Genomic DNA, 66,637 nt, shown 5'->3' on the forward strand with positions numbered 1-66,637 from the left:
TGGAAGCACAGGACTTCCATGAGTAACCACCTTAAAGCTGCCCCCCTGAGAACAAGGGAATTGAAAAGGAGTAAAAATCAGCAGGGGATGAACCTCGAGCTCAGATATGGCCCCATCCTGCACAGCGAGCTTGTCTCTCCCCACTCCAGTCTATTGAACTCACTGGTGTCATTTCTCAGACAAAGTACACTCATTAAACAGTCCTGAAATTACACTTTTCTTAATTCTACACAGGTGGTGAAGTCCACCCTGTGGCAGTTCAGTGCTGGCTTTCCAGACGTGGCACCAGAGGGAAACATGCTCTGGCTTTAGGCTCGCTGTCCTCAGCCGGCGGCTTTGCAGGAGCTTGGGAGCCTCCCCAGGCACACCGCAGTGCCACACCACTTCACCTTCCCCAGTCTGATGTCAAATTTCACGTGCAAACCAAAGTAATATCTTTCTGAAATACAGCAGAAAGTTCAGAAATCACAAACTTCTGAAGTCGACAGCTGTAGCTTTTACCTAAAAAGCCCTTCCTCAAGAACAGTCAGAACATGGCTATGAGAAACCTTTGCACCTGTAGCCGCTCAGAGTTTACACTCTGATTAGCTCTAGTTGCACAAATTTCCTTAGAAGCTTCTTTTCAGGTTTTTGCCTCATATCCACAAACTTTGCTGGAAGAATACCTGGCAATTATTACCACATCCTGATTTACTTCTGCTCACCATGCTGCCAGAGCAGGAATTAATAAACTAGGGCAATAATGCTCATTCTCAAAAGGTGACCTGGCTTTGAAGCCTGCTTTCTTCTCGCTGGCTTTATCCCGACTGCCTCATCCAAAATCCCATTTGTCACTAGAGGGCACTTCAAACCAAGCTGTCATTTCGTATTAGCACAGTGTACAAACGCGGAGGGTTACACCAGATTACAGAAAACTTGCTCTGGACCCATGCAAGCATGCACAGCATATCTAATATAACTTTTCTTATGTTAGACAAATATGAGTTAAAACAAAATTTCCTACATTTGGAGAGCAAAACAGAATCCAGACCACATCTTTCTGGCAAGTCTAAACCAAAGCTGTAGGGAGAATAAAGTCCCTTGTTTTGTTTAACATAATTTGCACAAAAAAGCCCCCAAACCTTTACAATCATTGCTGCTTAACAGATTCTGTCTTACTACATTAAGCAGTGCCTTTTTTTACTTTTAACTTCTGAATTTCAGTGATTTAAAAATTGGAATCAAATAAGAAAACATTTTGAAGTAAATCTTTCTGAAAGGAAAGCCTAGGACCAGTCAAGTGCTACTAGTCTGTTCATGTTAGGTAACCAATACCCTGATTTACCACAAGCTACTCACCAAAAACTGCCTTACTTCTTGACAACTCTAGGTCAACCAGTTTGGCCCCATGTATTCAATGTCACATTTGCCAAACCCTTTAAAAGCTTGGAGTACAACTGCATGAATGCCCCACCCAAGGTGTGTCCCAGCCAAAAACTAAGACTCGAGGAAAGCAAAGATAACTTTCAAAGTCAAACTAACATTTCACCTCCTGTCACTACATAAACAAGCAGTTAATTAATAAATTTGATTGGCGCTATGGGAATATTTGTTTCCTAAAACCACCTATATCCTACGGCTGTGCGATTACATAAATCTTTGGTTTAGTTGCGGCTTTCAAGGCAATTAAAACTTCAGTATTTGCAAAAATTTTAAAGCATGCATTGTAATAGATGAAGACCTGGAAACAAGTTACAAAAAATATACCCTAGGTTCTTTTAGGATATTCCAATTGACTGTTCAGTATCGAACTTACAGAACCTATGCTTCCTAATACCACTAGGCTACACTCAGGAGCAGATTTATATTAAAATTACCTTTACAAAACCTGCTGCTGCCTACACACCCATCATCAAATTCAAAGCCAGTTCGATTCTATGCTCTCTGATAGTGCCCCTTTAAGAGCTGCCTGATCAAAAGCAGGAATCCCAGGCAAGGAGACAGAAGCCTGCTGCTCTGATAAGGCTTCAGATAGCTACATTTTGCAGTAGAAAACCTAATTCCACTTCCAAATTAAATGATTTTAACCAAAAGTTTAAAAAAAATCACCGAAATCAATTTTAAAAAATAATTAAAATATTCCACTTGGGGGAGGACGTGAAATATTTTCAGGATAATATCAAATAAATAAAATGCAATTTTGTGCAAAAGATAGCCAGTTTGCAAATTGAAGGCTGCTGAAAAGGGACAACTCGAGCTGCAGCTGGAGGTGAGTGCTCTCCCACCAGTGATGAAGTTCAGCACTGGAAGTGATCTGAGGGGCTGCAGTGGCTGCCAGGACTAATATGTGCACAAAGGGTGTGGCCTCAGCTTCATCACACACAACTGGCACTGAAGACACTGAAACAGCTCTGCACAGTCCTTCAGAGACTGGGCCAGCCTTGCAGAAATCTCTACAACAGTAAAGATACTTCAGGCCAACAAAAACATCATTGTACACATTTAAAACTCCAGAACACATTGGCTGCTTGGCCAAAGGCCATGAGCCAGTTGTTAAGAATGGAGGAAACTGTAGTTTAATAAAATACCCAATTCAATTCTACAAAGTCAGTTGCAAATAACAGGATTTGGACCTTCACTTGTCTTCATGAACAGACATTTAGTGAAGGTTTTTGGGGAGTGCCTGTTCTTCCCCTTATTTTCTTTATTTCTGCAAATACATACCCATGGTATTTCCAATTCCATCCTATGACCTCAAGCAGTGCAGTGACAGTTAACTATTGCACATTTTCAAATCACAGATAGGGTGATTGCAAAATTACCTGGTTTTGGTTTTCTATAACACAGAAGAAAAGCATGTGCTTCTGAGGAGCTAGCTACTTAAAATATGTATTAGCTACCTCCCAAGCTGCAAATTCAATTCTGAGTGAGAAGAGAGGTCCCATGCAGCTCACTGAACAGATTTGTGCTTTAAGCTGCACCTAAAGGCACAGGCTTGTCTAAGCAGACACTCAAGTGAGTCTCATTCCTAGGATATCTGCAGCACTGGACATATGTTCCCATATAACAGCAATAGTTTTGATGAAGAGTGAGAGAGAAATTCTGAAATCAACCTGAAAAAACCCCTAAGATTATTACCATCACATGCTTATCCTTATCCTGCCATGGACTGGTTTTACAACAACCAAATTTCTTAATTTTTCATAAATTCAGGAAAATATTGCATTGAACACTACATAAAGAACTCAAAGCATCCATCAAAAATGGCCAAGTATCACTAACGTGGTGGTCACTGAGATACCTAAGTGCATAGTCAAAATTCCTGTAATAAATCTGTAAATACAACACCTTGCACTTCCTACTATTAAATTCTTATCCATTTCTAATATTTCCAGGTTTCTGCTTATCAACAGAGTGAGGAATTTTCTTGTCCCATCATAAGAGGAGACTCACTGCAGCTTTTCCTGAACAACACATTACATTCAAATCTTTCAGGTTTTACATTTCTAATAATACTTTTAAAAAAACCCTCAAACAAACCTAGGCAGATTCTCGAGGAACCCTAACTGTGATTCTACCACACACATTGATCACAGATCACTGTGCTTTTCCTGAAAAATCTTTAGATCACACTCGAATCTCTCTTCGGTTCAAAGCAAGTGGTCTTTGAAGCTAACCATTTCTTATCTCAACAAAAAGCAGAGATGAAAAACCTAAAATTTTGATCCAAATTTGAACCAGACCTTATTTGCAGTTCAACACTGTCGAGCAAATTACTGCCCTCAATTTCTGTTCCTGTATGTCGCTAATTCTATGAGAAACAGTATCAGGACAGACTACAGAAAATTCCCAAGTTATTCTGGAAGATCAAAGATATTGATGTCTTCATCAAATCCTTTCAAAGAGGAATCCCAAATGTTTGTTCTCATACCTTTATATCAGATATTCACCTGTCATTAGAGAAAAAATCCCAGTAGATGAACACCTTGCAAAAGATGACTCCTTTAAGCAAAGCCAAACCCTAATCCACTCCATGAGTGGCTTTGCAGATACATTTGTGATCTCATCATGGCTATTTAAGCTGAACCTTCAAATTACCAAGTCCTTAAATTTCGGAAGGAAATCAAGGAACAATAAAAATTGATTTAGTCATATAAATACTGGAAGTAATAAAGGCTTCATGAGATGTTTGACCTTCTGATAAACTATGCTGCTAAATGATTCCTAGTTCAGAGCAGTGATAGTGGTTTGGTAACTAAGAGATTACTTCCATAATGTTTCCATGGGTAAAATATTTCACTCACTGCTGTGCAAAGTCAAACTTTTGGGAGAGGAGTCAATAGACTTAAAGGGATCAGTCCCACACATGTTCTTTCAAGCCTGCATCTATCCAAAGGATGCAGCGATTCCTCTGATGTGACTCAAGTATACTAACTGATGAATCCAGCTGACTTTACTCCTTTAAAATTGAACTTAAAATCCCTATGGCTACTAGATTTTTTACAATACTCCTCTCTTATGCATAGTGGTAAAGTTTAGAGGAGCTTGCAAGACTGGTTCTATTATCTATTAGAGGCCCTGCATCATCTTCTTAACAACATCAAAAAGAAAAATGTTGGAATTTTCTTCAGAGAGGGAAGGGGTTAGTATAAGAAAAAGAGAATAAAACAGAAAGGAAAAGAAACACTATCAAATACAAGTAAAGAAGCAACAGGAAAGGAGAAATTGGGAGTTCTATAATACCTGCCCAGAAGAAATAGAGCATAGGACTTAAGGGTTTCTTTTCTTCATATTTACAGGAGCAGCAGTTAGTATTTCACAGGAGGTCCAGAGCATTCCTTTAATGTATAAAGCAGCCCTTCCAAAAGAGAAGAGTTTTAGAACAAAATGCAGTCCTGCTATTGAACTATAGGAACTATAACATTGGAACAAAATGTGTGACCTCTCAAATGAGCTGGACCCAAGCTAGTTCTCCCATGCCCACAAACCCTTTCATAATCCTGCTGTGGAACACAACTACTAGACATGTACATAGTGCAACCTCCAGTTAGGATGAATTTCTGGAGAGAAAATCCCCCACTAGCCAGAAGAAGCAAGATTGAAGCCAAACTTCTTTGTTCCCAAATTATTTTGTAATCTATCTATTTCAACATTTTCTGCACATAGCTCCATGCTGCCACATTCTCCAGCTGTATTTGAGAGCCAAACTCTAGTGCATTTCAACAAGGACTCTGAAAAGAAAGTGTATTTATCCCCAATAGAAGCAGCAGAACCATCCTTAAAAATATCCCTTAAATATTTCAAAATATTTTATTCTCTTCTCTAGGTGAATAAAATAAAACTAGAGGCAATAGGATCTTCAACCTCTTCAAACTTCTTCTAGAACTTGACCAGATCTGCCAGTTTGATACTTATTTGAGAGTTTGTTAAATACTTTGAAATGCATCATTAGTGAAAGCCCTAGAGGATGTGCAAAGAAGAAAATTAGTTAATAGAGGAAAAAATGAAACCTGCACAGTTAACCTTCAATCAAGCTGAAAAAACTCAGCTTCATGATGTCAATTGAGGGATTATAGCATTGACATGTGCACACATCAAATTTTATTCCCAAAGTTGAATGACTAATATTGAATTTTACCAGTGTTTTTACCAGTGTGAAGACAAAGTTATGCTATGCTTTGATGTCTCTCTTTGTTATAATAAATTCCCTGAATTCATTTAGATGACCTTGATTTCTTTCATCATAAAAAAAAGGGCAAAGTTGCAGCCTTCCCTTGTCTTTTAGCCCTGGCACATCACAGTTTAACATGATGTCATTTCAGTTGAGAAATCTCGGAATACCAAAAAAAATCTCATTTACTAATTCAAGGGTACCCTGACCAGTCACTTTTTTATAGTAGGATTCAATTAGACAATGATCCACAGGAAGACCAACTTAAGAAATATTTTACAGCAGAGTTTTCTTCCCTCTTGAAAATGCTTCTCCCATGTGGACCCACAATTTTGAGAATTGGCAGGAAGCCATCTCCTTCCTTTTCCCTTCCCCTCAGGATAAAGCTGACTTGTCAAGCTCTAATGAAGCCTTCAGCACAGGTAATTAAGAATAAAGGAAGAGCCTGACAAAGAGAGGAAGGGGAGCTCAGCATTGACATCCTCCCTGCGCGTGGGATCAGCAAGCAGAGATGTTTGCCACAGCAGGATAAACACACCAAGAGCTCCACCAGACCTGTTAAGGGTTATGAGCTTGGCCATGTGGAGCCAACTCAATGTGAAGGAACATCTCCTCGTGGCACTTCTGCCCAAATGCACGAGTGTGGCAATGCTCCTTGACTGTCACTGAGCTTTAAATGTCCCTCTCTCCCCCTCCTCACAGATGGATCCTCCAGAGCCACATGTCCATACAGAACCTCACAGGGAGCTCACAGTGCCATTGACATGGCACATGGGGGATTTTGCTTGGCTGTTTTTTAACTCATTTGAAGAATGAGACATTCACACTGCAAATCCTGATCCTGGTAAGAAGTGAAATCCCATAGACTTGCATGTCCTAAAGAAGTTTAAGTACTCTTTTACATCATACCATGATACCTGACCACCCTCATACTTGAGATCAAAAGCCTTCCCAAAACCCTGCTGTTTTTCTAGTTAGGCTGTTCACAGTAATTGATGAAGCCTGAAGATAAGAGTAGGAGAGAGAGCAGGCTACTCATAGAAGGGTTTCCCTGCCATTTTTGGTGCTGGGATTGTGCCCACCAGCAGGGCCCATTCCATCCTGCTGCCCTCCCAGCTGTAGATGCACCAGTGCCACTGTCTCAGTGAGTCCAAGTCTTACAGCCACTTACTAATCACAGAAATTATCAACCACCACTTAAAATGCCATGTCCAAACCAGCACTTAGTTCAAGATCCATGAACACTTCCACTGTCTGTATCCAGATGACAATCTGAAAACTAGGAGAGCTGCTCATAGCAGAGTTAATCCAGCCCCCAAAGCAATACTGCATCACAGTTACCAGGAGTTACAACTAACTGGAGCTACTAAGGCACTTCAAAAATGAGCTTTTGGTTTTTCACACTCATTCTTTCATGTTTGTGAATCATTCTGGAGTTGTCTGCAGATAGGTGACCTTAGGAAGGGCACTTCAGAGCATTTATGACGTGTTAAATAACACTGTACAGACCTGCCAAGCCATAGACTTTCTGTGCTGCACTAGTAGGAAACTCCACAGCAAATAGCAAAGCCCTAACACCATTTCTTCCTCTCATTCAGCACTTACCTGCCTGCCTGAATTTGGTATCAAGAGGCTTTTGGAACAGAAATCAACCACCACAAGAGCAAAGCAGAAACTGCTGCCTTGCAGGGTTTCAAGCACATTTTACTTAGATTTTATTTTTTCATTTTAATACAAGTTCACACAAAAGCTTTTAGAGAGAAAATAAATACACAGAAAGGTTGTTTGAAGGTCACAGGAAAATTCCCCACAGAAAACAACTGTGGACCATACATATTTACTCAAACAAGGCTGTAGCTATATGAGCCCTTTCAGCCTGGGATTTCCAAGTACTGGTCCCCATGGTGAGCACTGCACTCTGCAGTGTTTGTTCAAGAGCATCCCCATCTGAGCTGGCCAGTTTATGCCATGAAATACCATAAACTTAAAATGTCTTCATGTCTGCTTTAATAGTTTTTTGAAACAGAGGCACACAAGCTGCATCTACTGCTGGAAGTAATAACGTAACATTCCAGCACAGAGCCCTCTAAATTTTGACTTCCATTACAATCACTATGACAAATATTTTCCTCTGTGTTGTAGTAAAATATTTAAAGATGGCCTGTCTTTAAAATCAGGGATACATATAAAATAATTCTGCAGATAAACTCAATCCCTCTATCCCACACTAGTTTTACCCCAGAAAAAAATCGCCTCTGACTTAATTTGTCTGCTGGGCTGAAATAAACTCCAGAAGCCCAAGAACAGATCTAAATCACAAGATTTGGACATTAAGCTGAGCCAAAGTTTAGGGTGCCCATTACAGGACACCATACGATCATACCTAAACTTCAGAAAGCAAAAAAAAAAGAGAAAGAAAAAAAAAAAAAAAAGAGAGAGAATTGTGGTTTTAGTAGCCAATTACTGAGAATTCAAAGGTATTATAAAACATCTCAATTCCTCTATCCCCATGAACAGCCATGGCAATGTGTCATTTAACTTCCCTCTCCTTTTAAAATTTTTTTTTTGCTGCTGTCAATAACAAACTTTTTACACTTCTCCACTTTGCAGGGCACCCTACACTGCTCTGCAGCTTTGGCAACGTGGCCAGTTTATTCCACCAGACATTTGTCACACATTGCCCAAAGGCTGCTTCCCACCAGGACATTCCTTCTGAATGAAGTCCTCTCTTATGCCTCCCACCACAAACTGCAGGGCAGAGATGCTGTCACCTCAGTCTGCAGGTGGTGCAAGGCCAGGAACTGCTCCACAGGCTGTGGCACAGGGATAGCCTGGATTAACCAGAGCCTGGAGGACACCTCCACGTTATCAGCTCAGAAGGGTTTAAATTTCTCATGGACTGTTAGGGTCAAATTTAATTATGGCTTTCCCTTCCTCTGATTGTGTATGTGGGCAGCTATATCTAGAGCTTGCTAAGAAGTATTCAGATTTCCTTAATAGATTTGGTCATTTGAGAAATTAACCTTTTTTTCCCCACTCCCTATTTTTCCTTTTTGCTTTAAAAAAAAAAAAAAAAAACCAACCTAAAAGACATGTCAGGGCATGTCTTGGCCACTTTAACTGCTCTGACATGCAACCAGTAATAAAACTGCAGTATAATGCACAACAACAGTGTGATTTATGTGAAATCTAAAGGGATTCACATGGTAAAAGCAAAAACTACTAAGGTACCATAAAGATAATAGAAATTGCACAGACTACTAGGTAAAATATGAATAAACAACCATTAGTGCCTCAGCAACAGCAATAAAGAAGATGCAAAAAAATCCCAGAGGTCGCGTCATGTGCTCTGATGTACTAAAAGTGGGTTAACTTTCCCAAACTGGGAAAAGGCCGCAATTAACCTTCTAAACCACATTTTTAGAAGTCTAAATATAGAAAAGCATCACAGGAGAGTTGGTTGGGGATTTTTCTTGCTTTTTTTCTTTCACGAAGAATGATTTGAAGCATTATTTCTCATGTGATTTCAGTGTACTTTTGATTTATACTGTCAGAAAAATAATGCAGAAATACAGTACATTTATGTTTCCAAGCTTGACAATTTTGTTTGAAGAATTGTACTCTATTTTTGATTGGCAAAAGGACCAATATATCCCAGAGAACCTGCACTATTTTTTTACTGAAAATAAATGAATCTGTAAATTTAACACAGGAAAACAGCAGTTCTCCAGCAGTTACCGAGTTTCAGATGAAGAGATCTGTAACCCCTCTGTGCTGGTGCACACCAGGTGTGCTCAGGTATAAAATAGAGGCGAACCACATAAGCTGTTTCTACTTCCAGGTACACTTCCAGCCCTGAATGACCTTGTACTGTGGGGAGGGGGATGACGTGATAACAATAACACACAATGAAAAAAAGTCACCAAACCATCAAATCTACTCACTGACTCCACAGCTACAAGACTGGATCTTTTATTGCCTTGATATAAAAGAATTTTATTTAGACACAGAAAATTGTTTGCAGCTGTTTGTCAACTTTCACGCCCTGAAAAACTCCCACTCCTGAATTCTCTCCCTCTTCACCAACTGAGTTTCATAACTTCTGGATTCAGGCAAAACAATTTTAAATGAACAAGCAGCACATCACATTCTAATCCTCTTATTGTGAATTGCATCTACTACCAAACCACACAGAGAACACCCCTGAAGTCACTGACAGCTGAACTAAGCAAGCTTAGTAGAGATAAATACTCATTCACTGTAAACTGCAAATGCAATAGTAACACAATTATTTTCAATACTAGTTTTAAGACAATGCCAGAAGTACTCTCAAGACCTTCTGGTTTTCCAACTGAGCTGGCACAAAATATTAATTTCAGCTCTACAGCTATAGATATCCAGTTACTGACAGTGGTTGAGGCAAAGTTGGCTTTACAAGTGAGCATGTCTTCCCTTATGTGTACACAGAAAAACTGAAAATAGAGGCAGAAATTCTTTTTGTTTTGCTTACCCAGCAACCTCCAGTTAGTTTTGGGAAGTTAGTCCCTTACAGTTATGGACAAATACACGTTACATTTATGTTTTCCAAAATCCTGAAATAATTTATTACCTTCTCTCAACAGAAATTTGAGCCTGGAAAGTCAAACTGGCTCATAAAGGCACAACAGTCTGAAGGCAGAGGAGTATATGTTAAGGCTTGAAGCAGTTAGAAAAATAAATTTTAAAAGCCTTTTATCGTAGTATTTTTTATATTGTCCACATAAGCAGCCTAGCACAGATACTCTTCATAATTAGAAGCAACCCAAATAAGCCACTTAGAGGAAATGAAAATCAAAACACATGGGCTGCTTTGACTAAAGTCTGAACTTCTTTATGTTAAGATTACATCAATCCCCACTACAAAATAACCATTCTTAAACAGGAACAAAATACTTGAGACAATATATTTTATTAGGAAACATTCCATCCCACACATTTGTTTTCTTTTCAAATGTTGAGAAGGCCAGATACACTGTCTGCAGTACCTCCAGGGTCTCCTGGCAGAACTGCAATACCTAAGAATAATAATCAACCCAGGCTCAATTATAAGTGCATTAAAAAAAAATAAAAAAAAAAAAGCCACAATCATGATTTATCCTTACCCAGACATACACACCTCAAAAGACTCAATTAACCTAATGAAAATGTTCTGCACATTTTCAAGCTGCCATGTCAGAAGTTTGGCTTTATTTTCTGAAGTTTGTTTAAGGTCACCAAATGGTCAGATCAGTTTATCACCAAGGAAGCCCAAAAGTACATAGGCCCAGAATTGCATCGTTAATCCTCTCTTCTCACGTACTTCAGCTACATCTATGACATACAAGGTAAGAAAATGGTACAAAACACACACAAACCTGACCCATAAAATACTTGCTGCTTTTGAGAGAGACAGAAAATTACTATCAAGTTCCTTTGAGTCTCAAACACATTGTTATTCAATAGCCTGAAAGTATTAACTGTATTCTTGACCCGTAAAACTTATCACATCTCATTTAATGAAAGATCTCTAGTTACTTAATTCCTGTGCTTCCTAGACACGCTTAAAACTTTTAACTAATATAAACTAGTACAGGGCTTTTGATTTCAGTGAAGGTAGGTTAAGGAGCTTCATTTCCATAAGTATTCATTAAATGATATTGACAATAATTATTCCCAAATATAAACAAACATTTATTCAATATGCAACTGAACAGGCTTAACTACATATTTGAAGCAGAAAATTAGAATATTTTTATTCAAAATTAAATTTTATACTAAGAGTGGGGGTTTTTTTGGAAGAAAGTAAAGTCCCTCTGAAAAATTCTACATTACTTACATACTCTTTGAAACACACAGGAAGATACCCATTATGGAGCAGAACTTTGTAGCATATAATGCCTTAAACAAAGATGCAGATACACTCAAGCACTCAGACTAACTTCTCCTAAGTGAAAGCAACCTTCAGGGAGCAAGGGAAAAGAAACTTTTGATCCCTTTGAAAAACAGATTATCACTTAGATTTTCAGCTGCTGCAAATCTAGGTGGCACAAGTGATTTCAATTCTCATTGACTTTAAAGAGTTCATTTGAATTACATCAGCTGAAGACATTCCTGTAGATGTATTTACCTATGGAGACCTCATGCAGCAATTCATTCAGGGAAAGAGGGCCTGCCTGAGAGGACTGCACAGCTCTAAGTCAGAAGCCTCTCAGCCACCACAGGGAAGGCCAGGAACTGGAGTCATTTGTGCAGTTCAGCTCCTGGCCACGTTTGCTTTGCACATGTCTTGCTTGCTTAAAATCAATGCTTTGTTATATTGTAAAAGAATTGTTCCGTTTCTCCAGAGAACTACATACCAAAAGAAGGCATGGAAATTTTATGTACATCTCACCCCCCACACTGAAGGCTAAGGATGCATTGCAGACACCACAACAGAATGTTCTAGGAGATATAAAGCCTCTATATTGTCTCTGGGAGGTTTCCTGGTCTGGTTTCATGCACCTTGCCAAAATTCATTGCTAGGAATGCAGCTGCCCTAGGCTTTCTATGATAGAAGTGACTACAAAAGTGTTTGGTTTGCACCATCAGAAGGCCCTGCTGTCCCTTACTCTGAAAATAATTTTCTTGTTTTCTTAAATGACTTCAGTGAAGCTCAAAACACCTAGATGGTTTTAATGCCGTACAAATAAAACTAACACAAAAGGTGCTTTGTTACACTTCAATAAACAAGACATCTGAGGCTAAGTGATCCATTCTGCCTGCAATTATCCTCATGTAAGTGGAGGAGTTGGGGTAAATGCTAGCCTTGATCTGATCAGATGTAACTGAAGACAGAATTTGGCCTACAGCTACAAAGTGTTCAAGGTAAAACCCTAGCTTTATCCTCCCAGGCAGCCTGCACTGCACAAATGCAGTAACATGTAGATTTGGCAAACAATGTACTGCTGGAGAGGGAAACGTCCCAGAGCAGCCCACAATAACAAATTGTCACTGTTCAGGCTAATAAGAACGAGCACTTAACAAAGTTGACATGGAGAACTAGACTGATCTTTACATGGTAGCAGGTGACAGCAGTGACAGAAACATTCATGGAATTTGGAACAGTACATGGAACAAGGGGACTGCTGTTCCTCCCACTGTGAGAGTGCCTTAGGCTGTACACAGAAGCATCAGGCTTTAATCTCCTACATATTGCTCAGAACTGAGACCATAATCAGTACTAGATGAAGAGGTATTTTCATATTTAGTTATATTCTGGATGGCAGAGAAACACATGCCCTCATTTGAAGCCTTAGAAATCAGATGTACGGGGGGTTTTGTGCATGTGTCACCAAGCATTAAAGAAAAGTACCTCTCACTAATTTGCTAAAAGCTATGCTAGGCAGTTATAAAACAAGTTTATAATCATCTGCTTTTGGTGACTTGCTCCTTTTCTCTTTGACGCTGCATCCCAGATAGTACCCGACAGCACAATACCTAGTGGGATCCTCATTCTGCTGCATACCTAGAGTTCATCTGCTTTTATCTCATAAATAGCAAGCCAAGCCTTTGTTTCACTCATTTCTTATCCATGTTATCCATTAATTTTGCTGTCTTTTTACAGCTTATTACCACAGAAGACCTGAAAAGACCATCACTCAACATCTGAATGAGAAGTTGAAAAAGTCTAAGGATGAGAACCAGGGATGGGGGGGGAATGTTTTGTTCACAGTTAAACAAGCAGAAATGGAATGGCTAGAGGTTATAAGTGTTTGCATTTTTTAACAGGGTGCTTAAAGGCATTTTGAAGATAAATACAGACATAAAACACATGCTTTAAGGAGCGCAAAATCCAAACATTCAATTTTGGACAACTGTTCAGGACAATGTGGGACTGTTCTTTGCATTTCCCTAGAATAAAAAGATCCTTCTTAACAACTGTTAGCATGTCTAAAAATCAGGAGTTGATCTCTTGCATTGTCCCTCTGACCCAAATGCAGCAGAGTTGGATACAGACATTGTACAACGCTCTTCCTCAGCGCGCCTGAGGAAGCCACACAGACTGGAACCCTCAGAGTGCCCTCTGAATGCTGACCCTGTAAGCCAGCCTGAAGGGGCCTGCTGAATGCAGAATGCTTCTCTTGCACCAATACCACATGGGATACCTGTCCTCTCAGGTCTGCTTCCAATTTACTGATTTGTACAACAGCAAACAATCTTAAGCTAAAAAAACGAGTGTTTCTGCTAAGTCAGAAAAGCTGAATTTCTCTCCAGAGTGGTGTCACTCCCAATTGCATTCTCTGGGACACACATTAAAAAGTTCCTAAATTTATGCCAACAGGCATTTCCTGTCTCTCATCCCTGGTATTCTCATTTCTTTTTGGACCAAAAGTTAAGTGTAGAGGGTGCCTTTAGCTTAAGAACATAAGAAAAGTCATAATAGTTCAAAGAAATACCACTGTTGGGGCAGACCCAGCAGGTCAGGAATGCATGTCTAGAGAAGAACATGAGGCAACAAGCCCATATCATGGCTTTTCCATGTATAAATTTTACAAGCTTCTCAGAGTCAGTGGTTCAGGGGCCATCAGAGAGGGAGAATGCCTTTAGACTACTTTGACAGCAATGGATTGATCTCTGAACACAGTAAGTTTAGTATGAACTCAACAGGCTTAGTACTACAGTTAGGAACAGATCTGGCATTATTCACCATGACTGTATGCATAATTGTTGACATTTTCTACCTAATCTGTGGGCTGCAAACACCAACTGCAGAGGTTGTATTTCACTGCTTATTGCAAGAGAACAACAGTTAGTTACACCTTGACCTAGATTATGGGCAACCCTAAAATAACATTCTTGCTCAAGAGTTCACAGATCTGTAGCAGAGGAGTTTTCATCACCATATGCTCTTAACCAGCAACTCAAGCACCTGAGAAAACAGAGCCTACTTGGCAGCCCTAAAGAGCCATGGCTCTCAGATCTTCTCATGGCTCAGGTACTGAGCACACTCACCACGCAGGCTCAGAGGAAGCACAGAGTACCAATGTAGCACGTGGGTCACAAGAGAGCTTGCAAAACTGAGGGATAGCACTAGCTGCCCTCCAGATGGGTTTCCTTCACTGTGCACAGCGTCTGTATGGATTCCCATAAGTACTTCTACTGTCAGCTTAAGGGGAGTAAAGGTCATGTTTGCCTTGGATTAATTTTAAGTTTGGAACAAAGAGAACAAAATACTTTCACACTATTTCCCCATGTCACAATCCCATGCACACTTACCAAGTCTGGCAACACTTAGCATGGTTCCTTTCTCCGGATACTTCACCCAGGGAACTTTTCAGAAGAAAGCCTGACACAGGTATCTCCAGAGTGGAATTAATCTACAGAGTGGAATTAACAGCATTAATGCTGTTCACTTACACACTGTCCAAGTGATGTCTTCTGCCTGAATGTCAGTCACAACTGGCTGTAGCAAACTTTGATAGATCCTAGTGTCCCTTCAGACATTTGTGATGCCTTCATTAGCCCTTGCAGAGAGAAAACTGCCGGGCATTGTTGCAGCATGTCACAGTTGAGACAGCCACAAGATGCAGAGTAACACCACACCACTTCAGAAGGCTCTTTAGCCCAACCTTTTAACCCCTCATGTTCATGCATTGCCCCTGTGTGCCCTCTGTTCCCTTTGTGGTTGGTCAGTGCCCCTGGGCACTCCATGGCTCCTTGCTGTCAGTGCTGCTCACCGGCTTCTCACAGCTGTGCCCACTGGGGATGAGGCTCAGCCCAGCCCCATCCCAATCACCACAAACCGTGTGCCTGCGTGGCACTTGTTGATACTGAAGACCAAAACAGATGACAATGCCAAATCTTTAGAATGCCTCTATTTCTGCCATTAGTTTGGATGATCCCTGAGTAAATACAAGCCTGGAAAATATATATTAACTGTAACTTCAGGCAAATTCTGTTGTAAGATAACAGAGATAACCTTTTTTACTTGCCAACTTTACCCATGTGTTGAAAGTATTTAGATGAATTTAACATTCTTGAATTATTTGGTCTCCTTATTCTTATAAATATACTCAGCATGAATCCAAGAGAGTGTCTCCATGTAAAAATAGCGTTCTGATTTGTGGCTTTGCAAATATGAGATGTGGCATCAGAAACGAAATACAGCAAGTGTGTGTAATTATCCTCATTAAAACACTTGGAGTGGAAAATTTTCATTACCCTGGGATATAAGAGAAAGCAGGGCAGACATCCCTGGATCCTGGTCACAAGACACTTTTATGAAGGCCATGTAATCCCGTATTTCTAGTAATTTGCTCAGAGTTTCAGAGACTTGCTTCTAGCCCTGAAGCTACAACCTGTCCATGCAGAGCTGAGGCAGATGCATGGCCACTTCCTGAGTAAATCCCTGGAAAATTACTTCATAAATTTCTAGGAGGCTAGTGGAGAAACTCTGGTCTGAACTTCCAAGTGTCAGAGTTGGAATTTGAAAAATCTTATGCTAAAGCTCTAAGCAGAACATTTAAATCTCTGGTGTTCCACTACTTCATTGTTTTAAAAGCATTTTGCTTGACTACAAGCTGTGTATTTGATGTTTCCACTCAGTGGATTCTGCCTACAGGTGGGATCTGGAAGCAGAAGTATAAATGAAAACATCACTATCCAATAATTGCAATCTGTCTGATACTTGTAGCTGCCTTCAGAAGAATGGACATTTTACTCTCATTCTCCTACCATCCAGTTCAGTTTTAAAGCCCAAATCCTCAGCACACATTTTCTCTCTTACCCATTGAGGCTTTTTCCTTTTCCCCTCCAAACACTTTCCCAATGTTTCCCAGTGAACCCAGGATGTTTCTGCCCTACTGAATGAGAGGGACCACAATCCTTTTCACTTCTGCTCTGAATGAAAGCACAGCAGGAAGAGCTCCTCTGGTAATGTTTATGCAGCTGTGAAAGTTTTCTAGCGGGAGTAGCAGAATTGCTAACACCTGAGTCATTTTATCACCATACCCAAAGTACTGCAGACTCCATGTCCTCCACTACCAGAGTAGAGCTGATCCTGTATTATAAAAAATTCCAAACTCATGCTCCCTTGTTTGAAGAATGTAAAATAAAATACAAAATTAAAAAAAAAAAATAGAAGTTGTGCATCAATTCTTCTTATTAGGCAATAAATGCTTTGTTAAACTTCTGATTCTTGTCCTTTTCCAATCCATATTGTATGGAAATGTACTCAGTTTGTCTTTCCTCTTGATAAGGTGACTGTGCAGTGGATGGACACTCTGGAGTACAGATACTTAAGGAATGACTCAGGATAATTAAGTGACTGCACTTACACTTCCCCCTCGAAGTACTGAGTTATAAACCTAATCTTGGAAAACTACTCTCTGTTCCACTTTCAGGATGTCAGACCAGCGTTTAACACTTTTAATCATTTCATTGGCATGTACTTGTATCCACAGGAAACAAAGCACACACAGTGGAAGCAATCATAGTCACACATTTACTGTAGTGCTTCAGCTCTACCACAGCTCTTTGGCTTGGAGCAAAAGTAGAGATAAAAGATGGCAGATAAGGAATCCAATTCACATGGCTCCACAATGCCCCTTGCCTAACATTTCCTCATGTTCTCACCCATTCTCCACACATGCATGACAGTAATCCAATGGAGGGTGCACTTACTGACTGCTCAACCTTTGAAAGTGTTACTGCTCCTATTACTGGGTTGCTAACAATGCAGTGGAACACATTTTAATGACCTATACATTAAATCTTTTTAGTTAATTTCATGTTGGTGTGAATGCATAAAGTTTAGATCGTGTCTATTTTTTTAGTTTGAATCTTCAGAGTAACAAACATCACCCCATTCTGCACTTGCTGAACCAATTCAGCCTCCAAATGGTTAAACTCTTACAAAAAAAAAAAAAAAAAGCAAAAAAAAAAGCATTTTTTTCCTTCTGGGCTTCCTCACTGTAGTTGAAACTGAAAACAGAAGGGCCAGAATACCACAATAAAGGCTGCTCTTACCGTATTTTTGAACTGACTAGAAGAGACAGGAAGATCAAGAAATCCTGTGAGAGATAATAAAAGACAAGCACTTGAAAACTGAATTGTGATGTGGCCACCAGAAATACCACTCTGAGAAACAAAAATACTTGCAAGCATGTCCCTAGAGGATGGATTGCCATGCCCTGGCTCAGCAGCTCTGCTGGATTTTTTAAGACAGATTATGCAAGAACCTTCTGTGAGCACAAGGAAGGGAAAAGCAGCAGTAGATTTTGTCAAGCTATCATGAAAATCTAGGAATTACCATATTAGATTAGGCTATGCCTCCTATCAAATTCCTCTTAGCAGTCATTAGCCCCAGATGCTCCAGAGGAAACTGAGACAGGTCTAGTATATCATATTCCCCAGGAGACCTTGCAGCCCTGTTTCTCATTGTCAGTGTTTGGATAAAGCATTGAAGCATCAGAGAAGGACTGCCTCTCTGTGTGCTCCAAAGAGCTCCGAGGAAATGCATGTAACTTGGCCCCTAACTGGCAGGTCTCTGGATGTTTTCAGAGTAATTCAGGGTAAGCTCTAGTCCAAAGAACATTTCATTCGTAAATGTTTTCAATAAAGCAGTAGAAGCCACCCACATCCTGCTGGGACAGTATGGGTTTGTGCTTCTGAGCTCTTGAACCATTTCAGAAAAAAAATGATACACACCAGAGTACTTTTAAATGTCATATGAGGCAGTAAGTGATATTTGGCACAGTGAACTAATAAATTTTTTAATAAAAAGGAGTTATCCAACTTTTTCTATGAACACACAACAGTAGCCCCAACTCAAATGTTTATGCAAGATGAGTACACAGCCCAATTTTTTCCCCATTACCTTTTGAGAGGCAGCAAGGTGGCCTCAGGCAGGCCTCTGTTCTCCTTGGGAACATCACTAGGGAGCTGTACCACTTCAGACTCCATCAATAGGAAAGCATTTCAAAACCAACCACACACTTCAATTACTGGCAATTAGAAATTCCTGGGTTTGTGTGTTTACAGCTGAAAAATGTTAATGTGTGCCAGTTGTGTCAGAAAGTTTGATTAAGCTCTTTAAACTGAATTTGAAAAACTTAAAACACTGCAAAGACTCTGATCAGAGTATCTTGGGGGGCTTTCCAAAGTGACATGTAGAAGTCAGAACTGCTTTAATAGTCTCCTCACTGGTCCCAGTGGACCAGAGCTTCCCTTGCAAAGACACACACCCAACACAGTTGGCAGGAGAGATTTCTATCTGGCAGTTTCACAAAGTCTAAGCAGCATCTTAATCTTATCTAGGATCATTATCTGAACGGCAAGCTGGAATTACACCTGAGGTCCCAAGGACTATCCCTGATGCCAGTGGGGTTCATAGGAGCAGCTATGAAATGAGATAAAGGTGAGTAAAACACACACACACTCCACTGTACATGTTAGCTGCTTTTTCAGCATACAGCAGAGCTGTGTTAGTCATTTTCTTAGAAATTTGAAGACTGCAAGAAACACCAACAATAAGAATGATGTTAGATCAAGCTCATAGGCAAAATACAAAGAGAGTAAAAGTACTTTTTCCTGGCCTAACAGAGATGATATTTCCATAGACATGTAAAGCTGATGATGAATGCTTGCTACAGAGCTCTCTATGTGTCATAAAATATGAGCAATAAAATAAAGTCAAAGAATTGAAAAGACAAATGACAAGCCTCTGTGCATCATTAATGAATGATGAGGGTAGAAAGGCAGAAGATAACCCTCCATGCATATAATAATGATGTCTTTGACTGGTGGTGCTTCTCTATGCCTGCACGTTTAATAAGATGTGTTAGAATTAAAAATTTAAAAATCAAGTCTGTGTGCTCCATAAAATATGAGGAAAGAAGCAACTCTAGCCTAAGTTAAGATCTTAGCATTGTACATCCTATTAAAGAAGGAGATGTGTTGATTTATGCAAATACTCATAAATGAAGCATGACAGTATTCTGATAACAAACCAAGTCATACAGTCAGTATTCTCATGTCTCATCAAAGGAAGAATTTTGATACTTAGGAAAGAGTTGGAAGTCCACAGGAAACCATCTCTTATTGCATCAAGTGACCTTTCTTCAGCTGCTTTATACCCAAAGCTACAGACCCCGGGCTGACTTGTGGGATTCTGTGTTTTTCCTTGAATAATGTGAATTAATTCCCTAATAATGAGCATAATGATAATTCCTAATAATTCCCGAATAATTAGCATTAGTGAGAAGACACTAAGAGTTCATGTTTTGTTTGTAACACTGTCCATTGCAAAGGAATTGAACACACTGTTTAATGAGAGCAAACCTACATTCTCCAGACCTCTCAGTAGGACAAGTACTTCCTAGTGGAGAAAGTTCTACATCACAACTTTTTTTTTTTTTTTTCCACATCTTTAGGAAGAGACTTTATGCTGTGCTCTCTATTTTACTGGAATATAACCTAATGCTATCCAATCCAACATTCCTTTACCGGGAGTCAAAGTTGCATATCAGACTTTTTCCAGGATTATTGACATAACAGGATTAATAACTGTTGAACTCAACAATCTTGGTGTTGGTCTATTCCTAAACAAATGAGTCCATGCTTCTGTGACCCATTATGTTCCCAAAGGCATCCTCAGCCAAACATACAGCTGAACTTTATGGCTAAATGGGACAATAGTTTTGCATTACCAAACACAAAAAAGCAAGCAAACAAACAAAACTCCACGAAACCCCCACATCATGCAGCTCTGACTCTGTATACTGAAGCTGTACTGAACAGCAAAGAGACAGCAGATATTTCCTGCCATGGTCAGAACATGGGAATGGCTCAGCTCCCTCAAAGTTCATTTGCTTATGTATTTTTAGACTTAGGTATTTTGCTAAGCCTGCAGGAGTGTCTGCTTCCCACAGGTTGCAGCCTCCAAGGAACATGTGTATTTGAGAAACATGGGAGAGAACTTTGGAAATGTCACATCTGAATGAAACAGTGACATGTTCTTTAGGAGCCTGGGATGTGGCTGGAGGGGCACAAAGAAGAGTGGGTGTGTGCAACCACATGATGGGGTAGAGCTGAAGTCTTGGAGAAGAGGCACATGCATCATAAAACAGGCAACAGAGGAAGATCATATAACAGCCTTTAAAAAGAAAGACCCACAAGCCATCATGATATCTCTATGCCTTGATGCATTTTTTCCTACAAACACTGTTAACAACTCTCTTTGCTCCCCACCAACTTTATTTGAAGTTAAAAATAAGGAAAATGTACTTTAATAACCCATTAGTGTGCCTCAATATCTTCCAGGCTAAGTCTACTCAATTTATGAGGCAAGAGATTTTTTTTCCTCCCTTTTTTTCCCCTTTCTTTTTCCATGATGCCAGCTGTGCAAATGCAACCTGGAATCAGAAGTCTGATAATCAGAGCTCAAATATCATCACCAATAATAAAAATCAGTAACTGAGATTTACCTGAGAGTGATGCTGTTAATGTCCCAGACAGAGCAGAAAACCAGCTCACTTTCTCACAACTATATTTAATTGCTAGCAATAATAGAAGCTCCATTCTGTTAAGTAAGCAGATATGTCAGACATATGGAGAGTAGGTCTAGGGGGCAAGTGCCATTGTTTTGCAGTCATTTCCCTCACTGTAATGGCATTTAAGAAGTTATTTGCAGCATGTAAACTAGAAGGCATGCATGTGGGCATGGTGTGAAAAACAGATTGACTAAGAAAAGCATCTGGCTTCTATACAATAGAAATATTAAAACTTAAAGCAATCAAAGGTCTTTAAAATATAGAACCCTGTCTCGTTCCCCAGCAAAGTGAATGACCAACATTCCAATGTCTATAAGAGGAAGAATCCACCCTCACAACATGCAGGAGTAAAAGACCAGATATTTGGATTTTATTGCACTTGAAAAGTTCTTGGTCAAAACACATAAGCTGTAAAGAACTCATAATTTTAAGATACTTACACAATTTTCCTTAGGATCTAGAAATTCCAGTTTGCAACATAATGAGAAGAACACTACTTTTAGTGTTACATTCTATGCAAAATGACTGTAAATTATTCATTCTCATGATTCACAACTGGCAGAGGAGACCCCCAGGGGCTGGGAGAGAGAGAAAAACTCTGAGTTGTGTGGTTCTGCCCATGCTTCAGGAGAGTACATTACACATCTTCTAAATATACGTTGCTGCACAGCTCTCACAAGGAGAAGCAAATAACAGACTTCACATCTATGATATGCCTGTAGGTGGGAAATAACTTTTCCAAACAGTCCTGCCTGTTCTCACTTTTGTTATGGCTTTGTTCTAACACTGGGCAAGGTGACTTAGCCAGCCCAAACTTTTTGTTTGGTGGAAGTGAAAAGCAGAATGAATGCAGTAAACTTTAAATCCAAGGCTTGGTGTCATGGGAGACAAAAAAGGCAAACTTCTAATAAAAGGATCTTGGAGAATGGCGAGCAAGAGCTGTGCTGAAATCATATTTTTAAATTATTTTTATCCAGTTGAATGACAGAGCTTGTCACTTCTATGTAGTATAAATGACTGAATAGCTCATATGAGCAATAATACCATGGCAGATTGAGGCAAGCCAAGATTTGATTCTTAGCTCTGCTACCAATTCATGCAGATAAATCATTCAAAGTCTTTGTGCTTTGACTTTCCCATCTGAGAAAGGAGATATTCAGCTTAGTTCACAGAAGTGTTAAAGTGTTGATCATTTTTATGCACACAGCAATGTGAACTCATTGGGTAAAAGGTGCTTTGGAAGTATTAAATATTCTCCTTGCTAATATGCCTGCTTTCCTCTTCGTATTGTTTATGAGTAGCACTATTCTTTTGAATGAACTTCACCTCATTAGAATTAGTATAGAATTTACATTCTTTGCAATAATAAATGCATTTAATTTTCCTCAACCAAATACATTCCAACCCAGCATTTAAGCATAAGACTAATCTCTTTTGTTTCACATGAATATTGAGTAAAAACAAGTGCTCAAGTGTTCTGTCAAATTGAGGCCATAAGAGTTTTTACAAGAATAAGCAGCAATTGGCAGTTAAACTGTGATTTGAAAAAAATTCGCTTCCAAATCTTGGAGAAACTATCAATAGTTTAGTTGTTATCCCACCAAAATCAATGTGGTATCAATATACACAGGTTAAAAAGCTCAGTAAAAGCAGTATCCAGAATGAAACCGCTGTTCTGGGTAAAACATCATCTCAGGTAACATGTGGACTGACATTCCCAAAGCTATTAAGGAGATCAAGCAGGAAAAAACAGTTAGCTGCAACTGCTGAGACTGTAAAGTTCCAAAAGCTCTCAATGTGAAGAGCTGAAAGCAAGACAACTTGGTGCATTTTAAAGCCTCTCACTTCCTGGAATAGGAAGGTGACTCCATCACAGATGGTAATGCTAAAAAAAATACAATAAGGTAAATTTAGTATTACAGTACAGGTGCTGCAGCTCCACAGAAGATGCCATGTTTTCAGTAATGCCTGTTAATCCATAATTTTACACGGAAGTTCCCCCTGCTTATCTTACTATCATCAGAAAAACATGTATTGATTTGCTTATGATCATAATTCCCAATTCAAATCTTTGTATTACATCACAGCAGATTGGTGAGGGAGCCTAGGAAGCACAGTAATAAAACCAGAATAAATCTTCATTTAAAATTCAGAGTAAAACCTTAAGCACTTTATTCTTTGAAAGAGAAAAAAAATGCATGATCCAGGTTTATTGTGCAGCAGCACTCATATTTTTTTAATATCATCTTGAAATCAGGAATAAAACCCAGTATAAATTGGGCCCTAGATTCCTGTCAGTCAGCAAATGGCCCTAGATTCCTGTCAGTCTTCCTGACAGGAAAATGTAGACCTGCTCTATGATCCATCAAGCTGCTTCTGGAAGTAGTTTAGCCATTTATTTGCCCTGTATTAATAATGGTCAAGTAAGAAAGAAATTAACGGCTCATAAAAAGCATAGGAAGAGTAATAAAAACATTGAAAGACAGAAAGTTGGAATTTAATCCCTTCAGAGGAACATTCTCCCTGCCCATTAAAGTGCTGCCTTTATTCAGTCATTCCCATTAACAAGGAATTCAGCCTGCTGGAGGACAGGCAGGTGGTGCCTCTCCTTTGCCTTTCCAGCTAATGGAAGTTTCCCTTTGAACTCGACACCAGCTCAGACGCTCTGTGGACCTGTAGGATTCCCTTACTTCTTCCCTGTGGGATTCCCATGGAGCCCTTAGATTTTTCTCCTTTTTGGCATCTTTGAGGTTGTGATTCTGTTCCTGCATGATGAAATGATGACCTGGTGTGACTCGTTAAAGGAAGAGAAGCTGACCTCGACACCCAGTTAAGCCAGCAGGGAGGTCGGGAGTCTGATTCCCTGAACAGCCTGCTCCAGCAGCTCCTGCCCCATGAGCACTGCCAGGAACAGGCTGATCAGGCTTGCTATGGACCCTGAGCATCCCTCTGCACACTGCAGATGGAAAATCAGTGTTTCCAGTGTGATGCCACAAAATACTGCTCAACCAGAGAGGAGCCTGCAGTTCTACAACATTCACTTTGGTTTAGCACTGTGAAAGCTGAGCCTCCGCTGCCCTAACGATGGTTAGATCTGCAGAAACAGCCCAGTGCTACTAAGACTCACATATAAATACATCTGCCAGACAAACAGCCTTAAATAATCCAATATGAGTAGCAATTTGCTGTAGCAAATTGACAATAAAAACAAAAGAAAAAAACTTCAAATAAATATGCCCCATGACTGTGCCCAGGAATTCCATTTTAACAGTTCACAAGTTGTAGTTTTAGCAGTTGGTTGAAGTACTTTATGAAAAGTTAGTAATATAAAACAAATGAACTTTTTGCAACATTACCAAGAGCAACCACTGAGGAAATCCTTTTCTCCTTTCCAGGAAAATTATTTTCTATTTATAAGTTATATTCCTATTTTTATGTTTATAACTAAGAAATTATTGCTACTGTAAAGGTAAAGATGGTAATTATAGATGGCTGAATGATGATCAATATTTAGCAAAGACATTTTTGAATCATATTTTGCTACTGTTAAACCATTTTTATAGCTACTAAATAAGATATTTCTGATTGTTTTAGCAGCTTCCAGTGACTAATTTATTCAAATGCATTTTTTTCCATTATTCATCTCCCTCTCATGGCAATTTTTTTGAAATAGCTTGACATTATTATTGAAAAGTTTCCCTTAGCTCTTTTAAATTGTACATTTTGTTTAATTTATTAGCTTTTGTATATGTAGCAGATAGTTATTCTTGTTGGTTGGTTTTGTTTGGTTGTTTGTTGGTTTCTCATGGTAAGATCATAGATTGGCCTCCATATACACAGGAGGGGAAACTAGGCAACCTCAGACAATCAACTAATCCCACAGAAAAGAAGACTTATCCCTTAGTAGACCAAATGAGGACTTCTTCTGAACCACCAGTATGTGGAAGCACCAGTAGGGAACCACCTGTATGTTTGAAGACAAATTAATTCTGTACATTGTATCCACAAAGTCCAGTTCATTATCAAATTTTAAAAATTCATTTCTAATTTAGTAGCAAACTAACAATTATATCCACGTGTCAGAGGAGCTTTCACATCCTTAGGACCTAACTTACTAAAACAGAAAGGATGAGAGAAACAAAAGGCAAATATAATTGCTACCTTAAATGCTGAAAATCACATCTGGTACCAACGGTTGACCCTTTGTACATTGTTCCACTCTCACCCCTCCATGCACACAAACACACACACTGATTTCCAACAGGTTAAAGACTCCCTCATGTGGTGGTCAGATATGGTGAATTGATCACTAAGGCCTGAGCCAGCTGCTGAGCAGACAGAGAGCACATCCAGATAATAAAAGATGTGGATTTTTAAAGCTTACATTCTGTTAGGATCAATCCTTCAACATGCAGGGCTTAGGTGAGCTCACTTGCCTGCAATATAAACGAGTTCTTGCTGAAGTTATTAATCCTTTTAAACTCAGTGGGGACTGCTGTGACTAACCATTGCTTCCTAGAGACAACCTTACTAAAGCAGATAAACTGCTAATATCACACCTTCCTCTGTTCCTACAGGGGCACACATCTCCTTCAGCCCGCTGCAGCAGGCACCCACTATTTCTGTCACAGGCACTGAAAGGCAGCTGCTTGCAGCTTAGTGACTTGCCAGTGTCAAACCCCAGAAAGAATGTAGTCCCTTGGTGTGTCACTACTGCTATTTGTGTACATGGTCCACCTTCAGGACAGGTACCACTAAGAGCGAGCAGTGAGTAGATACATGATTCCTACACATCAGGCTCTGGGGAGTCTCAGTCTGGCACCACACTCATGGCCTTGCTACATCTACCACAGTGCCCTACAAGTCAGACATGTGGTGAAAGGCATCAAAATCCCTTTTTCAGCATAGTCCAGTCCTGTGCTTGCTTCTGTGAGCTCTTTGCTTTCTTGGTACTTATAAACTTTTCTTTCCCAGACAAGAAGAAAGGCTCTGGAATGCTGATCCAGGAGAAATTGCAAAATGGGATTTCTGAAAAGAGAATGAGTCACAAGGCAACCCTGGAAAACCAAAAAGTAGCCAAAGGTCTGGCTAAACTGGACCTTGGGATATTTTCATTGGCATCTTTCCTGAAGTTCAGGCAAACTTTTCCATCACCTGAGCTTTGGGTTTTCCAGTTCCTTAGAAGTTCTGATTGCAAAACTCTGAGAACACTACAGTAGCTCTGACAACTTTAATGAGCTATTTCTTTTCCACAAATCCTGCTAAAATCAATGCAAGTCCATCTACATTAATAACTTGGTTTGCTTCCTAAACTAGAAGCCATAAACTCACAGCACATGACCTAGAAAACACACAAGAAGAGGTTTTATACACATACTGCAATAGTTTACTTGCAGACACACATCCCACTGCACCCAGTTAGAACCAGCTGAGTTGGTAATCAGAGGATCAGCTGTTTTCTTAAGACCGTAATTGTCCCGATGATTATTTATTTCTTCAGCCTAGCAACAGGTTTCAATTTAAAACATGAAACCCCACCAGGAATAAATCCACCATCCTCCCATGGCCTGTGCTCATGACACTCTGCCTAACATACTCTTCTGAAACCATGAGGAAATCATCAGCTTCTGATAAAATTTTGGAATTAGTGACAGTAGGAATTGCTACAGTGTGTTTCTGAAGGGATGACTACTCTGTAAGCAAATTATCTAGGACACCATCTGAAGTCTAATCTTGAAACCGCCGAGTGCTTCTGAATCATTTCAAAAATCATTTTCTGCTATAGAAAAATCCTTTGATAAAAACAGCATGTTAATGCATGCTCATGTTTCTCTTATCACAGTCAGATCTACCTAGATATGTAGCTTCCAGCTCAAAAGACATCATGATTCCCTTTTTACTGGTATTATTGAAATATGTCCTCAAAGAGGTATTTGCCTTCTCTGTGTCTGCCATACAGTAACTATTAATGTACAAAAGTAGACATTTAAAAGGTACATTTGGCATCTTACTCACAAAGTAGATGACTCAGGAGAGATACCTCAATGTGTGTATCAGACAAATACCTAATATAGAAATTATATGCAACAGAGAAATTATTTTTTTTCCTACAAATACATAAAAGCAGTAATAGGAGATACAACTCCGTTCATCTTCTGTAGCTAACCCAGAGGTAGCATCTCTCTACGTATACAAAATATCTTACAGAGAATTAAGGTAAAAGGAAGGAGATCTAGATTATTGCTTCAGCTCTTCCAAAGAGCTGGTAGATGGCCTTAGGTTTTCTTCTCAGCAGGGCTTTTTCTTCTTTCCCTGTGTTTTGTATTGCCTCTTTCTTTAATGTTTAACTTCTAGGAAGTCTACCCAGAAGTCATTAATTACTGTCAGAGGTAATCTCTTCAGAATATGGAGGGCTGAGGAATGTCTATACAGCAAACACTAACAGCAGTTATCCTGTCAATCTGTCAGTGTCAGAACACATCCCTTCAGATCCTTCAGTCTGTCTCCCTGATTTTGGGCTTATCTAGTCTGAGATAAGAAAACACATCATACCATGTCTTCAAATTCAGCAAGAGTGGTAGGGTGAGGGGTAATTTGGGCTGTAACAGACCTCAGGAGTCATTTAGCCCAACCTCAAATCTCAACTCAAAGCAGAGGCCAGCCAGCAGCAGAATGTCCCCACTGCAAGTACTGAGCACCACTGCGCTCCCAGCCTGTAAAAGCAGCACCTCTGTAGCACACTAAGAACAGGATGATAGCATAGAGCTTAAAGACAAATACAAGGAGATTAGAAGCCTTTTACCCCAAATATAGTCTCAATACAATAGGGCTTCTATTCTAACAAAGCGTGACCAGAATTTATTTTGCTTTGCCAATCTGAGAGAGGGCAGCTCAGACAGTATCTCTGATGTCATGTGCTAATGAAAGAGAATGTTTTCACTGACTGCTCAGAAGCTCAATCTGTTGGTTCATCCAATACCCATAAATCAAATATCCTATTATGTATTATGTTTCCTAATTGAACATAACTTGCTTAACTGCTCACACACTGAAGTAGTACCAGCAAAGCAATTTACCAGCAAAAATACAAAGGTGAGAAACAATGCTTCACTGCAGGTCTGCATGGTTTCTGTTGCTTTGCCAATTTCTTTTACAAAGTGTATTTAAAAGGTGACCTCAACCTACCCTCCCTGACAGCAAGGATAAGAAACAAAATACAGTGAGATTTTCACACTGCACAGACCTCACAGTCTATTCAAAGTTTCCTCATCCATTTCTGATCCGATATTCATTAGGACAGACAGAGAACAGAGCATTCATTAGTTTTCAATGAGGCTTATGAGTGCAACTGGAATGTTCCAGGACACATTTGGCTTTAAACGGCTTCACCACAGTACCCTTCTAAATGAAAGCTGCTAAGCTGTCATAAATTACATTAAAATTCTTATGAAAATGACGTGGTTCTCATGCCTTAAGATTTACATCAGTCTTTGACCTAACATGGAGCACAGAGATAACTGCAGAATTTGCAACATGATCCATAATATTTGTACTTGCTTAATTAAGGAGACCTAAGAGTAACTTGGCACATATAGTGAAGGCTTCCTTGGCCTTTGTTCTCTTACAGTGTCACATGGCCAGATACAAATATGAGCTGTCATCACAAACAAAGCAGAAGAGTCATTCCCCACAACCAAGTACCAGGCTCTGGAAAAACTGGATCATATTTTCAGAACTGCTGTTTATTAAGGGAACACTTTAAATGACCGTGGATTTTTGCTGATGGGGAAAAGCTAAAAAAGAATGTGTCATTTCAAAGCTGAACCATTAGGGGAAAGTTGTTCACTATAACTCAAGTCAGGTTGGATTTGTTCCTGAAAGGATGAGTGGGGATAAGTACAAAGCCACTTGCTGACAAAGACAGCTCCATTCACACACAAGTTCCCGTAACTCCTCATTCTCTCCTGAGCCTCAAGTGTTGTTTCCCATGGCTGATTCACCCAGCAGCCCTGCATACAGCTGCTGTGTTGGGCTCCCAGTGCAAGGGTATGGGCAGCAAAATCCCCAGCAAATGCTTTCTCCGGGAGCCTCTCAGCCCTCTCCTTGAAACCCTTGCCTTTGTGAAAGACTATTCACATCATGGATGATGGGGTGCAGTCAGCAAAATAGCTTGATATTAGCATAAATCTAATTACTGCCAATATTAACTATTTACAACCAATTCTCAAATATCAGTGAACACCAAACACCTGCATATTAGCAGCCCTATTTGTTAACAGGTCATACCTGGAAAACTCTCATTTAGCACTGATTGGAAAGCCCTGCCAATCTTTATGGTTACATACACGTCAGAGGAACGTTCATAGCTGGACTTGTGTTCAGTAGAAACAGTAGACCCTTGGCTGGCCAGAACACAGTTTGCAATCATGCAGATTTGCCAGCCTCCCATCTTGAAAAATCATGAGCCAAATCCCTAGATTAGGGAAATTCAGCTAAAATAATATTCCACTAGTAATAGCACCTCAAAGACATCAATATTATGAATGACACAATAGACAAATGTCCATGACAATGGCCATATTTACACCAAAATTTCAGATTAAGGCAGTTGCACCAGGAGCTCAAACCCCCATTACAAGCAAACACTGAATTTTGTACAATTTCCCTGACATCCTTTATTGAAGTTCATTTCTGTTGCCGAATCTGCCTAATTATCTTTTACTCTGTAGGGGTAAGGTGATATCTATTGGTGGCAAAGCCTAAAGCTGGTTCTGAACCCAGCAAGCCACAGTGATCTTACTGAGAGCTCTGCACATTGTGCAGAGAGCAGGGAGGGAGCGAGGCTCACACGGAGCAGGGCTCATGAGCCCTGAGTACAGACCCACACTCTGTGTAGCCTCAGCAGGAGGGAGACAAGAAGTGCTCAGCTGCACTGCCCTGTGTAGAGTCTGTCTCAAAATCCATAATCAAAATGTTTGCTGCAAGGCACTGTGTGGGAGCATATTATGACTAAATGCATGTCATTATATCTGTGCCATAAAAATAGGCTAAAAAATAGTAAAAAATGCTTAGGCAGGAAAAGAATGCTTAGTAATTTTTTTCTGTTTTTCTGGTTTTTTTAATTTAAAATATATGTGAGATACCTTGTCTTCAGGATTAAGTCAGGTTTTGGTTTTTTTCCACTTCTATGGCATAAATAAATGCTTTCGTATATGCAAATGAGGAGAAAATGTGGCCTCTTTCAGCAATAGTAACTATCTGCCTGTTGCTACCTTAAAATCACAGCAATCACATCTGGTAACTGCCCTTTTCTCATGTTTCCACTAGTTTTCAGACTTCCTCTTGTGGTAGCTTGAGACTGCGCATCTGGATGTTTTAAACATACAAAGGAACTGCTAGAGCAAGCAAAAGGGAAAACGGTGCTGGGAGTTAAGATGTGCAGATAAGCAACTGGTGCACTTTGCAGCTAAAGTAACGGAGAGGCAGTGGGGAAAAGCTTTTTCCAAAGAGGAGAGCACAAGTTTAGGCAGAATGAAGACTCACATTGGCCGTGGCTTTGTTTTTAAAGTACTATTCATCCAAGTTTATCTTTTTAACAAAACTTTAGCCGCACCGTCACCAATCATTAAGTTTCCTGGAGACAGCACTCCCAAAACAGACAAAGAGCTAGCAGTGGTAAGTGTTGGTTTCATCTTTGCTTCGGATTTATATTGTTGTTTCATAAGCAGATGTTTCTTTCTTGATTCAGCTGAGGCTAAGGAATGACTGTAGCATTCTTTCCCTGAGTCTCTGGAAGTGCTAGCTAGCTAGCAAAGGTATCAGCTTTCAAAAGTTAAAACTGGAGCCAAGTAATGTTTCCTCTCTTAAAAATTTTAAAGCCAGCAAAAAAAGTCGGTTTTTTGTTTTTTTGGGGTTTTTTTTTGTTTCCCTTAAGTCTCAAGATACAAAATATTTTCATTAAATCATCATGACTATAATCAAAAAATTGCAATGGTAAGAGGGGAGAAGGGCACATAAGCGACATCTAATTTTTTTACTTAAGTAGAAGTGAGGGCAGTTGAGACTCCCTTAATGCATGTATCACAGCTTTCAGAAGTGTGTTTTCCAGATTGTTTACTGTGCATTGCATAAACACTGCTTTAAGGGACACTACAACTGAAAGCTGGCTCGAATTTCAGAAGCCATTGTGACTAGTTTTGACTTTGGAAAACAATCTCACCGAGGTTTAAAGAATTTTTTCTCACATCCAATCTGGAACAAAAAAGGGAATTTGTATTTCTGTATATTAGCAAATTATAGCTCTAACTCTACAGCATTTTATTCTAACCTTTTTTTAACCCTGTGGATGTTCATAAAAGTGATACTATGGGGAAGTCAATTTAAAGGGAAATTGAGATGGATTATCCTTATTTTAGCATGTAAATTATAGACTAAATTAAAGACTAATTATTTCTCTTCTTCAGCAGTAAATCCATTTTAAGGAGAATTGAGATAAATTATTCTTATTTTAGGACACAGAGACTTGAAAGTTGGTCACTTTCCTTTAGGAGTTTGTCTGCATCTTGGGAAAGTTTGCCAGGTTAAAGGAGGTCTGAGGGAGGGTACAGAGAGAATTTCCAGTTGGGAGCTGTGTCAGAAAGTTTCAGAAAAACAGACAAACTGACCCAAATAGGACATTCCTCTGCCGTTAACAAAACAAATTCACCCAAGGTTTTGCCTTAGCAGCACAGTAGCCAAGAGCTGGGGGCGGGGGCAGTGCATTTGGGAGAGGAGAGTGGGGTCCCACGTGTCTAACAGCAATTTATCCACTCTAAGAGAATCTATTTTCTTAGACACAGACAGGCTTTTATCCAATAACTGCAATCCACATCTCCCCTCATCTGTGTTTCTTTCAAACAACCTATTTATTATGTGTACTCAGAGGAAAATTACAAGCTGGTTTAACACTGCAGTCCTTCTTTGTCTTTCTTGGGGTATTCTTGGGCAATGCTAACTGGCTGCCTTTCCTCACACCCTCAGTCAGAACAGCCCCAACCCTCAGCATCAGAACACAAATTGCTATGTTGCAGCTGGACCCTGTTTCATTAATGAGCTGGATCAAAATTCCAGATCACCACAGCTCCCTGCTGACTCTGGGGAAACTGCATTTCACAGCCTAGGCCAAGATGTGGTTTGCATAGACATTACATTTTGTTCAAGATTCTCTCCTCATAGAACAGCTGATCATGGTCACTTCTCATCTTCAATAAAATCTCCATTTTAGGAAAAACTGAAAGGGGCTAGCTTTTTATTTAGAATCCTAGCAAGTAAAATTCTTCACCATGCCTCAGTTTATAGTTTTGATTGTATAGCCTGCTCCCAAACCTAAAATGGCAAGAGCAGCAGCCTGGTTCTTCAGTAAATGTCAGTCCTGACATGCAGTCAGTATTACACCATGGTATGTCATTGGGGGATGCAAGCAAAGGCATAGGAAAACCCATCAAATTACATGAAATGAAAACTAGGATAAGAACCAAACTGGCTTGTTTGATTACGTTCTCAATGCATTTCACATAATTTCCACCAGGCCCCATTAACTACATGTGGAGAGCAGCTCAGTGGAAGCAAAGATGAAGCCACTGTGTGTCCTTCATTTGCCAGTACCACAGTCCCCACTGGAGAAATACCACATCAGGGGTTACAAAAATCACAAAAACTAGCCATAGTCTGTGCTCAATCATGATGGATGGAGGACCTTCTGAAGGAAATGGTGTAACATCTTGATTAAATCCTTTTCTGAGTAATCCCTGAACCTTTTCCTATGCTGGGCAGATGAGGTTAGCCTGGACTTTGTGAGGAAGGTGGTGAAAGCTAGACTTGACCAACTGCAGTTATCAAATATCCTCTGCTTTATTTTGCTGGTGTTGTGGTTTTATCCCGTCTCCTGGGTGAACTTAAGTAATTAATTAGACACATGAAAAAGGTTTCTCTTGGGAATACTTGGTGGTGCAAGAACTTAAATGTGTAGTCATTTTGTCAGGCTTCTTGTAATCCTGTTTGAAATAGTTCTCCCCGATATTCCTCATATATTTTTGGCAAATGTACCTTTACCTTATTCAGGTGTCTTCCTCCCTTGGACTTGTAGTTAATACTGGGATACCATACCTGAAGGGTGTTTCTTCCTCAGCTGCAGACTGTTTTTTACTGGAAAGATCAGTAACTTGCAACCTTCCTGTCTCACAGCACCGTTGGCAAGGGCACCTCTCAGCTCTGTGCAGTGCCAAGCACCCATTTGGGTGCAGTTTGGGAATACCTGCCATTTCACATGGCTTCTCTTTCACAGAAGGGCATAAAACACTGTAAATCCATCCTTAAGAGAAGGAGAGGAGACTTTAGTGGGTATTATTTTAGGAGATGAAAATAATGTGATTTGTGCCATCTTTTTGGTCCCTTATGACCACTCTTTTTTAATGAGAAAGAACTTTGTGAACTGCCACCACAGCTGTATCAGAAACATCAGTCTGGCCATAATGTGCTGGAGCTTTCAATGGAGTTTTAAGTATGCAAATATTGATTGGCTGCAGTGTCCAAGCAACTGAGATGTTACCAAATACTTTCTTCCTCAAGTCTTTGCAATGTTTGACTCAAAAGCAAACACATCCAACATTCAAACAACTCTTGGTTTGAGTAAAGAATGGGGTTTTTCTTTGCAATCAATGTGGTCTCATTTGTGGGGTTGCTTTGATTTCTTGAGAAGTTTCTCAATAATGCAGCTTCTTCCAACAAAACATTGCACAAAATCTAAAACTGTAAGCAGATTTATGCACAATAAAGAAACAAAAAAAAGGTAAACCCATTTTTACTTTGTAGTTCTACATTAAAGCTCTATGTTCTAATAACTGAAAGCAATTTATTAAGTAAAGGTGATAGCTAATAATGGAAATGATAATTTAATTAGCAACATCATGTGATCAAGGATTCTTTGTATCAAGAAGATTCTGCTGGTCCCTCACTTACTAGTAATTGTAATTTTTAAAAGAAAACTTGCAAATTACAGAAGGAAAGCTAACATGGAATTATAGTATTTATTTATTTATAATGATTAACTATTTATTTTATTAATTTTAAAGTCTTTGTTCTGTGCTTTTTTTCCCCAAGCAATACCTGAATAAATACTATGGCTGCCCAAAAGACAATTGCAATTTATTTGTCCTGAAAGATACTCTGAAGAAAATGCAGAAATTTTTTGGGCTGCCTGAAACAGGAGATCTGGATCAAAATACTATTGAGACAATGAAGAAACCCCGCTGTGGTAACCCTGACGTAGCCAATTACAACTTCTTTGCGAGAAAGCCAAAATGGGAAAAGAATCATATAACATACAGGTACAGACTGGTAATGGTGGGCTCTGTTCACATCACCCATAGCACTTCCAAGAGCTAAAGAAGGCACTTAGAAATGCAGCAGCTGTTTAGAGGACTAGACAAGATTCCTTGAATTAGAACCCCCTGGTGTTTGGATAACTACCAAATGCTCTAACAAACACCTCTGTCATTTCAAATTGTAATACATCAGAAGGAAACATATCAACGTCAACTTTCTGGTTCTGGTTGAAACTGAAGAGATTTTGGGTTTACTCTTTGCTCTGCAGCAAGCATCCCAAGGGAGCTGGAGCAGGAGTATCTCACCTGCCCATCTGCTCCAGGAGGACCAAAGTACTTATTAATTGCAGAGGCCAAACTCCTCTTCATTTTGCAGTCCTAAAAAGGAGATGATTAAATAAATTTTAAAATCAAACAGATGTATTTTAGATACATACAAACATGAGTTACAACAAGCCAATTGCAATAAGTTTGGCACATTCTAATTTCATCTTCTTCTGAAGAGTTAGGGACCAATACAGCTCTCATTGTGGTAAAAAACTCATTACCTTAGGTGGTCCATGAACAGACATTTACCACCAATGAGAAAAACCAGCAGACTTGTCGTAGCTGCTTGACCTAATCTTCTGTTCCCTCAAAAGTTTGCACTCAAAGCATCCTTTGGGCTGCAACTAACCTAATAACAACTGAAAAAACCTGTGGCAGCTCACAGCCCCTACTTGCTGGTGTGTCTCCTCTAAATCTTCCTCATCCTCCTTAGGCATAAAGTCGTTTCTCTCACTATGCACAGCCCCAGCTGCAAAGAATTGGAAACTTGTCTTTACAAGGAATATAGCAGGTTATAATATAAGGCACTAAGAGGTCTGATTAAAGCATTTGAAGAAGAAGAAAGCAGCACACTTTTTTTTCAGTTTGTCCCTTCTCAGGTCAGGCCTACAGCTTTATCTTACATGCTTTTCCCTCCTATCTCCCCATGTATCTTATTTCCAATGTATCCCACACACAGTTAAAGGATTAGCATTCCACAGGGATTAAACAGTATACAGATAGCAACACAGGTGAGGGAGAAGGGCTGCTTTTCTTTCTTATTAAAGAGCAAAACAATGCACACTTGAAACTTTCAGAATGTTACTGAGCTCCTCTTCTGCTCTCAGTGCTGATGCAGAACCCAGAAAGTTTTGTGCAAGGCCCACTGCCATCCAGGCATTACAGCCTCTGGATTTACATTTTTCTTCTTGCTGCTGAGTCAATTCCAAAAGAAAATAAACAGTAAATGCCACATCTAAACTCATCTCTGAATCAAAGGGAGGTGTCTGGGTCTCATGTGCAGCAGTGTTACCTCTTAGCTGGTTTCACTGCTGAGCCTACTCAGTGTGTTGAGCAGTAAACAGCTAATACAGGGAGGATGTTTGTGTGTTACTTAACTGTTGCTTTTACCTCTAAGGATTATAGGCTATACCCCGGATTTGGATCCTGAGACAGTAGATGATGCCTTTGCTCGAGCCTTTCAAGTCTGGAGTGATGTCACACCACTGAGATTTAACCGAATAAATGATGGAGAAGCAGACATTATGATTAATTTTGGTCGATGGGGTATATCTTTCTATTTTTACTTATGCTTTTGATTTTGTTCCTGTTATTAATCTTCAGTTTAGAGTGATCCACCCTCAATAAGTAGCACCCATGAGCCTTTCTGGCAAACCTTGTCCTAGCTCACACTTGGCTCATACAAGCTAAGATCTAATTTCGCTAAGATGTTTTCTTATACATGAGAGAGAAAGAGAGAGAGAGAAGTATTTATACAATATCCTTACTCTATATTTATCTTTCCGAAAGAGAATTGCTAGGGGCAACATTTTATTTTTAAATTTACAAATCAGAAATATGACTGAGACATATTGATACAGATCTTCAGATGGTGTGAGCTGGCTTCCTGCCACAGAAGAGAATGGAATGCCGTGATACCATTTATTTATAGCTCTGTATGCTGTCTTCCAGTGATAGTGGTGAGGGTTCTAACATATTAGAGCTTAAAAATGGATTTGTGACTTCAAATTTTGACTCCATAGCTGGTTTTCATTCTTTTAGCATGGCAGAAGGCAAGCTTTCAATGCATTCTTTGATCTTGAAGAATTTAAAAATATGGATCATGAGCTGAACTATGGTTTGAGTACAGCTGATAATGGGTGACTTGATTCATTTTCATTGTGCATGTCTTCTCAATTAATTTTGGTTTCCTCTGAAAGAATGTTTATGGCTTTTCAGTGTAAACATGGGGCATTTAGCTACTTCTGGATAGTCACAGAATTTTTAATACTAATGAAGATACTTGTGCAGCCAATTACTTGGGAGGTTGACTTTGGAAGTTAAGTGAACAGTTCAAAGAATAACTGAGCTCTTTGTAAAAGCTTTAATTTCAAGCTGGTTTTTTTTGCTTTAGCTACTGATGAGTTGACCTCAAAAGCTGTAGAGATTCTGTACACTCAGGACTTCAGATCCTCATCCAGACTGGCTCGGTTTAAAAAAAAAAAAAAAAAGTCCACAAAAGCAGAAGTGTTTCTGCTGGTTTTAGTACTTGGCTATAGCCAGCTAAAAATCTATGGGCAAAGAGCTCCTTCCAAATTCAGTCATTGCTATCACTTTACTGCAGGTCATATTCACAGGGCCTGAGACATGCACAAGGTTTCTTAATTTTTAACCTTTCTCTTAAGGGTCTAGTTTGAAAAAAATGGGATTGCAGCACCTAACATAGATCAGAATCTTGTCCTTCACAACTGACACACTAGTCTCCTGAAGGGAATTAACTGAACTGGTATTAGGAGTGACACCAGCCTGAAATCAGTGTAACAGAGGAGAGAATCAGGCCTGTGTATTTAGGGCTTCTGTTAAATGCCAAGACATCAGACCAAAAGACCAGAAATGATGCAACTGGAGATGCTGGCAGCCAGCTTTGATGCACAGGTCAGTGTGGTGGGAGAGCTATGAATACCAGGGCTATGCCCGTGCCAGCCTGCCTTACCCACAAGTGGTGTACTTCCAAGAAAAGCCTACAGTGTAATAACAGCGGAGCTGCTTAACCTGCTGCTGCCCTGTGAGCTGCCTGAGTGCTTGAAGTGAAGGAGGAATAGGCTCCTTCAGGGCTCAGAGCAGCAAGAGCAAGCTGGCTTTCCAGAGCTCACTGCTGAGACAGCCAGCTATGCCTTCCTGCTGGGGCAGTGGGTATCCTGCACAGAGGAAAGAGCACAACAATCGCAGGTGCAGCAGAAAAGAGCAGCCTGCAAAGTGAAATCTGCCTCTACTTTCCAATCTGTGTTGGAGAGTGGTAGGAACCACCTGAAAATATCACTCATCTACAGTATTTAAGTTACATCCCCCTGTCAGCCTCCATCAAGAAACAGCACTGTGTGTGCAGTTGTACATCTCAGGTACAATAGTTCACTATTCTTCACAATTTTTTATTTCTTTCCACCACACTTAGGAGATATAAAATACCATGCTGTGACAACTGCAGTACTGACACTTCATGTTCTTTGTTAGAACTGGCTGCTTCTCTTCCGGATCAGTCTTGCTAGCACAACCCAAACCAGTAAATTCCCTCACTAAAGTATTCTGCTGCTGTCTTGGATGGGAAAGTATGCATTCATGTATAGACTCTGCCTGAGGGCATTAGAAACTGCTCATTTTTGTCTGCTCACTCCTGCAGAACATGGTGATGGCTATCCCTTTGATGGCAAAGATGGTCTCCTGGCCCATGCCTTTGCACCAGGACCAGGAATTGGAGGAGACTCCCATTTTGATGATGATGAACTGTGGACTCTCGGGGAGGGACAAGGTACGTGACTTTTTCATGTTTCAGAACATACAGCCTGCTGGCTGCTCTATTTTAATGCTGCATTAAATATTTTCATTGACTGTCAGTAAGTATTAGGAGGTGAAAATTCATTTATACAATTTTAAATTTCTGCCATTAAAACAATGCTATGCAAAAGTGATTTATCTATGCATTAGTATATATTCCAGCACCAATACTGTATTCTTAAGACTCCATGTGACAAACTGAAATAAACCCCAAGATCTGGGTGTGTCTGTGTTTCCACCCTGTCCCCCCTGCTACAGCAAATGTCATGCAAGGCCCATTGGAAATACCAAAGTGGTTTATGAGGCACAAGGCATGTTCAGCTCATGTTCAGCTGTTGCCTGGAACCTTTGAAACTATACTGAACATTTTAGACCATATTACTTAAGAAACTAAATTACTAAATGTATTAACAGCACATTTTTAAAATTTGCCTTGCCATAGTAACAACATATATATTTTTCTGGGCTGATTCTAACACTCCACTGTGAGTAATATCCATGTAATTATTTTTAAATTACCAGTTTATATTTCAGCTATGATCATCTTGCCAATAGAGAGACCAGCAGCATATTGAATTTCAAAGTGGAAATTCAGACTGCATTTCTATATCAGTATCTTCCAGGAAAAGATGTCCAGAAACTGTATTTTTTGTATCAGTGGGTGGCTAACTTCAGCACTGCATTTGTTCTCCCTATAGTGGTCAGAGTGAAGTATGGAAATGCAGATGGTGAATATTGCAAATTTCCCTTCTGGTTCAATGGCAAGGAATACAACAGCTGCACAGATGCAGGACGCAGCGATGGATTCCTCTGGTGTTCCACAACCAAAGACTTTGATGCAGATGGGAAATATGGCTTTTGTCCCCATGAGTGTGAGTAGACCAATGTTTCTACTGTTTTTTTTTCTGGCAGACTGTTCCCTTCTTCTTTGCTCATCCACTTCTTCTTGTGCTTTTCTCACTTCCTTCCCTTTCAGATAAAGGAATGAATGTCTTTCAGAAATCATAACATACCAGTACCTGTACAAAATTATTAGAAATCCATGAAAACTAAGACTGTAGTTCATTTCTACCTGCTTGGAATATGAACAGAACTCTCTTTCACAAGAATTTGATTTCATATTTGGAAACATTAATTTGCAGATTAGAGAAAGTGTATAATGTCTTCATGTAGTCATAACTTTTAAAATTAAACACAAGATTGTCATTATTATCTTTCAAATGTATTTATGGCAATATGTTTCCTGTTAAAACAACAGGAACACGTATTTCTGTACTTGAAAATCTTAATGAACCTTTACAGCTTGAAGATATAACATTTCAGACAATTTATTGGTATGAGTGTTAATTTCATCTCCTGTACATCACACAGCAGGAAACCTTTAGAGAAGCAATTAAGTATAATTGGCTGTAGCCTACTGAGATAATTTATCAGCAGTGAGAAGAGTAGAGAAGGTAAGGTGCATTCAGCCACTCGTTCCATCTCCTGTTTGCTAGCTCCTGGCACATATATTAACAGCCATTCCCAGTACTGCAGTTTCCCACATTAATTTTTTTCCCTTTGTACGTAACCAGCTATTAGCTCTGGGGAGTGTTTCATCACTCTTTACCTTTCATATCAAGCCCTGGGTCACTAAAATTCCTGTCTATTACTCCGGGGTCTTAACAAATGAGGAGAGTTTTAAAGAGAACAAACCAGAAAGCAATGGTGCTTTTTTTCATATTCATGCTAATCCTGGTTGAAACAATAGTACTAAATTTACAGTATTGTGGCTACATGCAGTCAGTACCAGGAAAGAGAATGCAGATTGCTGAAAGAAAGTTAGTGATGCCTTAAGCTAACAACACATGTTCAGGGGTTTGCCAGCCCAAGAGTGCACAAGTAGAGCCCAACATGTCCCAGCATACAAGTATTGCCACACATGTACATGTATTAATATGTACCTGTCTGAAAAGAAACACATTTTCCAAAAGTTTGCAGATATGTGCACATAGAAAAAGTTCAAAACAGGATTCTCTGGAATCCTGTTGTAGCTAAACACTAAATGGAGTCCTGCTTGACAAATTGTTGGGCTTTTTCAAGCAAGACCATACAGTTTCAAATACAAAGTTACATATTTTCTGCATCAGGATGGTGGTGATTTCCAAAGACAATCTGTTGTAGAACATATCAGTCTTCTAGCCCTAATGTGGTAAAAAGTTATTCTTTAATTTCCAAACCCCTAATTGCCTGTTAAAGATCACATTTAGAGCTAGGATCTACCCTGGTGACAGCTATTTATACAGCTACAGAGGATGAACAAGCAGGAGTAGGAACTTTATACAGACTACAATTGATTTTTTTTAAAGTTATTGTTAGTGGTATGGCTTCCAGAGTATTTACTTCAGCATGCTATAAGTGTGCACATGCACATAGCTGCACAATCTTTCTTTTTTCTTTTTTTTTTTGGGGGGGGGGAAACTTTGCCATCTCCTTCATTTCCCACCTTTCCCCAAATCTCCTCTTCCTTGGGTTAATTCTTTCAGCCAGAAAAGATAAAAATTTGGCTCATTTCTTTAAAATACTGCAAGCACCCAGATAGTCAGAAGGAAGCCCAGAATATAGGCAGCTGGAGAAATGGAGATCCACATACCCTGACTGATACACTTCTGTAACATCCTAAGGTCATGCAAGGCTGAAAATATAAGCAGTGAAGCACTGTCAGGGAGAGCTGATTCTGAAAGTGAAGTTCCTGGAAATGCCAGTGTCAACGTTTCTGAAATGGAACAGAAGAGTTTCAGCCTTTTGTTTCTGATGTAATTGTTTTGCAAGATCCATGAACAGTTATGCACAGATGTTTCTAATTAAATGCAGAGTGGCATTGTTCACTCATTATTCCAAGGCACCATTTGCTAAACCCCAGCTAATACATTCAGATAGGGGAGGATTTACATCAGAGACTCTGTGCTGGGGGCAACATTCCTTCTTGTTGGCCTTTGTTTCTCACTGAAATTATTTTCAATTCTTCTCATTATAGAGCCACAGTGCATATATGGAAACATCTTTACTGCTATGGTGCTGCACCAGGCTTTTCTAAAGTTAATCCCAGATCTGTACCTCAAGTTTGTAAACTGATTGAACTATAGTTTGTCAAAGCAAAAGGCAAAGCAGAGAGTTATCTACCTACTACACAAACCTTACACAGGTGTGCTGAACTTCTCCTTTGCCATATGGAATATGGATCTTGCCATATGGATCTTGATTATCTCGCATTTGCAAACTCCACTGACACTACAGGCAGTTTAGGCTCCTAACTTTGGTCCTCCAAGATCTAAAAATGAGCCCTCTGCCTGTACCTCCCTCACACTCACCACAGCTCCTACAGGCTGCTGCCCGACCTCTCTCCCAGGCAGAGCCCTCCTGAAGCTGCAGCCACCTCCGCCTTGGATCTGTGCCACGGGGGTTTTAGCAGCCTTCCAGCATGAGGTTTCCTGACATCACAACTGGCTGATTTTTCTAGGAAGAGCTAAAAGTGAAGTTCACATATTAGTAATGTCCAGTCTGAATCTGCTCTCACTTCAGTGTTATCTTCACCAGTTTTTAAACTGCTGAGCTTACCAAGATGCAGAACTAGGCCCTTTAAGGTCCCCTTACAAGTAAATTGCCCTTTTGTTTTGGGGAAGCTGCCCTAGTCTCCAACTTTCATTTACATTAAAGCAATTTTATAGTAAGGAGGGGAGCATTGAAAACTTAATAAACCATTGTTGTTACCATCACATGATGTAGCCTCAAGCAAAATGAAAAACTGCATTCTGACTGTGACTCAGAAAGGCTGCATGCAAAGAGACTGGCTTTCCATATGGTTTTTGCAACTCAGCCACATGTAAACCAATATAAAAAAGGCTATTAAAATGCAGAGTTTGCCAGACCTAGAGCTGGAAGCAGCTCATGGTAAGTGAGTCATCTAAACAACTCAGTTTAACTTTGCTCTCCAATTCTATCATTACTTTAAAAAAAAATTAAAAAATAAAAAAAAATTTAAAATAAAGTTCTTCTCCAATCACAATAGTCCTACTTAATGCATCTTTCCTATCTTAGTACAGCATCTGAGACAAAACCCAACATTTGCAGCTTGCCCTTTTGGGGAGGCACAGTATGTGTTGCAGACAGGACCCCATCCATGCCCAGGATGAAGAAGGATAGAATCACTGCTGTAGGCAGAGCAGAGGTTCAGCAAATGTGTGTGTGAGCCAGGCCTGCAAAGCTCCAAGTCCTCTCATTAGTGGCACTGGAACTTCTATAACTTACCAGTTCATGTCCTTAATGCTGTGGCCAATTACTGGTTTAAATGTAAAAGGCAAAATGGACCATCTGTGTCACAATAGCCCATTGTCAGAACCCTTTCCCAATCACCCTGAAGCCAGAAGAGGTCTGGGGGGTTTATTTAGTGCCACTCTAAAGAAGCACACACATAAACAATGCCTCTCCCACTGATGCATCAGACTAAGAAAAGGCAAACCCCCTCCAACCCTACTCGAACACTGAGGCTGTAATGGCTGTTGGGTCATCAAAAACAACAGCAAAATTAGAACTAACCTGCCAAGCTTCTCACACACACATTTGGGTTTTAGCTGCAGCTTTAAACTGGATGAGAGAGGGGGGGAAAGGTACCCTTGGACACCTTAAAAAGGCCAAATCGTGCATGCTTTACACTGGGAATTCAAACAGATAAGTCATTCTGCAGTGCTGTTGTTAAAATTCCTGGGGAATTAGCATATGAATGAATGAAGGATTTTGATCTCTGTTCAGGGCAAGGCCTAGAGGAGTTTGTTGCCTTCACAGTCTCTTCTCACCAGCACATGGCACAGCACATTGTCCTACCACAGAGGATTCCCACTGATAGAGCAGCCAGGAGAAGACACAGTCTTCTGATTCACAAGATGTCTGATACTCCAAGCCACCTGCATTTTCATAGAAATCAATTTGAACTCACATTTTTTAAAATATCAGCATGTGAGATTGTATTTGTCTTCCTCTAGATAATCCAGAAAGTTTAGTAAAATCCTAAAACCAATCTCAGAACTCAAGTAATTTTAATCTGAACCATTTTAATCTCTCATTTATGAGAAAGATTTCTGGTTCTCAGGGTTGAGCTATGGGGCCTTGTTTGTGCATATAGACTGACAATGAACACTCTTCATCCCCTCCCCTCCCCCAGAAGACCAATACAAAACCTTCAGGAACACTGACCAAGCAAAGGACAGGAGAAGCCTCCAGTGTTCAGCTTTCTTGGACCAGTCATACTTGTCCTCTCCTGCTTCTCTATTGAGAGGCTGAGCAGAGATTCTCAGAAATGGGAAGCAAACATAGAGGAAGAACCTACAGGTTATTATTCAATTTTACTGTACACCAGGATTTTAGAGAAACTCTGCCCAAAGTCTGCCATTCTAGCTAACATCTCTGACAGAAGGCAAATGAATCAGCTCAGAGCTAAGGAATATGAGTGACTTGCTCAGAACCCTCTTTCTAAATGCTGTTTTAAGAAGGAATATCAAGTTCGTGTTATGAGTTTGTGCTAAGATCAATCAGCCATTCCCTCCTATACACTTGTGAGACTGTGACAGCCCTGGTCTCTCTTGCCAAGGCATTTCAATGCTGGTTAATACAGAGGTTCTGACTGTGAAGTGCGTCACACCTGCTGGGTGTCCATTGTCTGTCCAGACCTGGGCACATTCCCACAGGCACTCTGGGATTCCTTGTTGGTACTGAGCTTTGTGTATTGACATTTTCCTCTCTCGTTCTCCCTACAGCACTTTTTACAATGGGTGGCAATGGTGATGGGCAGCCATGCAAATTTCCCTTCAAATTCCAAGGCCAGTCCTACGACCAGTGCACGACAGAAGGCAGGACAGATGGATATCGATGGTGTGGGACCACTGAAGACTACGACAGAGATAAGAAATACGGATTCTGTCCAGAGACTGGTACGAGGAATGTTGCTTGCATAACACAGTCTAATTGGCCATTGTTTTGACAAGTCTCCTTTGGCACACTTTCACCAGAGCACACAAAAGTTGATGAGTTAAACACAATTTCAACAGAGGTGGCCAAGGATGTAACTGGAACAGGAGCAATCTGTTGGTGTGTCACAGCACAGGTTTGTCAGGAATACAAATGGCAATGGACCTACAGATGCATGGCTACCACTGCAGGATAATTACAAGCAGATTACAATTTGTTAATGGCCCTGGAAGAGAAGTCTCATGAGACAGAAGAAAGTATGAATAATATTTTAACTTAATACTTACCATGTACACTTGTAAAAAGGAATCCTGTTTAGCACATTAAGCTTGTTTTATAGATCTTTTCAGCAATTCAAAAAGCTAAGTGAAATGGTTTAGCCATGAAAAGAAATTTCAGCTTTCTTCACACTTTTTTTATACTTTCCAACGTGAGTTTTACTATATAAAGGAACAAAAATTAATTTATAGTGTTGAATAGATTGGCAGGTGTTCATTTTGTGACACTAGAGCCATAAGCATAGAGACCAAGTGAACCATGGCAGTTCTAAAATCTCTTGCTTTTAACAGAGCCAATGGGAAGCTACAATCAAACCTACATGTATCCTGCTTTTTGATTTTTTTGGGTATCTTGAAAATGGCCTAACCATTTGCAATACAGCTTTGATGTACTGGTATTCGGCTTTCTGTTACTTTTAATAACCAGGTGTAACCCTTCCATTTTACAGTACAGATGTTAAAAAAAAAAAAAAAAAAAAAAAAAGAAAAGAAAGGATCAAATTCATTATAACTTGCTACAAGGTTAGGAAGAGAAAATTCTAAAGGATCATTCAACAGAAAAAAGAACCAGTATATCTGAATCAATGTATTCAAAGTCCTAGGTAACAGTCGCTATCACTGGAAGTAAGAAATACACTTAGTTTAAGCTTTTTAATTTCAGCATAAAAGGTTATTAATAAATAATAATGAATGAGAAAGAAATACTAATAAATAATTAGGGACACAACCAGCTTTGCCTCCGTATTGCTGTCATGTACCTTCCCAGAAGACAGACCGTAATTGCAAAGGAACTGTAACTTCCAGGTAGCAGTGTAAATGAATTTAAATGAGTTTTATATTCTTTTCATATTCTGTTCATGGTACCACTTTAAACTGTTATTTTAAATGCAGTTACATCCTCTTCCCTCTAGAAATACTTGTACCTGCACATACAAGTATTATTTCTTATATATTACTGCCATATACTACATAGATGAGAACACAGGAAAATTTCTCAAGTTTTTGCAAAAATAATTGTTAAAAAAAAGTTATCCCCATTTAATACATCCTTTTCTTTAGAAAATGTTTAAAACCACATGATTTTCAATGGTATCCTGCTGCTTATTATAGTATATTAACTATTATATTTATATTACAAATTATATTAAAATTTATATTATAATAAAATGTTATATTTATTAGGATATATAAAGCTTATTCTTCAGTGGGACATCCACCAGCCAGGTGGCTATTCAACAGTTCTTTAACCTTTCTGATACTAAACTTAACTTCCACCTAAACACTTTAAAACACTTTAAAATAACACCAGGAATAAGAATTAAAATATACTCGCAATCACCTTCCAAAAAATCACTGTTAAACTGCTGCTTTCCCAGAGCTGTGAACATGAGTCCAGGGCTCCTTTTCACCCCCACCAAAACTATTGGCAAGTCCACTGCAATGGCAATGGGTAGACTTTTTCCTTTTTAATTCTCTCTGACAACTTTCAAATATTACTTTAAATCTTACTCTTCATATTCCTAGAAGGATTGCAGCATTTCTGCTTCCTTCCTGCTCTTAGTGTAGTTAAGAAGATGCAAAAGGGACCCCCTTCTCACTGTGTTTCCCTGTCATTTTGCACAGCCATGTCAACAGTTGGAGGGAATTCCGAGGGAGCTCCCTGTGTATTCCCCTTCATCTTCCTTGGGAACAAATACGAGTCGTGCACGAGCGCGGGGCGCAGCGACGGCAAGCTCTGGTGCGCCTCCACCAGCAGCTACGACGACGACCGCAAGTGGGGCTTCTGTCCAGATCAAGGTGACGCCTCTGCTCGGGGCAGCACAGGGGCGACTGAGCAGCGCCCACACCCACGGCAGCACACTGCAATGGTGTCACACTCCTCACTCCAGCACTTCTCCCCAGCCTGAAATCTCAGCAAAATCCCTGTACTGAAGCGTGAGACAACAGCTAGAGAGCCACACCCAGAGCTCCTCTGAAATATTCAGATTTTCCGAAGCCATGGTGATGCAGGATCCTTCCAAAATACAAAATCATGAAATAAATTAATGAATAAATAGATGGTTTTTCCCCCACCAGTTTTTCCTTCCAAGGCTAAAAGCCACAAGTACTATAGTATTTCACTAGTATGCAATAACTTATACACTGATACAAATTAGGAAAAAACACTAAGTGTAAAAAATTAATACATTTGTGACTGATATTAGGAAGGATGAAAAACATGTTTAAAAAGTGAGACAGTATAAAGTTTATGTGGTGAATGTCACTATTTAAAATTATTTTGGTTAATATTTGCCATAATTTAACAAGGGCAAAAGGCTTTTTACATATTTACAAAAAAAAAATGCTAGATTTGGGGGGATATTCTAGGAAGAAAGAAACCTGCCAGATTTCAGAGACTGGGCATAATTAATAAAATGTCATCCTATGATAGAAGGTTATTTCTAACCTAACAATATTTGGTACACCAGTACCGATTCGGAGTCTGTTCTCAGAGACACATATTTACAGACCTGTTTATCACTTACAAGCCATTTCATGGTGAAAAGGAAGATTTTATATCTAGATTGCAAGTACAATTCTTCTGTACCTAAAAGGGATGTCCAATGTCATTTGCTACACTTCCTTTTCTCACACAAGTATTAAGGCTGTGCTCAGAGTCACTTGCATGGGAGACAGCAGCAAAGATCACCCACAAGGAAGGTTTTAGAATCTCTCCAGTGAAATGGCATTATTGGTAACAGGTTTGATGTTCACCATGGGAGGCTGTAAATATTAATCATTATTATTTATTGTGAATAACCTGTGTGGTGTAATTCTGAAATGCAAGCAGCTAACACTGCCTTACTGTATTATTCAGGGTACAGTCTCTTCTTGGTTGCTGCCCATGAATTTGGCCATGCTATGGGATTAGAGCACTCTGAGGACCCAGGAGCTCTCATGGCCCCTATCTACACCTACACCAAGAACTTCCGACTTTCTCAGGATGACATTAAAGGGATCCAGGAGCTATATGGTAAAGTCCTCCCCCATCAGCAGAACTCAGCAGAAAATCAGGCAGCACAGGCTGAAATCTGGGACTCAGAATTTGCAGTAAATTACAAACGTCACAATCTCACCAGTGCCAGAAACATCTTCTGCTCCTTTCCCCCTGCTTTCTTCATATTGCCAGGCCACCTACCTCAATCAAATATCACAACTTAAGGATGACGGGTCACTAAATTTACTGTATGAAAAGGAGCATCAAAACACCCCAAAAACAAAATTTTAAATGAAAATTTCTAGTGCCTTTACTGGGACAATGAAATGCCATGTTTGTCTCTAGCTTGATGTGGGTGGGTTTGGATGTTACTTTCTGCAACACTCTGAGCTTCCCAGATTGTGACCCTCTGCAAGAGGGGAAAGACATTGTTTCCTGTGTCCCAGCTTGGAAACAGTTCACGTTGCCTTCCCACAATTCAAGCTGTACCATCACAATAAAATTTGCAGAAAGTGTGTGGGAGCTGAAACTTAGGCAGTCTCCAAAAGAAAAAGTGAATTTAAGTATTTTTATGTAGCTACATCTTTAACATTTATTGTTTTCTCCACAGATAGTCTTAGTAAAATGCAAAAGTAGTATCATGATTAAGATTCCTTCCATGTATACATTTTCTACCTTGCAGAGGCACCAGTATCCTACAGTCAATTAAGCAGTCATTCCCATATTCCATTTCTCTTTCTGTGCCTTTCACTTTCCTACTGAGAGATCTTTTTAACTATGACTATATTCTACAGTATTCCCCACCTCAGAAATTTTAATAAGAATATGACAAAAATATTATCACGAGACAAAAATCTGATTTGAATCTTCATTGTTCCTTGTTCTTAGCTGCTTTAATTAAGAATGGGAATTGAGACATGGTCAAGATTAAGTGAGTTTTCTGAGCCCGTACTGTGTATCTTTGATAATAGTTCAGAACTTAACCCAGGTGTCTTAAAGCATGCTTCAAGATCCATGATGAAACTATCTTTCTTCATCTTTTTAACTTATATAACCCTTTACAAACTGCTTTCTATGTAAAACAAGTATTCAAAAAACCCCTTCTTTTCTTGCTTTGTTATTATCACAAATCAGCTACACTCCATTTTTTTCACATACAGTAAATTTACCCAATGTCTGAGAAAAAGAGGCAAATGCCTCAAACCAAATAATAATGCCAGATGAAATAAACCAGATGGCAAAATGCATGTTCTGAAAAGCACATTCTGACTCTCAGTGAGGGCAGAAAGATCATACAAATGGCTCAAAATGCAGCTTTGTAACTTGCCAAATATTGGCACTTCTTTAAAAAAGAGAAATCCACTTTGACATCTTTCTCAGCAGAGCTGCACATAATTCTGAGTACAAGGACTTTGAAATCTTTATCTTCTTTTTAGAAGCCAGCAAAATAAAAATTGTAATGTTCACTTCTGAACCCAGTGTAGTCACTTCTAATTATCTCTCAGGTTAAACAGGCAGCTCAGCCCAGACAGACAGACACACACAGGCACCATGTCTCAAATGAGGCCACACAGAGGATTAAAGCAGGAGTGGAAGTCAAGGCTTCCTCAGCTCTGCTCAACCACCCTTCTTCTGAAGAGATTTTATGATCAGATTTTCCTCCAAGAACTCTCCCCAAATGATTGCCCTTTCAGAAGCCATGGCATCTCTTGTTCCCCATGTAACCTGTGCAGCCCTTCAGTGTAACAGAATGTCTCTGTTCACCATCACAGAGGTGTCACCTGATGTGGGGCCAGGACCAGGACCAGGACCAGGCCCACAGCCAACCCTTGGACCTGTCACTCCAGAGCTCTGCAAGCATGAAATTGTGTTTGATGGAGTCGCACAAATTAGAGGAGAAACATTTTTCTTCAAAGATAGGTAAGTGAGATAAATTGCTTACCAAGAGAACCTCAAGTGAAGGAATCTCTGAGACCTATTCACCAAAACCTAGAAATTTATTATCAGGCACGATATGCACCCTTTGTTTTGTGTGTTCAGAGATGGGAAAGTGTTCTACTTAACTCCTAAGGGAAATGGAAATGGTTTAATTCAGGCTGAGTCCAAAGTCATTAAATATCAGCATTAGGTGACTCATGGCTGATGTAACAACACGTCAAGGACACTGGTGATTGGGATAGGCTACATGTGTGCAAAGCCTCCAAGACAGAAGGCTCCAAAGGCATTTTGGATGCAAAAGCAGAGACACTTCTCATAAAATGCGGTGGCAGCTCAGCTGCAGCTCCCCCTGCCTTTGCCAGGGCCTGTATTTCCCAACTGCTCAGCAATGAAGAGCATCTCCTAAGGAGTATGGGACTTGGCAGCACCATTGTGAGAGACACTAAACCTCCTTTCTTCCCTGTCATAAATCAATGCCAAATTTGGAATCATTTATCCTCAGCTACCCTGAACATTCTCCCAACACTACTGAAGATCTGGGTCCACACACATTTAATGTGTGCCAAAATCAAACACTGTCTCCTAACATATAAAAACATATGCAAGCATCTCAAGCTAAGGGAAGTGTTGCAACTCACCTGTTCATTCCTCCTTGCCAGCTGTCAGTTGAAATTTAAAAGGAAACAGGAACTAACAAACAAGTTCCCCTCACAAAATAGCAGTTTAAAACTATTTGTATCTCCTGGTGATATACCTGTGTCCAGCCATCTACTCCAGATTCAAATTTTCAGCTAGATACATGAAGCATTTATTACTATGCTGCATGGTTTAACTCTACTCACCAGCTTTTAGTAACAAAAAAACAGAGTTTGTTAGTTGATTTTTAAGGGTAAACACCATGATTCCATGTATTTCCTTCTAGTTCAAATCAATATGATACCCAGCATAATGGTGCTTTAGGTTTGAAGTTGGATTTAATCTTTATCACAGGCTTTGTGTTTTATCAATGCAGAAATGGAATTTAAACCTTCTGCTTGTAAGAAGCTCCAATCTGGTCTGTGGGGATCACCCTGATGCCTTTTGTATTCTTTCTCTTGGGCCTGTCAGCATCAGGCTAAGACTCCAGTGATCCCTACTGGCAAGGACCATTCTTTCCTTGGCCACCAAATGGCCCCATAATAGTGGCAGATCAGCCTCACACAAAGCCTCACAGGACTGGCCCCACGATCCCATACCAAGTTTGCCAAAAACAATGCCCACTTTTGCTAATTTAGTCATCTGAGTGCTGAAGTATTCACTTGAGCTCAGCACCTTCAAAGGAAAACATTCTCACAACAGTAAAAGCCCTACCAAGTTCCACACCATTCCCAGCTCCTGCTCCTCTTCTGTTCACTAGTGGCCCTGAGTTTTCAGCCAGACCTCCACCTTGCTTCTGCTCTTGCAAACCCACAGTCAGGCACAGGAACAATGTAAAATGTATTCTTAAACCAGCAAAGTGATCCAACATTCTATATGATCCCAACAAAATAGAAATATTTTGCATTTAGGTACAGTTGGTCTAAGAACTATGAAAATACCAAAACAATATGTTCAGACTGGCTCAGCCTTTATCCAGCATGCAGCAAAAGCAGACAACCATTGAATTGTTTTGCTCTGGAATGGTTTTGCTTGTGTCTTGCAGCTTTCCAAGTATCAGGCAAACAGCATTGTGACTCACTTTTGGAATTCAAGAAACAACTGTCTATCATGTGTCGTGTGACTTTTATGATTCATGAAAATTACCATAGAATCCGTCACATGGCAAAGAGAGTAAATAGCAAAAAGGAGGACAGACATGATTAATTCTTTTCCCCACCTCAAATCAAGGAAAGGAAATTACCAGGAAATGGGAATTACAGGAATTATGGCTGTTAGCCATAGAGAACAGTTGAGCTTTTCTGTTGGGCACAGAACACCCAAGAACAGCATTTCCACAGATGGTTTTATTCTGAGAGTGAACAGAAGTTCACACTTTGAGATTTATCAAGACACTAAAAAAGACCCACTTTCAATAACTGCATATAAAAATCATCGTCATCATTGCAAATATAGATTATGTTAAAATATGATGTAAAATACCTACTGTAAGTAAATGATTAAATCTGTCTATAAATGTAATATTAAGATTTAATATGGATGAGTTAAAACATCTTATTGTGTTCAAACTGAAATGAGAAAGCCAAATAATTAATTTCACCATTTCCTCAGTAAGATGTGTAGAAATAGAAATACCTTCTACCCAATTCAAAAACAAAATGAAATTCATCTTTGACAAAGTTTCCCTTTCCAAAAGAAAACCTCACCAATTTAACAAGTCCCTTGAAATGTGTGGTTTATTAAAAACCTGGTGTTAAGTCTCCATTGGCCCTGGAAAGTTTGAAATTCATGCAGATAGCAATTACTGGAGCTGATTCAGCCATAAATCAGGTCCAAACTTGACTGAGAATCCTGTAACTTGGATTTTTAAAGGAACTACTTTTATGAATGCTGTGTTATAAAGATTTTCTATATTATTTTCTGTTCCATATCATATTGGATCTTCTTTTCTGTCTAAAAAGACATGCATGAAATGAACATTATTACCTATTACAACGTGTTCCATGTGTTTTAACACTTTCAAGAAGAGTAATTAGCCAGATGGATTATTCTTTACCTCTTTTTTGTAAATGAAAATTATGAGTCATGCTCAGAGATGTTTTTGTACATGTTAAAAATGCAACTATGTATGCAAAACATGGATACGATAACATACATTATTGATAAAAGTACAGCAATTTGTTAAATTAATTTAGGACTGCTCCTCCAAATTTTAGACAAAAAAATGCAGTTTAATATCCTGGGCTTCTCAAAGGTATAATTATTCTAGGCAGGAATGGGTAATAACAATTTATACTCTGCAAAAAATTAAAATGCCAGCAGCACCTTGAGGTTCAGAAACATATTAATGGTAAAAGCAGTTTGACCTCAAAGTTTAATGACTACAGCTTGGTGCAAGAGCAATTCCACCAGCCTACTGATTTTTCATTTTATGACCAAGTCAAAACTTTTATTCTGTTGGGGAAAAAAGTTCTTCATTCTATGGAGGATGAAATAGCAGTGTCATTTTAAATACCAAAAGCCCTCAGCACAAAGCTTTGCCATTTAAAGATAATTAGAGCTTTTTAAAGCTTAAATCAAATGATCATCCTACTTATACGTAAAATAACCAATAAATTACCCTTTGCATTTCTCTAATGAATGTTTTTAGTGCTAGCAGTTTCTTTTACAGCCAAACTCACTTCCAAGCACTATGATATACTGCTATTAAATTTGAACTTTTAGTCACTACAATAGTAATTGCAAAAGCAGTTCATGGAATACAAAACTCTGCTTTTGTTAAATGCTCATCCATCTGCTCCATACACAGCACAAGGAGGGCTCAAACAGTTTCAACACTGTGTAAATGAGTTTATTTGTATGCTCAAAGCATTTTATTTGTGTACTCAAAGCATAGATAAATTTTGCCCTGATGCAAAAAAGCAACGGGAGCAATCAGCACAGCAATTTCACCTGCAGTCCAGCCTGCAGCTTTTGGTGCAGCTCTCTAGCAGCATAAACTCCAAATAAATGAGTTTGCTTTTCAGTCAGTGGAGAGAAGAGTTACAAGTGCGTGCTGCGAACACGGCTGTGCGCATGTGTGTGTGTGTGCGCTCACGTGGCTGTGCCAGAAGTGATGAGAAACAGATGTGCTGCTGAATTAGTTCATTGTAAATCTTGTACAATTTTCTGTTCTGCTCAGATTCATGTGGAGGACTATAAACCCCCGAGGAAAACCCACAGGTCCTCTTCTTGTTGCTACATTCTGGCCTGATCTGCCAGAGAAAATTGATGCTGTCTATGAGGCCCCTCAGGACGAGAAGGCTGTGTTTTTCTCAGGTATTGGTTTTAAAGGCTATATTTTTTTTACAGGTATGGGTTTTAAGTTTCAAAACGTAAGTAGCCATTTGCATAATGTACTTGGGACAGGTAACAGCCTGTCTAAGAGCCAGCAGAGCTGACAGGTAGGGTGACAGATCTCCCTATTCACAAGTTGAGGATTTTAGGACAAAAGCTGGATCTGAAAGACTCAAAACAACATTCAGCCTCCAGTACAACACAAGGACCTAAAAAGACCTAAAAAGCACCTAAAAAGAGACATTCAACCATAAGCAAAACCAAACAAGAATCATTATTTAAAATGCAAAGCAACAACAACAGTGGGAGCTCTCTTTCCTCAGTCCCTGGTCTGTTTTTCTTGTTTCCTTCCATTTTAAGCTATTATCTCAGCACGTGTTGCTTGAGAAGACTACATTTTCTTTTTTCTCCTCATGCCTTTCCCTGTCTCCTTGTCTTTTGCCAAAGACTGACTTCCACTTTGGCTTCCAAGCATCTTCCTTGGTGGCTCATCAGGCAGAGGATACAAGCAGCTCTGCAAGCTGCCTCCATGGGAGAGGAGGAGGACAGGAAGCTCTGCTCTGTCTGTCACATATGGTTCAGCTGTAGTGGCCAAATGAGCAGAGTTGTGAGACTGTTTTCAACATGAAGAACTGAGCCAGCAAAACCTAGGCTCCAGTATCTACTAAAAACATGACTAAACATCTCCAGTCATGTAAAAACCATATGGCAAAAGCTGCTGTACATTTTCTGTACAGGAGAGAAAAAAGTAATGATAATCTATTCCACATGGCTCAGAGGCCATTTGCTTTAGTTTACATAGATGGGGGGAAAAAATCCCTAAAATTAGTCAGGCGAACCAAAACACTTCAAATATTGCATATATTATATATAATCCTATCACATCTATACCTCTCCTTTTATTTATAAATTCCAGGAAAATGTAGCTAATCTGCTTTTTTTTTAAAAAAAATGTAAGAACTATCAAAAAACAAAGATTGGTTTGAAAATAACACAGCTGTCTTAAAATACTTACTAGTTAGTCCTACCCTTTGCTCCTGAATAGTGAATCAATAACTTCCAAGAATTTCAAATGCTACACTTTAGATTTTTCTCACATTAATACTTTACTTATTTATTTTCCCATTAGCACAGAATCAAAGAAATGTCCTTGCATGAATAAATCTTTCCATGGCTTTCATAGAATCCAGTGAGGCTATTTGCTAAGCAAATTATAATTCCATGTAAAGAACATGGAACACTACTACTTAGTCCACTAGTGCATATCTGGAGAGACACTAGATAATGTTGTGTGACAAAGGACAACAGGAACTCTGAGCAAAACCTTCCTATTAATCACTCAATAAAACTGGGCAACAAAACAAATAACGGGTGAAAGTGAGTTGCTGCATTTGAACACCAGGTGCCCCTGCCTGGTTTCAGACAATTTCAGACAAAAAAAAAAATCCTGTATAAACTACTTGTTTTAGAATATAACTCCAATGCACCAAGGCAGTGTCTGTCTCAAAGGTGCATCAGCTAAGAAAGGAGGAAGCAAGAGAAAAGAGGGGATGTCTTTTCCTGAGGCAAGGAGCAATTCAGTAACAAAAGCAGTGGGAATCACAGTCCATTTGGAATGTAATCACAGATGGTAAAATACTGGAAAGACGTGGTACAGCTAGTGCAATAAAAAGTCACATGGCAAAGCAAAAAAGAAGAAATACTGATATTTTGTTACTGATTAATAAACAGTTTTTGTTTGCTTTTCCCCCTCCCCTTCTTAGGAAATGAGTACTGGGTTTATTCAGCCAGCAACTTGGACAGGGGCTATCCAAAGAAACTCAGCAGCCTGGGACTGCCCCCTGATGTGCAGCGTGTCGATGCAGCTTTTAACTGGGGCAGGAACAAGAGGACGTACATTTTTGCTGGAGACAGATACTGGAAGTAAGATGCATTGAGTGGTGGTGGGATGCTGTTAGCCGAGCTGTCTCTAGGGCTAAATGCACCCTGAGCTTCGGGAGGCAGGGACCAAACACAGAGCACATCCTCTGGGAATGCAAAACAAGGGCTGCCAGGACAGTGCTGACAGCAGGAAAGTGCTTCAGTACAGCAACAGGAAACCAGCACGTATCTGAAAAAAAAAAAAACAGCCTCAAAAACAGCAATGGAAGAGGGTATCTGGGAGTGTCTGCTAGGCTGCTCACCACTAACAACTCATCCCTGTGCCCCCATGTGCCAGCAACTGCCCCACATCAGTCCCTGGCTCTTAAGAGGGGCAAGTTGTCCTTACTGTCACCTCACAAAAGCTGGGAGAAAATTCTACAAAGAATTCCTTAAAAATACACTGAGCTCGAATCACTTGAATCCAAAGACTGACCAGATTGCCTAAGAAATTCTTTCACTAAGCCATAAAGTTTAGAGGCACAGAGTTTAAAGGAAACAGCAGTGTGACTACCAAAACATGCTGGGGATGACTGTAAATCCTTTCAGGAGCTGATCTACCATCACTTACACCTTTGCTCTACTAATATAGTTGGCACTGAGGAAATCTGAACAAACCACAAGTGTATCTGTAAGTACTTTGAGAAAAATCTTAGCTTCAATTCATTTTGACAGTCTCTCAATCCTTTTCATGCTTCCAGTGAAACTCAGGTGACTTGTTACCATGCTCTTATCGTTTTAGATTAAGAAAGAATGTCCTTAAAAAGTCTCATGGCTATTACTGTGGTAGAAATAAATATCCTACACCTGAAGAGTCTACTAAAGGTATAATTGTATTGAATAGAATTTCATTACCATAATTGCCAGGAAGATCAGGTACAAAAGACCATATTAAAAAGCAGAGGAGGATCTTTGTGAGTTACCTCTCTGCTATCAAAATGGCATCAGAACAAAACAGAGGCCCTGACTCCTGCAGTCACTGTCAGAGGCCTGTTCCAGGAACAGGACTTCACTTCAGGAATGCAACATTGCACAATAGGCTGAAAGTGGATCCATTCATTAGCTGACAATTTAGAGGAAAGTTAAACATCAGAAATAACCACCAGAAATCTATAAGATTCTCCATCCTTTAAGGGCTCATTCTGAGAGATGTTCTATATAAGATATCAAAGGAGGTCTCAGTATAATTGAGTCCATTTTATGTAAACAATAATTTCATGTTAGAATTAAACGGAATTATTTTATTTTATCCTAATGGCTGTGGATTCCTGTAAGTAAATAAAATACTTCCATACTTATAATATACTTTCCATACACTTGCACTTGATCATAATTTTCAATTACTTTAAGGACAGTAATCTGCTTCATTATCTAAAGAAAAGAAAAAAGAACTAAATACTTAAAAATGTTATTCATTCTTTAATGTCATATTGTAGAGACCATTTAAACACTAATACAGCCATTTGCAACACTTCAGACTCCTACTAAAACCTACAGCCTTTGAGTTAAAAAGCTGCTGGTTTCCTCTGTACCAACTATTGTTTTGATTAACTGTACTGCAGGGCCTCCAAGTAATTCATCACTCCAATCACAGACAGTATTTCTATCAAAGTACCTTATCAAGTGCAGTCACTGCAGAATGCATAATTTATTGTTAAGGAAACAAAATAGGATTAAGTGATTTCTATCTGCATGAAGTAGAAAGCAAGCAGTTGAAAAATATTTCAGAAAAAATGCATCTCTGCTGAACAGACGCTATAACCCTTAAGTATGTGGCTGTTACATTTTATACAAGGACTTTGTCAATGGAATCAAAATAGTTACATACCATAGTCCTTCCTGTGTCATTATCACACTTACTTTAAATGGATTTTTTGGAAGCCTTCTCTCTCCTTCATTCCAGCCACAAGCTATTTTAGTGTTATTATAACAAGACTGTTGAGCATAGCAAAGTTTTGTGAGGGAGGGGGAAAGGAGCTGGCTCAGATTCCACAGCTGAAGTTTTAAAGCTACCCAGCAAAGTATTAGATTTTCTTTAAATAGCCATGGGGAAAAAAAAAAAGAGTAAGGAGTTTAAATGAAAATTTTAAATTGATTTTGACCAACCTACTGCTCATTAGTACTGATGTAACGTTGGATATATTCCAAGTAGTTCCATAGAGCAATGAGGGAAAAGTAACCTGAGATACCTACAGACATGGATAAATAGAAATTAGGAACATAAATGGTTTTCTCCCTCCAGTACTGTCAAGGATGACCTCTCTGAAGTCTTCTGCTCCTGAAGAGGTGCTTGAGCACCTGAGGGGTCACTGAGGCCTCACATGCTGTACTTGAAGCCTGGTTCAAATGATATTGCACATCACTGTGCTCAGGACACCTCCATGCCTCCTGCTCAGCACTGACCCCATCCAAATTACACTTCTGGAAAGAAGTTTCCTTGGAAAGAGTATTTTCAATTCAGCATTGCATTTTTGAAGGAAAGATGTAAAATTTCACAGGGTTTTAAAGGAATCAGCAATAATTATAATGAAATAGAAACTATGTACAATCTCGGTTATTATATTTCTATTTGTTTTATATAGTCACATTTGCTGAGGACACCCTGATAAATTATATTACAATTTGACATTAAGTGCAGATTTGCAATGTAAAGATATAATTTCCTTCAGGTACAATGAAGAAAAGAAGAAAATGGAGCTTGCATCCCCAAAATTCATTGCTGATGCTTGGAATGGTGTTCCAGATAACCTCGATGCTGTCTTGGGCCTTGGGGACAGTGGTAAGCTGTAATTCTGATTTAAGTCACTAACAAACTCTCTTATTTGTTTGCTGCAAAACTTATTAGAGACTTTAATTTCTTGTGGCCCACGAGCAGGACCCAATGCCTGATGCACAGGATGTCCTAACACCAGGGTGCATGACCGAGCCAGTCCTTGTGGCTTGGACATTTCCCAGCTCCTTGACACTCCCCAGGTTCCTCCACACCAGCACACAGTCCCAGCACCATTTCAGCACCATCCTGCCCTAGCACAACCAGAACTCAAGTATGATAATCTCCCTGATCACAGGCATGAATGGGTCTCATGCTGCAATTTTTCTTAATTTCCTATGCACTCCAGCTGAGATCCTGGCCTGTGGTTTTAAGGGGCCCAAAATTTTGCACGGATATGCACTAAAGTCTGAAAGCAACACTGGTGTCACATGAGTCTTGACTCAGTCACATTTTCAACATCTATTTTGCCAGTAAACATTTCATCCCAGAAAATTCTGGCTCACAAAGTAGTGACCTTATTTAAGCTCCATTTAACAACAAGCTCTCTTCTACAGGATGAGAATTTTAATGTAGTTTTAAAATATATCTTTTTAATAATACAAATGAATATTTTGGGAAATAAGTCATTCAGTTCATTAAGCTTCATGAAATCACAAAGACAAAAATATCTTTGACCGAGAATTATGTGCTCCATAATCTGAGCATGTTTATTTATTTATTTTAACAGGATATACCTACTTTTTCAAAGATCAGTACTATCTACAAATGGAAGACAAGAGTTTGAAGATTGTTAAAATTGGCAAGATAAGCTCTGACTGGTTGGGTTGCTGAACCATATGAGATATCAATAACCAAATATTTACTTTTTTGTTATATGCCTTATCTGTAATTAGAAATAGATCTGAATGCTAATTACTGGACCAGTCTGGTACTGGCACCAAAACACTAAGTACCAGTACTGTACACATCAGATAATTTAAGAGTGTTTGCCTCCTCAGTATACAAAAGATGTTTACGTATATATTCTGGTACAATTTTTCCGTTGTCATGCTAGTCATAGTAGTGCTATGAACAGAACAGCCATCATTCGTTATTGCCTTGGTGCTTAAACAAAGCCTTGGAACCTTTGGAGACTGGATCATGCCCCTCTGTTATTCACATACCAGATAGGCTCAAATGAGATGTACCAGCAGTGCACTTTGATTTTTATTTTTTTTTAAATACAACTCTGTTATAAATGGATGGTTTGTCTTGATGTTTTTCACCCTCTTACGAGTTTGATCATTACTTCCATTTATTTACATAATAATACAGAAAGACTGTCAAAGGCACAGGTTGCCTCAGGATCTGCTTTGTGTTGATGCATGATAGAATCATGGCAAAAAAAACTGTGTTAAAGTATTGTTTTAAAGTACTTTTTATTTTAATACCTTAGTTAAATTTAGCAATTTGCTTCATGCACTTTTTTACTACTATACAACTTGTTTATATGGATGGAAACGACTCAGATTTTTGAAGACAATGCGTTATACATAAAAGTCAAGTATTGTTTAACGTGTTTTATTTTTCTGTTCTTTATAATATTGGGGGGGTTGTTCAATTAGGCTTTGTTCTTTTCACAATCTGATAGAATGTTTCTCATTAAAAAATAAACCAGAAAAGAATGTCCCACACATGAAGTGCCAACAATACCAATAAAATCAAATTACACTGTCAACACTACTCATGGCCAGGCTTCCTTGTATCACTTGAAATTATAAATCCAGTAGGATGTTTCAGTGCATTACCTGTCAAAGGCAAAAATACTACCCCAGTATATAAGCACATAGGGGGTTTATTTAGAAATCTAGGTTGTTTTCTCTGTTGGTTCCAAGGTGCAACTGCAGCAATTAAAGAGATTATATGGCCCCATGTCTGTGCAAAGCCCACTACTCTCCCTGAACAGTTTCCACTCCTGTCTATCATCCACACTCTGTGACAGGCTACCTCTCCACAGCCCAGGCAGGAAGAGAGGGTGTATGTATCCTACAGGGATGCAAGCTTGAGAAACAGGGATACCCATAAGATCAGACACCATCTGGCCAAGGATCTTATCCAGCTCCACGCACGTGAAACACTTCAAAATCCTCTGTGGATCAGGCAAGAGGTCAACCTAGTTCCTTCTAAATACATCTTTAAGTCTATGATTCACAGAACTGAACAGTAACTAAGACCTGAGCCCATGATCTGTTTTTTTCTCATGTCCTCTATAACTTCATGTACTCAGTGCTTTCCTGTTCTAAGCAGAGTTTTTTTACTATGATATTTGGAAAAGATACTTTTTCTAAAATGGCTGCATTTGCCAAATCATCTTTTAATTGCACTCATCCAGATATAACTCCACTTTAAGAAGCTGTCAATTACTATAGACAATCCTCACTTGAATGAGCCAGCACTATTTTTACTTATGCCAAAAGGAAAGATGCCTTATCTCTTCCTCAGAATACTCATTCTCGTTAGAAATCATTAATTGCGTTCACAATTAGTCTTGCACCAGAGCCAACAAAATAAAACAAAAAACAAAGTGGCTCTAATTGCAAAATGTTACTGTTTCAGTTTTTACAAACACCTGATAACCCTCTTATGATAGCAGGATCTATTTCAGGGATGTATGATCTATCCTGATCATAAACATCTTCCTGCACTAGTGCTGAAAATATTCTCTAGCCTTAACGACTGCCAGGCATTCCTTTTGAGCACTGCAATAATTTAAGCTCTGTTTTAAGAATCCTCAATAACCATCCCCTTAAGATTTTTATGTTCTTATGTCAATACAGCCCCAGCGTGCCTACTCTAGCATCTGTATTTAATATGGAAGGGGTTTCAAACATAGATATAGTAGAACATTTGCAATGGGCCTTCCAGCTCTGAACTTGGTAAATCACATTTCTACTGATTACTGAAATAGTTTCCTTTTCGTCTACAGCTTAGGCATGTTTTGCAATATTGGCAAATCTACCATCTTATGTTCTGTAGTAATAGCACCATAATCCTACAAAACTCTGCACATCTGGTGGGTGTAAGGAGTTCTGCTCAGCGTCTCCTTTTGTTCCTGCCCGTGTAAACCCATTCTCCAATGACTAAATCACTGGCAGAAAACCAGAAATAAATTTTCGATCCTTAACCCGATGCACACTTCTTTGGGTTCAGTTTCAGACTGGCGACTTTAAGATTAACATAGGTCATTTATAAACACATCTGTTTCTGTTCATCAGCTGTAACATTTGCCAGGTTATCACTTACGTATGTCAGACAAGCTGGGGGAGTATACTGACCTTCTCATTAGCCTTTCACATCTGACCTGGGAAACACTAAGTCACAAAATGTGTCCTGAAAAAGTCTTTGAGTCTAATTTCACTTATTGAGAGCCACTTCTAAAACCTCCCTCTCCTCTCCTGTTTGCAATGAGTTAACCATGAGATGAAAAGTCCTTACCTGAGAAGCACCTCAGCTCAGCCTGTACCCATGACCCATGCAAATCCATCCCACTCATTTGCTTCCCTGTTTAACTCCAGGTCTGTCCCAACACTATGGACGTTCTTGATGATCCCTAGACCCTTGGCTGAACCAGATTACCCTTCCTAAGCCTCTTTTTTCTCCTCTCTTGTGCACTTTGAGACTGTGCCCTTGTCAAGGATGTCGCTGCCCTTGCCTCTCCTGCCCTCAACACATTTCTGCCAAGACATTTTCAGAACAGAACCAAAAGTTTTTACCTACCTTCTCCAAAGAGGAAGAAACAAAGAGAAAAAGCATAAGTGTTTACCTCAAAGCCATACAAAATTCAGCACAAACATTTATTGAACTTGTTCTACTTCTAGAGTTTTATTAAATTGAAGTTGGGTTCACTTAGGACTTTTTGGTGTCAGGGTAGAGTTGCACACGTGTTGAACCGAAGCTTGTTGCAACACGGGGAGAGTTCAGACACTTTGGCTCCTTGAGCTGAAGGAAATCTTCTCCCACTTATGAGCAGGATGGGCTGCAGGCCCCCAGCAGGGCAGCTCCAGTCCAGTAGGGCAAAGGGCAGTGGTTTAGCAACTGCTCCATCACAATACATAAAAAGCAGCCAAGGCTATAATGAAATGCCACAGCTTAAACACTCAACAGACAAAGCAGCCTGAACTGTGAATCATGCTTAACAGTTTGTGTCTCACTAACACTTTGTATTTGCTAAAAATACATTTTCATCCTGCTACTCTGTCTTGATTTTACAAAGCAGCAGTTACCCATAAATTTTAGGAATTGACTGTAACTGTGCTGTTCTTAAAATCAGGAGGAAGTAGGTAGGCCCTTTGGATCCATTTTGGACAAATTATTTCTATTTACAAACTCAGATATGTATGTTTTTAGCAGCAAAGACTAAGTGAATTAACATACTTCTGCTTTTAGGAGAGCTGAAATTAGCAAGCATGCATTTAGCTCTGTGGAATCACAGAGATTGGTACATGCACTTGTTCCAGACTGGTTATGTAAAACAATCAGAAGTTTTAGGTTTTTCCAGGTAGGAAACCGTAGTAAGAATAAAAACAAAATCAGGAAGAAAATCTCAAAACAAACAACTAAGCCAATATCTATGACTTCAGATCAAGACTCCTTGCCTTTTCAGAGAATATCCTTCATCAGACATATTATTTCTCGTGGTTTTTGAGAAAACAAATTCCTGGCCTGGACCAAGAAGGGAATGGATGAAGTGAACCAATAGTCTCTTCTAGTCTTGAAGTGCCTTAGGCCATGAAATTAATATCTATAATTTAAGAAGTATATATAATAGCTTTTTCTAAATTACATATTAAATATATGCCTGCATGCATATATACATATGCACACACGAAGAAATCGCTCATGGCTATATTAGAATATTTTATTTAATATAGATGTCAGAATAGAATATTTGGTTTGAAGAGACCTATGACAATCAGCTAGTCCAACTGTCTGAAGGCTAATTGACCTAAATCTGCTCAGCACATAATACCAGCTTTTCCCTTCTCCAGAAAATATATCACAGTCTGAGCAAACAACACAGCGAGATAAAGTAAAAGTGTTCGGCCTGCACAGGTGATCTTCCCTGGTAGCACTACTGAGATAACAGCCAAGAAATCCAAGATAATCAGTAGTTCATTTGTTTTATTGCTCAAACACTTTCTCCATGGCTGCAATAGCTGCATGAGAGGCCACACCAGCAGGTTGGTCAGCCTAAGCAGCACTGGGAAGGCTGTATCCACACTGCCTGCTTATGTCATCACTGGATCATTCTTCCACCTCATTTTGCAAATCCCCAAACTCCCAGGAGGCTTCTAAAGTTCAGCTTCAGCCAGATTCACCATACTCATGCTCAGAGTCTTTCAGAAAACCAACAAGCCAGCCTGGAAGAGCGATACAAGAATAAAAGACCTCATAACACTACAGGTCTGCATTTGCCTTGCAAACCTGCCACAGATGCTCTGCACAATGAGCCAGAGGGTGAAAAACAGAATCTGTTGAACTTTCAGCTGTCTTTTACTGCCCAGTCCTTTCCTCTGGGACTTCTCAGAATTACTCACAAATGACTGACTTGCTTTGCTCTTAAGAATTTGTTAGCATCGCCAAAATAAACTAAAATTGTAAGAGGATAATTGTTTTAATTTAGATTAGCCTGGAGTTTGGCAGTCTGTCTCTGGAATTAGGTGGAGGTGGTCTCCACTTTCTAAAATACAGGAATTTACAATATTAAGTTACCCAAGAGGGCTTATTTTCCATGTCTCTTACAACTGCTCCAACCCTGGGCTGCTTCATAGCTATATTCTGCCTTGCCTATGCCTCTTAAAGCACAATACTGCTGCCAAAAGGGCTGAAGCCTGAAAGCAGCTTCACACTCTGCAGTTGGGTGCCAGGCAATGATGCAGACCCAGCACCTCCACTTCATAAAGTTCCTAATCACCACTAGCCAAGGAACTGGGAAACTCAACCCCAGGTCTCCCACCCAGTGTCACATCATACAGTTACTTCAGCCATGGAGACATTATTTCTACTGTGGCTGCACCTCAACAATTCTGGCCACTCTCCACTGCTCTCCTTTCCAGCTCCCTGAACCTGACTCAGTGGAACCCTCACAGCAGCACTCACTGCCTCAGGACAGCAGCAGGGGTGTGAATAAGGCAAACCAAACCACAGGACTTTACCAGAGAGGCAAGTCCTGCATGCAGAAGGAAGACAAGGGCTCTGCTTCCTCTCTGTGGTCAATGCATTGACTGTTGAACCCAGGCCTCAAAAGAGAGAGCCATTTCCCACTAGCAAAGACATGGCAAGACTCATTAAATTCTAGCATTTTCATGCTTTTCCATTAAGAAAATGTACTTTTCAAGGCCCCTCACAATTCTATTCATCAGCAGCTCAAAAGAATGAAGTAGGAGGATCTACCCTGAAAATCCTTTTTCTGTTGGTTTTTAATCTTGTCAAAGGGGCTTCCAAAGCCCCCATTTGTTGGACTTTCATCCAGTCTCACATTTAGATGCCTTTCTATGCAGCACAGCATTGTATTTCCATATAAGATTGTTTGCTAATGCTAAAATTCTTAGGAATTTAAGTAATGGAGCATGATCTGAATAACTGTGACATGAGCTAGGCTGCTGTAGACACCACACGACACACTGTGAAAAGGCAAAAAGAGGCTCTGCAAAAATTATGGTGGAAAAAATACAACCAAAGTACATGAGCCTTACTTTCTCCTAAGTTTGGAATAAACTGCATCCTCACTAGCCCTACACACAGTCCCAAAGTAGGCTAATTCAGAAGGACATTTATGAAATGTGGATGTAAACTAGAACCATTCCTGGAGTTCCAGGGGATAAAAGCCTCTGCAGAGCCAAGAAGTGGCTTTACAATAATTGACGGCTTTAAAGCAAACCGAGGGAGAGTTATTGCAGTTGACACAGCATTGATTTTCCTTCCAGAGGCAGCAGACGGGCTGTCACAGACAAACATTTGGGAAGGGCAGTTCTGTTGAAGTTCTCGCTGTGGGCACGTTCCGCGCTCCCGGGCTTGGAGCGGCCCCTGCGGGAGCGCGGCCGCACCGCACCCGGCCCGCGGAGCGCCGGCACCGGGACAGGGCTCCCCGAGCCCAGACACCCGCTCTTCCTCCAGCACAGCACCGGGACAAGGCTCCCCGAGCCCAGACACCCGCTCTTCCTCCAGCACAGCACCGGGACAAGGCTTCCCGAGCCCCAAACAGCCGCTCCTGCTCCAGCACGGCCCCACGAGAGCCCCCTGCACCAAGGGCAGCACACAAAACAGCTGCGTCCCTCGGAGTCCTCGCTGTGCTGTAAGACACTGCCAAGCAGAAGGCTTGAAGGATTTTGCTCTCTTTGGGCCAGTTATTTTGGGGTAGTACAAAGCTATTTAAACAGATAAAGAGTATTTAAACATCAAAAGGAAAGCACATTTTGTTGGGAATAAGTGTGAAAATTCTTTTATGGAATCAATTCTTTAAAGAGAGGGAGAACTGCTGAATCACGTTCCACAACTCCCATATACACTCTGCCACATGTACACCCCATTCTCATTTAGGGGATGCTTTTCCCCTGAGTTTGTCTCTCCTTCCTCATGTCCCTCAGGCATTTCATTTTAGCCACCATCCGTTCAAGCCAAATGAGGAAAGTCATCCAAAGCCACACAGCCTTTAGCCAGGACAGGCTGGGAAATGACTGAGCCAGGTTCAAGGAATTTCCTCACTGTAGGAGGTAAGTCCCCCACAGCAACTGCTGCCAGTCTGAAGAGCAAATATTGTCTTTATAGCAGCACAGTGTGCTGCCAGTAGACCTCTGGCCACGTCTCTGCACTATCTCCACCACGCACTATGGGTATTCCAGCCTATTATCTCTATTTTTTCCAGACTTGTTAAAGTCTTTGTTCTTTAAACTGATACCACCTGAGTGTAATTTTAACAGGTCACCTTGGTGCAATTCTCTGGTATAATTCAACAGCTGAAACTGTTTATTTAACTCTAAAATTTTCTGTAAAAAGTAATTCTTTTTAGATCTTGGAATATGACTAGATTCCCCTCTTGGAGAATGGGAAATTATGCAGACCTTGCTTCTGTGGATAAAAGGTATGGCACAATTGTGGCATCACAGTGGAAGTGTAGCCTGAAATATCTTGCTGTGCTTGAGAACACAGGAGTTAGAGTGGGAAACCTTGCTAATTAAGAGGGATAACTGCTGCACACTCACACCCCTAAATACATAACTTTGGGAGAGAAACCAAGGAGGATGGGCAGTGCTACCCAGTCTCACATTAACAGTGCAAACACAGAACTACCAGCCAGTAACTCCACAGGATAACCCAAAATGTG

General features: G+C 39.7%; 1 protein-coding gene across 1 annotated transcript; it reads left to right on the top strand.

Annotated features, from left to right (window-relative positions):
* Nucleotides 1–30,588: 30,588 nt before the first annotated feature.
* MMP2 (matrix metallopeptidase 2) lies at nucleotides 30,589–59,997 on the top strand. Its single transcript, XM_053987572.1, has 13 exons — nucleotides 30,589–30,873; nucleotides 34,336–34,562; nucleotides 36,004–36,152; nucleotides 38,263–38,391; nucleotides 39,116–39,289; nucleotides 44,207–44,380; nucleotides 46,319–46,492; nucleotides 47,553–47,708; nucleotides 49,445–49,592; nucleotides 53,428–53,564; nucleotides 55,346–55,505; nucleotides 58,172–58,281; nucleotides 59,003–59,997. The coding sequence occupies exons 1-13, from the start codon at nucleotides 30,730–30,732 to the stop codon at nucleotides 59,104–59,106; spliced, it is 1,986 nt and encodes a 661-aa protein (XP_053843547.1). The 5' UTR covers nucleotides 30,589–30,729; the 3' UTR covers nucleotides 59,107–59,997.
* Nucleotides 59,998–66,637: the final 6,640 nt, after the last annotated feature.

Source organism: Vidua macroura, chromosome 11 (assembly GCF_024509145.1).
Source record: "Vidua macroura isolate BioBank_ID:100142 chromosome 11, ASM2450914v1, whole genome shotgun sequence".
NCBI lineage: Eukaryota > Metazoa > Chordata > Aves > Passeriformes > Viduidae > Vidua > Vidua macroura.

Bases quoted from the DNA above. Each gene is read 5' to 3' on its own strand.
- MMP2 (XM_053987572.1), top strand. From the start codon at position 30,730: ATGAAGACTCACATTGGCCGTGGCTTTGTTTTTAAAGTACTATTCATC. The intron at 36,153-38,262 runs GTATATCTTTCT...TCACTCCTGCAG, and splicing joins GATTAATTTTGGTCGATGGG to AACATGGTGATGGCTATCCC. The intron at 55,506-58,171 runs GTAAGATGCATT...AATTTCCTTCAG, and splicing joins GCTGGAGACAGATACTGGAA to GTACAATGAAGAAAAGAAGA.